General features: G+C 41.1%; 2 protein-coding genes, 1 non-coding gene and 1 pseudogene across 3 annotated transcripts; 1 reads left to right on the top strand and 3 right to left on the bottom strand.

Annotated features, from left to right (window-relative positions):
* The first annotated feature begins 264 nt into the window (after positions 1-264).
* Positions 265-33,485, top strand: SMU1 (SMU1 DNA replication regulator and spliceosomal factor). The gene is made up of 13 exons (XM_066367841.1): positions 265-390; positions 4,808-5,018; positions 6,691-6,843; positions 8,236-8,346; positions 16,495-16,623; positions 18,309-18,428; positions 20,089-20,205; positions 20,838-20,965; positions 21,465-21,591; positions 25,579-25,746; positions 27,783-27,935; positions 29,542-30,192; positions 30,609-33,485. The coding sequence occupies exons 1-12, from the start codon at positions 365-367 to the stop codon at positions 29,638-29,640; spliced, it is 1,542 nt and encodes a 513-aa protein (XP_066223938.1). The 5' UTR covers positions 265-364; the 3' UTR covers positions 29,641-30,192; positions 30,609-33,485.
* Positions 23,403-24,146, bottom strand: LOC136392982 (small ribosomal subunit protein uS3-like; annotated as a pseudogene).
* On the bottom strand, positions 25,000-25,075 carry TRNAA-UGC (transfer RNA alanine (anticodon UGC)). Its single transcript has one exon. It is a non-coding gene; the product is annotated as a tRNA-Ala (tRNA).
* Positions 33,486-36,455: 2,970 nt separating the features above from the next.
* Positions 36,456-49,216, bottom strand: DNAJA1 (DnaJ heat shock protein family (Hsp40) member A1). The gene is made up of 9 exons (XM_066367842.1): positions 49,063-49,216; positions 47,883-48,024; positions 47,558-47,735; positions 44,775-44,879; positions 44,100-44,327; positions 41,032-41,146; positions 38,331-38,446; positions 37,930-38,030; positions 36,456-36,840 (listed from the first exon to the last, which is right to left on the bottom strand). The coding sequence occupies exons 2-9, from the start codon at positions 48,012-48,014 to the stop codon at positions 36,622-36,624; spliced, it is 1,194 nt and encodes a 397-aa protein (XP_066223939.1). The 5' UTR covers positions 48,015-48,024; positions 49,063-49,216; the 3' UTR covers positions 36,456-36,621.
* Between the last annotated feature and the right edge of the window lie 20,948 nt (positions 49,217-70,164).

Consider the following 70,164-nt stretch of genomic DNA (forward strand, 5'->3'; position numbering starts at 1 on the left):
CTGTCTCTGCCCCCCCAAAAAAAATTAAAAAAAACTTTTATATATGTATATATCACCCAGTATTGTAAATTCAATCCTATCTTTAAATATAATCAACTAATTGCATCAAATGAAAGCAGAATTTCCAAACCAGTGCTTCTAAGCAAAGATTCCCTTCCGAGAAGAGTCTGGAGAAATCTACGGAGCAGGAAAGAATACTGCTTTTTGCGGCCCCTACAGGCCCCGCCCCTCACGTACACCACTTCTAGGGCGGGCGTAGGACGTCGAGCGGAAGTGACGTGAGGCAGCCGCCGGAGGTGGCGTTGGTGTGTTGCGCGAGTAGGTCTTAGAGTGGATTGGGGCCTGGGCCCGGCAGTGTACCGTAATGTCGATCGAAATCGAGTCCTCGGAGTGAGTCCTGCGGCGGCCGGGGGGTGAGGGGGTGGGGGTGGGGGTGGGGGTGGGGTGGAAAAAGGATGTGGAATGGAAGGTGGTTCGGGGCAGACGTCGGAGAGGCTAGGGAGTGGAGGGGCATTTACTTGCCCACAAAGACGTTTCTTGCATCTGGCTGCCTCGAAGGCGGGCCCATAAGGAAGTAGCGGACGAGAAGCCCAAAGCCCCGTGGGAGGCGGTGCGGGCCCGGAAGAAGGATACCCCTTGAAGACCCGAGTTCTGGCCATTGCCGACTCCTGGCGTGCTATTTGATCAAATTACTTTTCCAGACTGGATTCCAGTCTGATTATTCGCGCAGGGGGGCTTGGACTCTAAGCCTTCCTGTTCTTCCTGCCCCCGTTAAACAAATGTGATTCGTTTATTCTGTGCTTACATGGCCCCTTTGCTTTCCTCTGCACATCACTTAACCCAGTATTGCCACTGTTTCTCTGTCCACTCTACTGGCCTGTATGGGCGCCTAGAGACTCCTTTTTCTTATCGTCCCAGTCCCTGTCACACCATAGAGCAGGGGTCGGGAACCTATGGCTCGGGAGCCAGCTGTGGCTCTTTTGATGGCTGCATCTGGCTCGCAAATATTTAATTAAAAAAATGTTTAAAATATAAAACATTCTCCTGTATTACAATCCATTCATTTTCTACCGCTCATGTTCATGGTCGGGTGTTGTATGGCTCTCACGGAATTACATTTAAAAATATGTGGCGTTCATGGCTCTCTCAGCCAAAAAGGTCTCCTACCCCTGCCGTAGAGGCTCGATTACGGCCTTTGCAACGAATAAACGACTAGCTATTTTATCAGGCTCTATGTGCAGCTGAATTTTGATTGGTCTGTAAGCTCTGTGTAGCTACAAAGGAGAAACAGAATCTGGAGATTGGGCCAGAATAATGATAGTTTGAAGGGATGGGGGGGGGGGTGGAACTAATGAGTGACTAAAAGAGGTGTTTAGTGAACTTTTCCAGGACATCATCTTCTACCGTGCCTGTACCAACATTTAATTAAATCATCAGACTTAACATTTGTGTTCTGTGTGTAAGTAAGAGAGAAGACTTGTCCTGAGACCTGCCATAGGATGAAAGGAGGTTTATTTATTCAACAAATATTGAAGTTTACTATGTACTATTCTAGATCCTGGGGATATGGTAGTGAACAAAACAGACAAAAATCCTAGCTCTTATAAATGTATGTAGTGATTAGGGAAGGCGAACAACAGACTAAAACAGTAAGTGAAATATGAGGCTTAACGGATAGTGATAAGTATTGTGGAGAAAAATAAAGCAAAGAAGAATGATACAGTTAAGTCAAGGGCAGAAATTTGAAAGGATTCATTCCATGCTATGGGACCTGAATAATAGTTGCCCAGTCTTGGGCTGTGCTACATTTTTTATTATCAATAATAGCTACTATTTACTAAGTATTTTCTGTGCTAGCCATGCTATAAGCAGTATAGTCAACTCTAACCAAGCCTACAGGGTAGGTATTTTCTTAACAGATGAAGAAACAGGCAGAGATAACTGACTCACCCAAGCCCACAGTGACAGAACTTTGATTAAAATCCCAGCCAATCTCCCAGGTTTTAAACTCTTTATGTATTCCATTATATTTGAAGGAAGTAAATTTTACTTTGATTATGCTAAGTAAGAGATCTTGACAGGAAGTGTCTTATTTTGGGAGTGCAAATGAAAGTGTTGTAAGGAGGATATAGCAGGTACTAAAATATCAGGGGTCTAAACCTGGTGTCTCGTAAAGGAGCCATAAGAAAAAAGACTACTGCAAATAGTTTCTGTCTACAGCGGTGGTTTTTTGTTGTTGTTTGTTTGTTTTTTCTTTTCAGAGACAGAGAGAGTCAGAGAGAGGGATAGATAGGGACAGACAGACAGGAATGGAGAGAGATGAGAAGCATCAATCATTAATTAGTTTTTTGTTGCGACACCTTAGTTGTTCATTGATTGCTTTCTCATATGTGCCTTGACCATGGGCCTTCAGCAGACTGAGTAACCCCTTGCTCGAGCCAGCGACCTTGGGTCCAAGCTGGTGAGCTTTTGCTCAAACCAGATGAGCCCATGTTCAAGCTGGAGACCTCAGGGTCTCGAATCTGGGTCCTCTGCATCCCAGTCCGACTCTCCACTGCGCCACCACCTGGTCAGGCTACAGTGGTTTTAAAAAGAGAGTTTGCTTTCCTGTCAGGGATATATGCTCAAGAGCCACATTACCAGTTTGAATCTTCATTTTACCACTTATCTGTTACTTGGTGAGATCCTTATCTGTAAAATATGTAGACATAATAGTAATAACCTACTTCATAGGATTGTTTCGAGGAGGATATCAATCAATATGTCTAAAATGCTTAGAACAGTACTTGGTATATTAAAAACATAATAAACATTGGTTATTGTTTTATGATTATTTCTCCTCAGAGATAGTTAATTAAAGTCCAATCTAAAATTCCTTCCGTGTGACAATCTGACTCTATACTAGTGCTGTCTAGTAGAAAGACAGTGTGAGCCACATTTAAGGAAAGAGAAGGAAAACACTGTATCACAGCATCATACAGTGAACTTTTTGGGGTTTTTTTTTTCTGTTTGTTTTTTTTTGTTGTTGTTTTTTGTTTTTTTGTATTTTTCTGAGGTTGGAAATGGGGAGGCAGTCAGACAGACTCCCGTATGTGCCCGACCGGTATCCACCCGGCACGCCCACCAGGGGGTGATGCTCTGCCCATCTGGGGTGTTGCTCTGTCGCAACCAGAGCCATTCTAGCACCTGAGGCAGAGGCCACAGAGCCATCCTCAGCGCCCTGGCAAACTTTGCTGCAATGGAGCCTAGGCTGCGGGAGGGGAAGAGAGAGACAGAGAGGAAGGAGAGGGGGAGGGGTGGAGAAGCAAATGGGCGCTTCTGTGTGCGCTGGCCAGGAATCGAACCCGGGACTCCCGCACGCCAGGCCTATGCTCTACCACTGAGCCAACCGGCCAGGGCTAGTGAACTTTTTTTTCCCCTTCTTTTCAAGAGGAGGGGAGATAGAGAGACAGACTCCCGCATGCACCCAACTGGGATCCACCTGGCAATCCCTGTCTGGGGCTGATGCTCTGCCCATTTGGGGCCATGCTCGCAACGGAATTATTTTTAGTTCCTGAGGCAGAGGCTCCATGGAGCCATTCTCAGTGCCTGAAGCCAATGCACTTGAACCAATTGAGCTATGGCTGCAAGAGGGCAAGAGAGAGAGAGGGAGAGAGAAGGAGGGGAAGAAGTAGATGGTCATTTCTCCTATGTGCCCCGACTGGGAATTGAACTGAGGACATCCTCACACTCGCTGACTACCACTGAGCCAACTGGCCAGGGCCCATACAGTGAACTTTTATAGTATATATAAAGATTCTTTACTATGCTCATTGAATCCAAGATCAAGAAATTTTAACTATAAACGACGTTGAAAATGGTTGCTTATTCTCTCAATATTTGGCAATTATCTGACTCCTCTTTTTCTTGGGAAACTGAATTTACAATGTTTTTATTTCACTTCTGAAAATTTGGTGATAAAGGCAGTAGTTAGGTGTTATTTTTGCAAGTGAGGACATGTAGCTTTGCTTTACTTTTTTTTTTTTTGAAGAGAGAGAGACAGAAAGAAATGAGAAGCATCAATTCATAGTTGCAAGTTGCATCATTTTAATTGTTCATCGATTGCTACTCATACATACCTTGACTCAAGCTGAGCCAGTGGCCCCTTGCTCAAGCCAGAAACCTTTGTGCTCAAGTCAGTGACCTCAGCATCCCAGGTTGATGCTCTATCCACTGCACCACCACTAGTCAGGCTGCTTTACTTTCTATACAGTATAGCTCTACTTACTTGTGTAAGTAAATAGGGATCATTAAGATTAAATAGGGATCACCAAATCCGTATTAAGAAAATCTTAAATCATGTCTTTTGGTTATCGTTTAGAAAGTGAACCAAATCATCCTACAAGCATTTAGAGTATTTGTGTCAATGACTAGACTAGGTTTAAATATTTTGGTAAAGTGTGCAACAGTATAATTTTATGAATTAATGAGAAACCTGGCATAGTAAAAAGATCTCTGGCCTTGGAAGTAAGAGAGTCACTTTGGTACCAGTTCCCTTTCTGACTGAGACATTGGGAAAATTATCTTCCCCTCTCTGAACCCCCAGTTCTTATGTTTCTGAGATGGAGCTAGGACCGGATGGCCCTAAAGTCCCCTAGAACTTAGATTCCTTGGTTTTTGGAAAGTTTCCCGTAGATGAGAAAGAAATGAAAAGTAGATAGTGAAAGGAAGATGGCTAAGTAGGAGAAATAAGTTGGCATGGGCTTACTTTGTGGCCTGTCTGGTGAGTGAGGATCCCTGAACTAGATGCCTTGCTTTCTTTTTCCAGTGTGATCCGTCTTATCATGCAGTACCTGAAGGAGAACAGTTTACACCGGGCATTAGCCACCTTACAGGAGGAGACTACTGTGTCTCTGAATACTGTGGACAGCATTGAGAGTTTTGTGGCTGACATTAATAGTGGCCACTGGGACACTGTTTTACAGGCTATACAGTCTTTGAAATTGCCAGACAAAACCCTCATTGATCTCTATGAACAGGTAAGAGTGGAGGTGATGCTGATTCCTGTGGGTTGGTTAATGTGGGCCTCCTGACTGGGAAGCATTAGTGAGCATTCCTTCAAGCACTATAGGGCTGTAATAGTTCTTAAAACTTTCACTGTCAAGGCCTGAGTGCTACTTTGTATTTTTTTCTCTCTTGGAAAAGCCAAGATTTTCCCAAATTGAAAATATTTCTTTTTTTTTTTTTAATTAAGATTTTTTTATTAATTTAGAGAAAATAGGTGGGGAGAGAGACAGAGAGAGAAACATAAGTTTGCTGTTCCACTCATTTATGCACTCGTTGGTTGATTTTATATGTGCCCCGACTGGGGATCAAGCCCGTAGCCTTGGAATATTGGGACATTGCTCTAACCAACTGATCTATTTGGCCAGGGTGGAAGTATTTCTTAAGTGATCATTAAGTGAACTGTTCTGACATCAATTATTCTGATACCTGCTAGTATACTAGAATTCATTTCTGGCACTAACCACTTAAAATTAACACAGACCCCCAGAGCTAAAGGCTAAGTTCTCCGTAACATTGCCTTAATTTCAGATACCAGTTACACCTTGAGGTCTCAGGCCACCCACAGTTCTGATTGACTACAAATTTGGGGTCCCAAGACCCTCTCAGAATTGATAATTCACTAGAATGACTCACATAACTCAGGAAAGCACTATATTTGTGATTGCAGTTTTGTTATCAAGGATACAGACTGTAACCAGCCAAAATAAGAGACATATAGGGTGTGGTCTGGGAGCATCCTAAACACAGCTTCCAGTGCCCTCTCCCCATGGACTCTTGTGTCTCTCTGACCTGGCATAGGAATGTATTCACTAACCAGGGAACTCCATTGGGGTCGCATTCTATCTTCAGTTCCCTGGAGATTGAGATGGCTCGAAGCCAAAACCCTACAATCACATGGTTGGTTTTTATAGTAACCAGCCCCCTTTCTGAGCTACCTCTTTAGCGCAAACTCAAGTGTGATGCAGGAGGCTCATTAATAACAAGGATACTCCTGTCATTGGCAAAATTTCAGGGTTTTAGAAGCATTGGACCCGGAAATCAGGACAAAGACCATACAAATGACATACAGTAGAACAGAGTGGAATTTCTGGACATAAGAATGTAGTGTTTATAAAAATAGCCCTGTCTGGATAGCTCAATTGGTTAGAGCATCATCCTGAAGCACAGAGGTTGCTGGTTCAATCCCTGGTCAGGGCACATACCGGAACAGATCTATGTTCCTCTCTCACTCTCTCTGTCCCTTTCTCTCTCACTAAAATTGATAAATAAAAAAAAAAAAAAAATAGAGTAGTTGGTTGGTTTCTTTCCAATCCACATGAATTCAGTAATTCCCCAAAGAAAGTTTTGGTGCCTGGAGAAAGATTTCTCTGGAGCCCGTGGAGATACTATCTTTAGTTTTCTTCAGCATCTGTATTCTGAAAGGTAGCTGGAAAGGAGAGGAGATTGGTAGATAAAAATGGAAGGTGGAAGTTGAAGGATTGAAGCTATTACTTACAATTACTTCAGTTGTCCATCTGAAAAGGAGGAGCATTTCCCAGTATAGGAAATCACTTTGACAGGCTATTTCTGCATAAGGAGTTATACTGGAAAAGAACTATTACCAAGAGACTGCATTGAAATGACCATTTTCTTTCACTTTTCTAGGTTGTTCTGGAATTGATAGAGCTCCGTGAATTGGGGGCTGCCAGGTCACTCCTGAGACAGACTGATCCTATGATCATGTTAAAACAAACACAGCCAGAGCGGTATATTCATCTGGAAAATCTCTTGGCCAGGTCTTATTTTGATCCTCGTGAGGTATGACTGTGGTAATGAAAAGAAACTTGTTAATTTTGAAAACGTGTAATAATGCAATCTTTTTAAACCATCTGATTAGGTACTTTTATGATTTTGATTTCATTTTTGATAATATTTTTCTATTTATCTATGTTGTTTGAAATTTGCATATGTTAAAGAGATTAATCTTGTTCAGTTTTCTGAGTATTGGAGGGTCTTCCCTTCCCCACATACCCCATTTTAGACTTTGTGTCAGTTAGTACAGAAGCAGAAAGTTTATTCTGATATCATTTCTTTTTTTTTTTTTTTCTATTTTTCTGAAGTTGGAAATGGGGAGGCAGTCAGATAGACTCCCTCATGAGCCCGAGCCGGCCGGGATCCACCCGGCATGCCCTCCAGGGGGCGATGCTCTGCCCATCTGGGGCATCGCTCTGTTGCAACGAGCGCCTGAGGCAGAGGCCATGGAGCCATCCTCAGTGCCAACTTTGCTCCAGTGGAGCCTTGGCTGTGGGAGGGGAAGAGAGAGACAGAGAGGAAGGAGAGGGGGAGGGGTGGAGAAGCAGATGGGCACTTCTCCTGTGTGCCCTGGCTGGGAATCGAACCCAGGACTCCTGTACGCCAAGCCGATGCTCTACCACTGGGCCAACTGGCCAGGGCCTGATATCATTTCCTCATTAGCCCAACTACTTGTCTGGCCCTTAAATGCTCCCTGACTGCTGGTATATTCACTGTGCATTTGTGTCCCTTAACCCTGATGATTGCAGTTTCCTTTAGGCTCGCCCTTTCAGTTCTTAGAAGCTCATGCTTTTACTTCTCAGCTGATTATGCTTACTGGTAGTACGTGGTGACTGATACTCTTTTTATTCTTTCACAACCTTTTTTTGTGTATAGTTTCATTCTTTCTCACTCAGCCTTTTACTAGACAAAATGGGAGGAAGAAGAATTTGATAGACACTGGATAATGGAAATTTAGGGTAAACTCACAGAAACCGTGAGGATAAAGAATTGCCAAGTCAAGATTTAAGTTAGAGGTAGTAAGGAATTTCTGGGCTGGGATCATTTCACTGAAATTACTAAAGACTATAAAAGAATTCTTGGCTCTTCAGATTTTTCAAAAACTGAAAACAACCCTCTCTTTGATGTAGCTTACTTGGACTCTATTCAGAAATAACTCTGGATTGACTGACCTCAGTTCTCCCCCAGCTCATACTTTTGAAATGAAAGTGGGTAGAATTGGAAAGTCATTTAAAAATCTAATTGATTTAATTAACCCCCTGTTCAACTGGGCAGTTTCTTTACATATTTTCCTTTTTTGGGTGTTTCTGCTTGGCGATTATTGTTTTTTTTAAATTAAGCACACTCATATTTTGCAGCCATTTCTTATAAGTAATGCTACCCCTTCTCCTTTTTCAGGCATACCCAGATGGAAGTAGCAAAGAGAAGAGAAGAGCAGCAATTGCTCAGGCCTTAGCTGGGGAAGTCAGTGTGGTGCCTCCATCTCGTCTCATGGCATTGCTGGGACAGGTAGTTAAAGTCCGTGGAACTGAAATTACCCTGTATGTAAACTATACTGTATGAGCTAAAGAAATCAGATATCCTGATTATTGAGGACTGCCTGCAGAGCTGTTTGTATTAACAGCTGTGCCATGCCACCTTCATTTTTCCTGAGAGAGGCAGGATAGATGAGTGGTTAAGAGCATAAGCTCTAGAGTCAGAGTCAGGGTGACCATAGAATTTACCATTTCATCTAGGATAACTTAAGGGCACTGTTCATTGTGCCAGGATACTGTCCCAGGCAAGTTGAAACAAATATTTACCCTAGTTAGAAGCCAGGCTTTCTCACTTGCTAGCTATGTCGTCTTGGGCACATTACCTAACTCTTGTGATCCCATTTATTTATCATAGTGTGTGGTAAGGATTAAATGAGATTATGTACTTAAAGCTTTCTTATATTGCCTGACATCTTGTAAACACTCAGTAAATGGTAGCTGCGAATGGTGATTTCTTTTTTTTATTAGTAGCAGTATTACTGGTGGTGTCATTATTATTATATAATATGCAGATGTTTTATAAATAGCACAGGGCACAAGTGATTAATAGAGCTGTAAATAGCCTTTTTGCACTAGATCTGCATTTAGAAAGGGGCCAAAAAGCTATTTGTACCTGACCAGGTGGTGGTGCAGTGGATAAAGCATCGGACTGGGAGGCAGAGGACCCAGGTTTGTGCTCCAAAGGTAGTTGGCTAGAGTGCAGGTTCACCACCTTGAGTGCGGGGTCACTGGCTTGAACGTGGGATTGTAGACATGACCCCCTGATTGCTGGCTTGAAGCACAAGGTTGCTGGCTTGAGCGCAAAGGATGCTGGCTTGATCCCATGGTCGCTGGCTTGAGCAAGGGGTCACTCACTCTGCTAGAGGGCCCCCCCCCCCCCCCCGGTCAAGGCACATACAAGAAAGCAATCAATGAACAACTAAGGTGTTGCAACAAAGAATTGATGCTTCTCATCCCTCTCCCTTCCTGTCTGTCTGTCCCTCTCTCTCCTTCTCTCTGTCTCTCTGGCTAAGAAAAAAAAGCTATTTGTTACAGGTTTGTAGTACTTCTGAGATATAAACTTAAGCTGCTTTTTTTTTTCTTATTTTACTTTTTATGAAAGTAGTCAATTTGCATAATTTAGGGCTTTCAGTGAGAAATAGGCTCATCTGTCCTCCATCTCTGAATCTTAATTCCTACAGTCACTTCTAACTCCTGACATTTACTTTCATAGCTAAACTATTATATTTATACTGTTGTATCTTGACTTTTTTTTAAAAGACATTAGCTATTGACTTTGTTTAATGGAAGATGATTTATCTCATACTGAGTTCCCAAAACACGCACACATTCTTCTTCCTCTAGATTTTCAATATAGCTATACCACACTTTTCGTTAAATTGGTTCAGTGTTTACATTATCTTTACATAAGTACTGCTCATAGCCAATAATAAATACATTTAATTTCTTACATAATTTTTATGATTCCTTGAAATAATTGCTTAATTTTTTTTTCTTTTGCTTAGTTTGAATTTTTTTTTTTTTTTTTTTTAGCAAAACCAACTTAAATTTAATGAGATTCTGACTTTCTGATCGTTGGTTGCTGGGGATTTGGAGAAATGTTGAGTTTAATACTTTCCTTCGGCTTCTAGGCACTCAGTGATATGTTCTCTCTATGGGCTCACATGATGTCTCCTTAATGTGTGTGTGGGAGGGCTTTTCCTTAAGAAGAGGACATACCATCATTCTGAGTCAGCCGTGGCTTTGAAAGGAGCATTGGTTCAGCGTAGGTGAAGCATTGCAAGATGTCCATCATGTTCCTAGCTCTAGTACAGTTGGACATTGGTGTCCCAGTGTGAGCCACTATTGGTTTTTGAGATGAAATACATTTTCTGTACTTTGAAGAAGCTTGTGGTTTTACTTTCTTTGTTTCAGTTACCTGTGGTAAACCGCAGTCCTAAAATATTAAATGAAAAATTCCAGAAATAAGTTTGTAAGTTTTAAATCACGCTGTTCTGAGTAGTGTGACGAAATCTTGTTCCATCCCACTCTGTCCCACCCAGGACATGAGTCATCTTTTTGTCCAGCGTATCCACACCATGGATGCCATCTGCCCTATAGTCACTTAGCAGCCATCTTGTTTATCACATTGACTGTTGAGGTATCTCAGTGCTTGTGTTCAAGTAACCATTGTAGTAGCCTAATTCTTTGTCACAATGCTTATGTCATACACCTCACTTTATTTTATCGCATAGACATTGTATCAGCTAACATCACAAGAAGAAGGGTGAGTACAGCACAATATTTGAGAGAGCACATTCACATAATGTTTGTTGTAGTATATTGTTATATTATTCTGCTATTGTTGTTGATCTGTTATTATGCCTAACTTATAAGTTAAACTTTATCATGAGTAGGTATGTATACGAAAAAAAGAGTATATGTAGGATTTGGTACTGTTCAGTTTCAGGCATCTACTAGGGGTCTTGGAAAATATCCCTATGGATAAGGGGGGACTATTGTACTGGGGTTTGTGAATCTGAAACTTAGCTGTGAGGTTTTGGCTAGACCTGTAGCTCTGTAAAGTGCACTAGTGGTTGAAGCCATACATATAAATATAATACCCTGGAATGCGTGGAGAATAAGAAAAGTAAAAGTTTGAGAAGAAGCTATAGAAAACACTTAAAGTGACGAGAGTGAAGAGAGAAAGGAACAGCCAGAGAGATAAAAGGGGAAGCTGAGAAAATAGAATTAGATAAGCCAAGAGAGGAGTTTCAGGAAGATGAGTATTAAGGTCATAGCAACTAAGGAAGTTCAAGGTTATAAAGGAATCTGGTTTTGACGGTTGGGATATTTGAGATACACCTCCAATGGAAAGGAAGACAAGAAGGTATGTTGTAATGAGTTAGGATTTAATTAACTGAGAAGTGAAGACAGTGTAGACGGCTCCTGAAGCTGGTGGTCAAAGGAAAACAATGACAGTGATGAGGAGTAGAGAGGGCAATAGCTAAAGAACAGAGTAAGAGGGGATTTCTTTTCTTTTGAAGATGGGAGTGATTTGAAACTTACAGACTAATGGTAAAGAGCAAGCAGAGAGTACACATTGATTGGAAAGAGGCCTTGAAATTTTTTCTTACCATTGTGGTAAACCATGAAAAATAAGTAACATGAATTTTGGAAAGATATAAAATTAATAATACTTAGAAACATTAGATATTTAAACTATAATAATTATAGACTTAATTTAAAAGTTTGATATTGTCAGATATAAGTTAATTGCATTCCTTTATATTAGTAGTAGCCAGTTAGACAATTAGTGAAAAAACAGCTTTTGTTTTTAACAACATAAAAGGTCGAAATTCTAGCTCTAACTTTCAGGAGAAACAGGTGATTTTCATTTTTACTTTATTTTTGTGACAGACAGAGAGAGGGACAGATAGGGAAAGACAGGCAGGAAGGGAGAGAGATGAGAAGCATCAATTCTTTGTGGCGGCACCTTAGTTGTTCATTGATTGCTTTCTCATATGAGCCTTGACCGGGGGGCTACAGCAGAGCAAGTGACCCCTTGCTCAAGCCAGCGACCTTGGGCTCAAGCCAGCAACCATGGGGTCATGTCTAAGATCCCACACTCAAGCCAGCGACCCTGCACTCAAGCTGGATGAGCCTGTGCTCATGCCAGTGATCTCAGGGTTTCGAACCTGGGTCCTCTGCATCCCAGTTTGACACTATCTACTGCGCCACTGCCTGGTCAGGTGGTGATTTCCATTTTTAAAAAAGGAAAAAACCGCCTGACCAGGTGGTGGCACAGTGGATAGAGCGTCGGACTGGGATGCAGAGGACCCAGGATTGAGACCCCGAGGTCGCCAGCTTGAGTAAGTGCAGGCTCATCTGGTTTGAGCAAAAAGCTCACCAGCTTGGATCCAAGGTTGCTGGCTTGAGCAAGGGGTTACTCAGTATGCTGTAGCCCCACGGTCAAGGCACATATGAGAAAGCAATCAATGAACAACTAAGGTGCCACAATGAAAAACTGATGATTGATGCTTCTCATCTCTCTCTGTTCTTGTCTGTCTGTTCCTGCCTCTCCCTCTCTCTGACTCTCACTCTCTGGAAAAAAATAAAAAAAAATTTTAAAAAATTAAAAAGGCAAAAACCTGTCAAAACTTAGAAGAAGATTTGAGTAAATGATTGAATATTGATTTTCCTGGATAAGACTGACCATTGATATCAGTTCTTAGATTTAAAGCAGTTATAACAAAGATCACAGTAGGATTAGAACTCTTTCAGGAAAGCATTTTAGTGTTCATCTGGAAAAATAAACTTGGATGTATATTCATTAAGGAAATTGAAAAGGAAGAGTGTTGACAGCATACTAGTCCTAGAAATTTTAAAGCATTTAATGAAGGTTCCTAGTCTGAATCATTTTGATACTTGGCATAAGAATATCTGTTGCAGTCAGTGCAACAACAGTGCGAGAAATTGATCCTATTATAAGAATTGAATAGATGATAATGGGAATGTCAAAAATCCTAGGAATAGGAAAAGATTATTCACCTTTTTGGTTATGGGATACTTTAAAATGGGGGGAAAGGTCAGCTCAGAGCCTTCTCATGTTTTATACAGCATAATTTCAGATAGACTGAAAATTGTATATTTTAAGAAAATAGAGCCCTGGCTGGATAGCTTGGTTGGTTCGAGCATCATCCCGAAGTACAGAGGTTGCTGGTTTGATCTCGGTTCAGGGCACATACAGGAACAGATTGCTATTCCTCTCTCTCTCTCTCTCTCTCTCTCTCTCTCTCTCTCTCCTTCCCTCCCTCCCTCCCTCCCTTCTTGTCTTGCTAAAATCAAGAAATAAACATAAAAAAAGAGAAAATAGAAAAACTAGAAGATAATATAATTTATCAAACTCTTGATAGGGAAGAACTTCCTGTGATTAGGGAGTAAATATCTAGGTAAAGGTCAGCAAATTTAATCATTTAAGATGCAAAGAAGGCCCTGGCTGGGGCTCAGTGGATAGAACATAGGCCTGGCATATGGACGTCCTGGGTTTGATTCCCAGTCAGGATACACAGGAGAAACAACCATCTGCTTCTCGCCCCCACCCTTTTCCCCTTCTTTCCCTGTTCTCCTCCGGCAGCCACTGGCTCTATTGATTTGAGTGTGGTCTTGGGCACAAAGGGTAGCTTGGTTGATCTGAGTAAGTCAGTCTCAGGTGCTAAAAATAGCTTGGTATTTGAGCATTGGCCCCATATGGGGTTGCCAGGTAGATCCTGGTCAGGGAGTATGTGAGAGTCTGCCTCACTATCTCTCCTCTTCTTACCTCCAAAAATAAACAAAACAAACAAACAAAAACAAAGAAAGCTATATGGCTATAATAAAAAATAGGCAGAGTGGGGAAAAAAATTTTTTGGCAAACATAAATAACTGATCACATTAAAAGCTCACAAATTGGCCCTGGCTGAGTGTCAGCCAGCGTATAGATGCCCCAGGTTGATTCCTGGTCAGGGCATACAGGAGAAGCACCCATTTGCTTCTCTACCCCCCCCACTTCTCTCTCTCTTGCTTTCTCTTTCTCTCTCTCTCTCGCTTTCTTCTCCTGCAGCCATGGCTTGATTGGAGCAAATTGGCCCCAGGTGCTGAGGATGGCTCCATGGCCTCTGCCTTAGGCGCTAAGAAGAGCTCAGTTGCTGAGCAACAGAACAGCTCCCCAGATGGGCAGAGCTTCGCCCCCTAGTAAGCTTGCTGGATGGATCCCAGTCAGGGCACATGTGGGAGTCTGTCTCTGCCTCCCCTCTCCTCACTGAGTAAAATATAAAAATAAAAAGAGCTCTCAAATTGTTAGGAAAAACAGACAATAGATCAGTGAGCAAAGACCATGAGTGAATGAATGGCAAATAGAGGAAGTATATATCTAGTTAATAAACTTGGAGAGAAGTTCAAATTAATCAGAGAACTGACCAAAGTAGGTTATAACTTTTCTCTCGTTAAATTAGCAAAATTTTAAAATGATTTGCAAAACTATTGAGTTTTATTGATAAAGGGAAAAGGAATAAACATTGATCCATGTATCTGTTATATAGACTTAACATATATTGTTGTTTCCTTTCAGCAGCTCTAGGAATTAGGCTTTTACTTTTTTTTTTTAAAAGAGTATTTTTTTTTTTTTTTTTTTTTTTTTACAGGGACAGAGAGAGGGATAGACAGACAGGAACGGAGAGAGATGAGAAGCATCAATCATCAGTTTTTCATTGCGAGACCTTAGTTGTTCATTGATTGCTTTCTCATATGTGCCTTGACCAGGGGCCTTCAGTAGGCCGAGTAACTCCTTGCTGGAGCCAGCAACCTTGGATCCAAGCTGGTGAGCTTTTTGCTCAAGCCAGATGAGCCCGCGCTCAAGCTGGCGACCTCAGGGTCTCGAACCTGGGTCCTTCCGCATCCCAGTCCGACGCTCTACCCACTGCGCCACCGCCTGGTCAGGCTTTTAGTTCATGAGATTGGGAGTCAAAATAACATTCGGCAGATGATCTAGCCTAGGGCCATCTGTCCCCAAATCCATGATTTTTTCATTCATAATATAGTTGTGAGTGTTGTTGAAATTGAGACTTTTTGGGGAAACTTTGTTAGTGTATATCAAGAGCCTTAACCTCTCATGTTCTTTTTTTGGATTCAATAACTCCTATTCTGGGAATTTATTATTCTAAAGTGGGAATGTCCCCAAAAGAGAAAAAGTCTTATGTCCAAAGATGTTTATAGCAGCATTAATTAGGTGAGTGAAATGTTGGAAATGTGTAAGTGTCCATTAATATATTACCGTAATTAAATAAACTGTTAAACATCTACTAGATAGGCTATATAATATTTAACAGTCATTGGAAGGATAATTGTGGCATAGCATGATCTGATGTTAGGTGAAAACAGGAGAATATAAAACTTTGCATATATTAAAATTACAGCTACATTAATTAAACACATGTGTAAGGAGGGAAATATGAGAAGATAATATATAAAATGCTAACAGTGGCCGTGTTTTGGATTTGGAACTCTGAGAGATTTTTGTTTTCCATATTTTATTTATAATAAGAAAATGGGTGTGGAAAGATGGACCCATTGGCTTTCAGAATCCTCTTTTATGCTGTGCTCAGCCTGTGTTTCTAGGACGCACAGAGTAGCATAGATTATGTGGTGTTGGGATGGCCAAAGATGGATAGGTCTGTGGCTCCCAGTGGCCTGTGAACCTCACCCTTTTGGGCTTGATTTTGAGCAATCAGGATGAGATTTCTCTCCCTCTCTCCTTTTTTTTTTCTTTTTTTTTTTTTAAAGGTGAGAGGAGGGGAGATAGTGAGGCAGAGTCCTGCATGCGCCCCTACCAGGACCCACCTGGTTACCCTGTCTGGAGCTGGGGCCATGCTCGAACCAAGTGAGCTGGCTACAAGAAAGGAAGAGGGAAAGCAGGGAAGAGGGAGGGGGAGAGAAGCAGATAGTCGCTTCTCCTGTGTGCCTTGACTGGGAATCGAACCCAGGATGTCCATATGTCCAGGATGAGCTCTTAAAAGCACCCAGTGTAGCCTGACCTATGGTGATGCATTGACCTGGAATGCTGAGGTTACGCGTTCAAAACCCCGGGCTTGCCCAGTCAAGGCATATACAAAAAGCAATTACGAGTTGATGCTTCCCACTTCTACCCCCACCTTTCTCTCTCCTCTCTCTAAAAGTCAATACATAAAATCTTTAAAAAAAAAAAAAAAAAAAAAAAAGGCAGCCTGACCAGTCAGTGTTGTAGTGGATAGAGCGTCAGACTAGAGTGTGGAGGACTCAGGTTCGAAACCCTGAGGTCGCCAGCTTGAGCACAGCTTCGTCTGGTTTGAGCAAGGCTCACCAGCTTGAGCCCAAGGTCGCTGGCTTGAGCAAGGGGTCACTCAGTCTGCTGTAGTCGTCCCCCGCGCCCGCCGCCGGGTCAAGGCACATACGAGAAAGCAATCAATGGACAACTAAGGTGTCGCAACAAAAAAGTAATGATTGATGCTTCTCATCTCTCTCCGTTCCTGTCTGTCTGTCCCTATCTATCCTTCTCTCTGACTCTGTCTCTATCAAAAAAAAAAAAAAAAAGACTCAAGTGGATTACTTTACATTTCTTTTTTCATAGGCACTGAAGTGGCAGCAGCACCAGGGTTTGCTTCCTCCTGGCATGACCATAGATTTGTTCCGAGGAAAAGCAGCTGTCAAAGATGTGGAAGAAGAAAAGTTTCCTACTCAGCTGAGCAGGCATATTAAGGTAGGACCCTTAGGCATTGAACCAGTTAGTAATCATTTGTTGAGGTCTTCACATGTGCTTGCTCAGTCAGGCCCTCCCTATACTAGGAGTTTGGGTTAGAAAGCAAAACTTAGTCTCCAGCTCTGACAACATTCAGGGTTGCTGTTGGTGACCACTGGGTCCTGTGGCCTGGCAGTGGCACACCACAGTTGTATAACCAAGTGGACATACTGTATTTCCCCATGTGTTAGACACTCCCAGGTATAAGGGGCACCTTAATTTTGGGGCCTGAAATTTGGGGGGAAAAAAGCGTATTACATAAAGTCATTGAACTCAAGTTTTATGCATCATAAAATTCATACAACTCCTCATCTGCGTGAAAAAGCGGGAAATGCAGGTAAAAAATCTACAACCACTGCATAAGATGCACCCAGTTTTTAGACCCCAAGTTATTTGAAAAAAAGGTACATCTTACACATGGGGAAATACAGTACATTTGAGGTCTGGCCCATCTGACCTTGCACTTCCTCCCAGGAAGTCTGCATTTGGAAGTATGGTTAGCTGTTTGCTTAAGCCTGGAACTATGAACGTTTAAATATATTTGTCTTGTTCAACATTTGTGTTTTTGCCTGCTGCCTGTCAGGCAAAGTACCAGGTATGGATTGTAAAGTGGGCTTTTATGATGTTTGAAGATAATAATTTATCATCTTACAGCTGGTTCTTGTTCTTTATTTTAATCTTAGACTTTCCTAGGGAAAAGCACAATTAAGTTATTGCTTCAGTTTCCAGAATTATATTTGCTACTTCAGCATCTTTATATATATTACAGTTTTTCTGTAGGTTTGTGCTCTTATTGAATTTATGTACTTTAAAATCATGTTCTTCAAAGCTTTGACTTTGGCTTAGTGAATTGAATTTGTCTTTTCTGAGTTATATGTTCTGACTTGTATTCGAAGATACTTTTGAGCAGTCCTTTCAGCTTTGAGACAAAAATCCATTACAATTACGCTACTAGGCTAAGATTTTGTTACACTTTCTTTTTTTTTGGCATTTAAATTGAAATTCATAACAGCGTTTCTGTCTATTCTGTAGTTTTCATCAGTTGTTGGGAGCATGATTGCTGGTAAATGCTCAATACATTTCCTAGGTAAACAGTCTATATCAGCTTTAACTAGTTCTCCCAGAGTTAGTCACCTACACGTTATCACTTGATTAAGGGAAGGTCATGAAAAGAAACAGTGATAGAAAATTTGTTTACAAAATAGTGTGTGAAAGCAGAGAGTTATTTTGAAAAACTGACTTTTTCCCCCTAGATACACAACAGAAACATATTATGGTATATTAAGTTGAGTGTCATGCTAATAGTGGCTGATTCTGATAAAAGCTTATTGTTTGGGTTAACAGGACTGTTTGTTCTAAGTCCCATGTTAAAATAGTTTTTTTGGTTGTTGGTATTGTTTTTCCTTTATTTGGAAAAGTGAACTTCACATTAAAAATACCAGTGAGAGTCTAGACACAAAACTGGTCAGAGAAAATATATCCACAATATTCCTGTGTCTGGGTGCAGAAATGTCCCCTCTATATTTCATAATAATAAGCTAGCTATGACTTTATGCTAGGGCAGGGTTTCTCAAAAGGTTAAAGTGGGAACTGTTTTAAGTCCATTAGATAAAAGTGTATCTGTTTCATTGTTTCGTTTGAAACAGTTTGGTCAGAAATCACATGTGGAGTGTGCTCGATTTTCTCCAGATGGTCAGTATCTGGTCACTGGGTCTGTTGATGGATTCATTGAAGTATGGAACTTTACAACTGGAAAAATCAGGAAGGTAAAGTATTTAAAATACATTAACTTTTTAGTAAAAGAATGATCTGTTGATCTATTGTTTCTTAATTATCTGTTATTTTTACAATTTAAATGTATTTTTTGAGTGGGTTATATGTACATCTGATCGATGTTATATAAAATAGAAAAGTTGTTTTGTAAAGGGTCTTGTTCTCTAGTCTCTTGGCTAGTCAGTTCCCTTCCGTGGTCCAGACAGGGTTACCAGTTTCTTGTGGAACTGTCCTGGAATTTTCTAGGTATATTTAAGCAGTTATTTTTTATTCCTAATCTAACCTAATTGTACTACTAATTGCATTTCTCTTACTATGAATGAGAGAATATCTTTTTTTTTTTCTTTAGTGAGAGGAGGGGAGGCAGAAACAGACTCCCGCATGCACCCCGACTGGGATCGACCCAGCAAGCCCACTAGGGGGTGATGCTCTATCCATCTGGGGCCCTTGCTCTGTTGCAACTGGAGCCATTTTTTTAGTGCCTTAAGTGGAAGCCATGGAACCATCTTCAGCAATTGGGCCACCTTGCTCCAATTGAGCCATGACTGCAAGAGGGGACGAGAAGAGAAGAGGGGGAGAAGCAGATGAGTGCTTCACCTATGTGCCCTGACTGGGGATTGAACCTGGGACATCCACTTGCTGGGTTGATGCTCTACCACTGAGCAAACCAGCCAGGGCTGAGAGAATATCTTTTTATATGTGAAAAGCCACCAATATTTCCTATTCTGTGAAGTCTGTTTATATCCTTTGCCCGTTTTTCTTTTGGATTGTATCTTATTGATTTGTTGGAGCTCTTTACAGTTTGAAGAAATCAACTTTTATGATACATATCACAAATATTTTTTAATTTTAACTTTTGTCTTTTGATTTTGTTTATGGTTTTGCTTTATAAACCTATTTTTTATTTTATTATATATATCCATCTCTTCTACATTTTCTTCTAGTCTTTTTATGTCTCATTTTATGTTCAATTTTTGATCCATCTGTAATTTGTTTAGGGAGATAAAGTTGGTATAGATTGAACTTAATCTTTTTCCCAAATTTATTGGCTATCCACTGATTTAAATTGTAATTGCCATCATAGAGTACTAAATTCTACTTGGTAGTGAATTTATGAGTGATTTTCACTTTCTGCTTTGTATTTTTTTAGTTTGTCTCTTTTTTAAAACCATGAAGCAGTGTCAGTTTTAATTAGCAAAAAATAGACCTACTTCTTTTTGAACAATAATGTATGATAAAGTAAGCATCAAAAATAAATAGATTAGTCAGTACATGGGGTGAGGAAAAATAGCTGATGATTTGGAAAAAAACATTAGTTTCTACATCATACTCCTAAGATAAGTAAATTCAGATTTATTAGAGATACATAGTGTAAAACTGTAAGGAAATTTTGCTTAGAAAAGATTAGTAATCAAAAGATGTAGGCCATTATGTTGGCATTTTTTACAATATTAGTTCAAATTATGCAAAATTATTTATTCCCAACATTATCAGTTCTCAGTTGTTCATTAGGAACATGTGTGCATGCCACTACTATTTGCTTTGGAGATTTAGAGTAGGAACAAGCCATTATCCTGCTTTCGGTGAGTTTGTAGAGATCTGGGGTAACTGGGTTTTGTTATTTTGATAAGTGCTTATCATTGTTTCCTTTAGGATCTTAAGTACCAGGCCCAGGATAACTTTATGATGATGGATGATGCTGTCCTCTGCATGTGTTTCAGCAGAGACACAGAAATGTTAGCAACTGGGGCCCAAGATGGAAAAATCAAGGTATGAATTAGTGAGCGTCACAAACACTTGTATGTAGACATTTTGAAAGTTCTATAGTGAAGTAGTGTCCTACATATGATATGCAGCTTAATAACAGCTACTGTTTATTGAGCATCTACTTTGTGCTAGTCACTTTTCTTTTTTCTGTTTAATCTTATTACGTAACTGCTGAGAGAGGTCCAATAATATGTTTGAGGTCACACATTTAGTAATTGATAGACCTGGATTTTAGTGTAGATCTGCTCATGCCCTTAGTGCTGTACCACCTTGCTTACCTTGTATGTGTTGTACTTTTTTTTGTTTTTGTTTTTTAGGGAATGGGATGGTATATAGCTCATTAGCTGTGGCTTGTATTTAATTGCTTGTAAAATGCTCTGGGCTAGGTAAAAGACAGAAATGGTCTCTGCTAAGTGAACTTAGAGTCTAAATTTTTGTTTTAATAATTTACAAGGAAAGCTATTTAATTTTCAAAAGATTCAGTTATCATTATACTGTGTGAACCAGACATATCATATTCAGCTATAAGCATGCATTTTTAATGCTGTTTTGGTACATTAGTGAGCATTGCTACTTGCTTGATTCTGGGCTAGAGTGGGACACTCTATTTACAAGTTTTTACTATTTTTTTTAAGGTGTGGAAAATTCAGAGTGGACAGTGTTTAAGGAGATTTGAAAGGGCGCACAGTAAAGGTGTCACGTGTCTGAGCTTTTCTAAGGATAGCAGTCAGATCCTTAGTGCCTCTTTTGACCAGACAATTAGGTAAGTAAGAATCCCCAAGCTGCCCTCACTTGGGTTTGATATGACGAAGCTCTGAAGGGTGGTACTAGTGATTCCTTATGCTTTCACCAGGACAGTATTGGATGGAGAGTGAGCGGATGTGAGATCTCATGTCCCCAGAGTACAGCTGACACAGTGCTATTATTTTGTCCATTTGAGTTTTTGCCCACCTGCATCAGAATTAAGTTAGAGGGCATATTACAAATACATATTCCTGGGTCCCAGCCAAAGCCTAAAAGTCTGTCTCTGAACAGAAGCCTGTGGTATTATTGGCATATTTTCTTCCAGTCTGTGCCAACCTTTTGCTTTGGATTTTGACATAATGAAAATTATACTGCATACATAAATGCATGGCCCTGTTTCTTCACTTAATATTATAACAAGACTTTTTGTAATTCACCTAAAATGAATTAAAAACTTGTCCTCAAATGTAGTATATAGAACATTAATTGTTCTTTTCATTTCCTAATGTATGTGATAGAATTCATGGTTTAAAATCTGGGAAAACGCTGAAGGAATTTCGTGGCCATTCTTCCTTTGTCAACGAAGCGACATTTACACAGGACGGACATTATATTATCAGTGCCTCCTCTGATGGCACTGTGAAGGTGAAGTATTTGCTACTGGTTTACTCTGGGGTATCTGTTCCATTTTTGCCCTTTGAGGAATTTTCAGTGATGATAATGGTTATAATTGTGTTGGAGCAGACCTCTTTACTAATTATTTTAGCTATAATTGAGTTTAGTCTGAGACAACAGTAATATTTTGTGGGTAATTCCTGTTGGCCTAAACCTCAAATCTCAAACTTACAAAATAAAAAACAAACTTTAGCATGTGCAGGAAAAGAAGAAAGGTGTGGAGTCCTAAATTTAAGTCATACCCCATTTACATTGGTTAAATTTGATCTTGCCATATATGTATGGTCCACCTGCAACAAATTTACAAGGAGCTCAGTGGCTAAATAAATAGATTTTTTTGTTGTTGCACAGCCTTTCTAATTTAGGGCTTTCTTAATGGCATTTATAGAGGAACAGAGGAGGTGCAGGGTAGAACAAAGCCCTCTCTCAGCTGAAAGGAATGGATCTTCAGTGCCTAGAGAGATTTATTTTAAGAGAGGTCCTCATTTCCTAGAAAAGATGATAAATCCAAATAATAAGTTGCTGAAAATCTTTGAGACACTCCATTTACATTCTGGACCTGCTTTTTAATTGCCTTATGTGAGTGCTTTGTAGCAGAAGTCCTCAACATTTTAACACAAACACCTGAAAGTCAGACCATGTCCTGATGTTTGTTCTGGTTTGGGAATCGAACCAGAAATCTGAGAGTAGGAGATATACTCTTCCTCAGGAGGGATGGGGAAATACACAGAGCTCTCACTACTTTAGTCATGGGATTTATCCTCTTTGTGCTAGGTGCAAGGCCTCACAACATGTAAAATGCCATTGGGGGCTGGTTTATCTAGGTCTCTGTTTTGATGTCTTTTTTTTTTTTTAGTTCTGTAGTGTGTGGGATAAAGCATTGCACTGGCTTTTGGACAGAAACACTAAAAAAGCCTTAAAACTCTTGATGTCTAAAATGTTCATTTCTCTTCTAGGCAGTTGGGCTTTAGAGAATAGACTGGGACAGATGATTATAATATTTATTAGGGAAACAAACACTGGGACAACTATTTCCTCCTGTTTATTGGTATTCAGTATCTGTTGTGTGCTAAGCTTTGTTGAGAGCACAGAGAAAACACAGTCCACGCCTTTGAGGCTTTTATACCTCATTAAGTGAGTGGTGTCCAGATGAGGCCATACAATCAATATTTGTCTTTCTTTTTTATTTAAAAGATAAAACAATAGACAGTAGCAATATTCTTTACATCTGTGCTTCAGGCTCTTTATCCATTAGCACAAATTCCTTTTACATTTTAGAGATAGTGAGGATTAAATAAGAAAGTATGTGAAGCGCAGCAACCAGGGCATAGAACCATCCAAAATATAATAGCTGGTGTATTTATTTCTTTGTGCAATATAGATTTTCTTATGCACCAGGAAAATAAAATTGTTTTAATATATCCCTCTTCTAAACCTATAATCCTGACTGCAAATGAGTTACTAACTACAGGTGAGTTGATCAAGGTGCTTTCAGACCTTACCATCACCATTTACCCCCAACAGGTATCTCTCTGGTTAGCTCTTCTTGGGTCCTGCTGTTCTGGCCCTTTTCTCACAAGTACAGCTGAAACCAAGAGGATTTCAGGAAAGTAAAGAAACATTGTGACCAGGCAGCCCTAAAAATCAAGTAATGCCCTGATGGGGTTATGTGACCCTCAGTCTGAATACTGGATGTATAATCTAGTCACCCATTGCCATTCATCTTTTAAACAACTTTATTAAAGATATTTATAGAGCAACATCCAGACTTCAGATCCAGCTGCCAAGTACACCCTGTTATGTTGTGGTTACTGGCTGGGGCATGGCAGATGGCTCTGGCTTTCCATCCTTCTGTTTTGAGGTGGTGGGCAGCATCTCATCTTTGGGTTCCACAATGCTCATGTGGTCAGGCAAGGGCTTCTTAGGGCCTATCTTACCACTTGGGTCCCAAGGAAGCACGATCTTCACTTTGATGCCCAGCACACCCTGCTTGAGCAGCACATGGTGTACGGCAGTGTCAATGTAGTTGTTAACAGGGTCACCACTGTGGATCGTCAGCTCACTGACAAAAACTTCATTAATTTAGCCCTCTGTCCTTGGAGTTTCCCAGACACCACGACCTCGCAGACTTTGGCCCTGCTCATCTCCATGAAGAACCACAGCATGCCATAGCTGGCCCTCTGTACCAAGAGGCCTCCTAGGAGTTTGTAACGCACACTCTGTGTGGGCAATGGCACACAGAACTCTCTGGCTACCATTTCTGCATAAAGCCCTACACTGCCCTCAGGGAAGCCAGACTTTTTCTGAACCACAGTAGTCAATTCCCTTGTCCATCAGCTTTTCTCACCAAGAACATTCTCTGTCCTGGTGGCCAAGATAATGATTTCTGTCCTGATTGGTATAACTCTGACCTCAATTCTGGAGTAGCCATCTTCAGCCAGCTCCCAAATGAGAAACTTGTTCCGTTCAGCTTTGAAGATGCCATCAACAACAAACTTCCACTTCTTGGAAATTTGCACTGCCATCTTTCCCTGCAATCTATATTTGTTCCATCCCTTCTTTAAGCAAACCTCAGATGTCAGTAACTACTATGATGTCTTATTTAACCCTTCAGTTCATAATAGCCCAGAGGTTAGGTCAAAGCATTAGGTTAGAGAGCTAAGACCAGAAGAGATGTTGGATGGGGAGTAGTGGTACAGGTGGCCATGAGTGGCTTCCTCTTCATGGATCCTCATGTGTGTGTGTTAACATTGTGACTTGTTTAGTGCTTCAAAATGTACGTTAGAATTATTTTTGGAGCTTTATAAAAATGTACATGCCACCTGACCACTGGTGGCACAGTGGATAAAGCATTGACCTGGAGTGCTGAGGTCACTAGTTTGAAGTCCCAGACTTTGCCTGGTCATGGCACATACGAGAAGCAACTACTACAAATTGATGCTTTCTGCCCCCCCCCTTCTCTCCTCTCTCTAAAATATAATAAATATAAAAAAATGCACATGCCTGTGCCCCATCTAAGACCCACCAAGCTAGAATCTCCAGATAAGGGCCTGAGCATGTAACTAAACAGCCTCCATTTGATTTTTTTTTGTCCTGTAGTTTTCTGAAGCCGGAAATGGGGAGAGACAGTCAGACAGACTCCCGCATGTGCCCGACCGGGATCCACCCGGCACGCCCACCAGGGGGCGATGCTTTGCCCATCCGGGGCGTCGCTCTGTTGCGACCAGAGCCACTCTAGCACCTGGGGCAGAGGCCGAGGAGCCATCCCCAGCGCCTGGGCCATCTTTGCTCCAGTGGAGCCTCGGCTGCGGGAGGGGAAGAGAGAGACAGAGAGGAAAGAGAGGGGGAGGGGTGGAGAAGCAGATGGGCGCTTCTGTGTGCCCTGACCGGGAATCGAACCCGGGACTTCTGCACGCAAGGCCGATGCTCTACCACTGAGCCAACCGGCCAGGGCCCTCCATTTGAATTTGATGTCCAGATAAGGGCAGCTTTGTGGTTGTTTATGACAGTAGCAGTATTGACACATAGCTAATTTTATTGTATTTTATTTTTACTTTTATTTTTTAAGTGAGAGAGAGAGAAAGAGACAGGAACATCCAGCTGTTCACATATGTGCCCTGACCGGGGATCGAACTAACAAGCTCTGAGCTTTGGGACTATGCTGTCGGCCAGGGTGACACATAGCTAATTTTAAAGATGGGTAGCTCATTAGGAAAATTTTGTAAGAAAAGACCATAATTTGTAAAGATTTTTATTATTTAGCTTTGTGATTGTTTATACTAATTAGCAAATAGATGGCAAGTGCTTACTATGCATATGGCAATGCTAATTATTTGATTAGACTAAAAATCAAGTAAGTAGCTTTTTTCCTGAGTCAGTTTTATTTTTTTGTAATCTAATTTTGTTTTAAGCCACACAAATTGTATAAATTCTTATGCTTTAAATTTTTTGTCATAGATCTGGAATATGAAGACTACAGAATGTTCAAATACCTTTAAATCCCTGGGCAGCACTGCAGGGACAGACATCACTGTCAACAGTGTGATTCTGCTTCCTAAAAACCCAGAGCACTTTGTAGTATGCAACAGATCAAACACAGTGGTCATCATGAACATGCAGGGGCAGGTGAGTGCTCAGAAAGTGCCTTTACACAGATCCTGTGGACCATTCCCAAATCAGCATGTCTTGGTCCTGGCCCTTCCAGTAACTAAATATGGATTCACCATTCCAAAAACCATATGCAGGCAGACTCCAGATTATGAATGAGATAAGTTCTGTAGGCTTGTTCTTAAGTTGAATTTGTATGTAAGTTGGAACTGGTCCATTTATCTATGAAATGCAACTTAGATGTTTTAACATCGTATTTATTTTGACTTTTCTGTGCTTATAAGTGCTTAAACATTTTCAAACCTACAGAACAGTCTTGTTTGTAACCCGGGACTGCCTGTACACTGTATTTGTTATTCAAATGCTTAAACTACACTCTTTGGCTTTTTAAAAGTTATCTTTTTCTCAGAGTTTTGTATGGTATGCTCTTTCCTTTGCGTCCTTTGGATAAATGAGGCTCTCTCTTTAAGCCTCTGCAGAATCTCATTGAAGATTTTAAGATAACATTTCCTAAATATGGGAGGTAGTGTGTGTCAGTTACCAGTCTGGGATATCTAGTTACCACATGATCTAAGGCAGAACTCTTAATAGGAGAAGAGCAACAGTGTCTTCATGATGTATATTTGTAATCAGCACATTTGCATGGTCCGCAGGGAACCTTGCTTTTGTAGCACCAGGGACATTAGAAGCTTTAAGGTTGAGGTCTGGAGCCCTGGGAATGTGTTCTGGTGCTGTTGAAATGTTGGCCTGGGCATCTGGGGCTGGTGTATGGTACTATCTCTATTCCTTTAGTCCCTATAACTGATACAGATTAGTAGTGGTTGAGATGGCTGGTCTGTAGTACCTTCTGGGCCCCTGCATAGTAGCCAGAGCTGCTATGGCACTTCCTAGTTTTTTTTACTTTTAAAAGAGTTATTAAAAAGAGATTTTTTTTTAAGATTTAGAAAGAAGTTGCAAAAACAGTATTCTTGTATACCTTTTCCCCAAAGATAACATTACATAACCATGGCACAATTATCAAAATCTGGAAATTAACATTACTACAATTCTGTTAACTCAAATACAGCCTTATTTGGATTTCATCAGTTTTTACATTCATTTTGAGACAGGAAGTTAACAGTTCTATAAAATTTCACCACATATGTAGATTCATGTAACCACCATCACAATTAGGATACAGGGATGTTTCATCACCCCCAAAGAAAATCCTTCGTACTACACATTTATAATCAAACCCTTCCCATCAACCACTGGTCTATTTTCCATTATTATAATTTTGTCATTTTGAGAATGGTAGATAAATGGAATTGTATTGTGCCCTGGTTGGCAAACTGCGGCTCGCGGGCCACATGTGGTTCTTTGGCCCCTAGAGTGTGGCTCTCCCCCAAAATACCATGTGCGGGCACTACCTCGATAAGGAATGTACCTACCTGTCTACTCGATAAGGAATGTACCTACCTGTCTAGTTTAGGTTTAAAAATTTGGCTCTCAAGAGAAATTTCAACTGTTGTACTATTGATGTTTGGCTGTTAACTAATGAATTTGCTGACCACTGGTATAGTGTGCAATTTTTTATAACCTTTGCCATTTGTTTCTCAACTTGATTTGTGATGATTTTAAATGGTATATAAAATAGAGCAAGCAAAATCTTGGAGACAGAGTTCCAGCCTGCATGGGTACAACACCTTTTTTTAGAAAGTGGAAACTGGGGAGCATGAGTCCACAGAGTATTGAGAACCAGTAGTGTATTGACTTAGTAATTATGTGTGTGGTAATGAATTTGCTTCAGGGTAAAATGACTCAGTAGACTAAAGAGCAGGATTGGTGACTGGGGACATAGGGAGTTTAAATTTCTGACTGCCACTGACTTTAGGTAGCCTATCTGTTGACTATTTCTCAGGCAAGGGGATTTAGCATATGATGAAGGGAATTGGTGATCTATAATAATTATAAATGTCAGCAAACCAAAGTGCAAAATAAGAATGTAAAGATGTCCATTTTAAATGCTGCTAATCCACGTTTTGTGTTTTGCTTTGGGCTGTGATATGATGTAGATTGTCAGAAGCTTCAGCTCTGGTAAGAGAGAAGGTGGTGACTTTGTTTGCTGTGCCCTCTCTCCCCGTGGTGAATGGATCTACTGTGTGGGGGAGGATTTTGTGCTCTACTGCTTTAGCACAGTCACCGGCAAACTGGAGAGAACTTTGACAGTGAGTATTACTGACTTGAGGCCATCTAAAGAAATTACATTAATGCTTGTGTCTTTCTGAAGTCTGAGTGAATCTTTTCCAGACTGCTATCAGTATGAACCTTGGTATAAAAAATATGAAAATTTTATCACTAAATAAAACAAAGAGCCCATAAGTAACTGTATAGAATTACTTTCTCTCTCAAGAATAGTCATCCTTGCCTGACCTGCGGTGGTGCAGTGGGTAAAGCGTCGACCTGGAACACTGAGGTCGTCGGTTCGGAGCCCCGGGCTTCCCTGGTCAAGGCACATATGGGAGTTGATGCTTTCTGTCTCTTGCTGTCTCTTTCTCTCTCTCTCTGTCCCCTCTCTCTAAAATGAATAAATAAAATCTAAAATAAATTAATTAAAAAAAAAGTTATCCTTCATTGAGCCCTCGGCTTCAATTGGATAGGGTGGGTTGTATGTAAAGCAGAGAAGAAAGGGAATATGCCTGTCTAGCCAGCTAGATGATCCATATCTTCCTCAGGGTATTGGAGAGTGACAGATATAGCTAGTTCTGTCCATGTCCTTTTTTTTTTTTTAAGATTTTATTTATTCATTTTTATAGAGAGATCAGAGAGAGAGAGAGAGAAGGGAGAGGAGGAGCAGGAAGTATCAACTCACATATGTGCCTTGACCAGGCAAGCCCGGGGTTTTGAACCAGCGACTTCAGCCTTCCTGGTTGACACTTTATCCACTGCACCACCACAGGTCAAGCTGTTCATGTCCTTTCCTAGGCAAATTACTTTTACATTATCCTATCGAATTGATTTGATTATGTTTTTAAGCAGTTCTATGTTGTAAAATTTGGTATAAAAATTACTGCCAACTATTGTAATAACTCCCCATATTTCAGTGGCTTAACATAAAGTTTATTTCTTATCGTGTGGTATGAGTTGGATAGCCATCTTCCATCTTTTAGCTGTGTCATTTAGAATATATAGTCTCCAGCGTCTCAGGAGAAAAAAGATAGCTAGAGGGCTATGTTGGATGATTTTAAGACTCACATCTGGAAGTGGCTTATATTACTTTGTTCTGTATTCGTTTTTTGTTATACCCAAATGCCATTGGAACATGAAGATGTAATCTCTTCGGTTCAGGAAGAAATGGTATGGTAAACATAAAGTAATTATATGGATACCTGTGTTAGAGAATAATCTTTTCTCGTGATTCACGAGTGAACTTTTGGTGCATCTGCCCTGGGAAGCCTCCAGTACTGATCTAAGATGTGAGAAAAAAACAAGCAAAAGAAACAAGTTGGGAGGTGTCCTCTAGCTGAGGTGCCTTGGACAGTCCCATTTCACTGAGTTGAAGGAATCATTTGGTCTCAGCCACTGTCTTGGGACAAAGTATTATTCACACATTATGAAAAACAGTACAAAAAATACGAACAGCAATGTAATCACCTCGTCTGAGTGTTTGCAGTTTGTATTTGTTTAGCTCTCTTTGAGGCTGCCTTAGGCTTGATTCCTGTGGTAGAAAGTGGAAGCTTCACTCTTATTCTTACCTACTCAATTCTGGAAGCCGCTTCAGAGTGACTTTTTAGTGGACCTATATGCCCTAACCCTGTGTTTTCCTTTTTCCAGGTTCATGAGAAGGATGTGATTGGTATTGCACATCACCCTCATCAGAACCTGATTGCTACCTACAGTGAGGATGGACTCCTAAAACTCTGGAAACCCTAATTTGACATTTTTCTTTAAACTAGCTTGAGAACATGTACTTAAATGATGACATGTTCATGTGTTTTTTTTTAACCAGCTTTTAAGTGAGTTGTCTGAATTTGGCACAAGAATAATTTTGTGAAAATTCATGTTTAAGTAGCAGTTACCCTTTTTTATATATATATATATTTTAAGGTATTCATTTGTTTCTAATTGGGGCAGTCACTTTAAGTTTTCAGTAATATTTTACCTGGAGAGTGAATAACTGATATTTCTAGAAAAAATTGTAATCCTTTGATTATTGAGATGCTGATTAAATGTGCCTCCTTGCAGTAAATTTGTAAATAAGGAAATATCCATATTCAGTAGCTGTTTCATCTTTTTTTTTTTTAGATGGTAATAAACTTTACACCTTTTTGGAGGCTTTGTTTTTAAATGTAAATAAGTGCTCATCTAGTTAACATACTTAACTTAGAATTTAGTGAATTGGGTAGGATATGGACATTAATTATGCCTGAATCTTAAATATAGTAGGAAGTCAATTCTTGGGTAGAAGAGACTGAATGTGAAAAGGTTGGATGTTGGCCCTGGCCAGTTGGCTCAGCGGTAGAGCGTCGGCCTGGCGTGCGGGGGACCCGGGTTCGATTCCCGACCAGGGCACATAGGAGAAGCGCCCATTTGCTTCTCCACCCCCCCCCCTTCCTCTCTGTCTCTCTCCCCCTCCCGCAGCCAAGGCTCCATTGGAGCAAAAGATGGCCCGGGCGCTGGGGATGGCTCCTTGGCCTCTGCCGCAGGCGCTAGAGTGGCTCTGGTCAGGCAGAGCGACACCCCAGAGGGGCAGAGCATCGCCCCTGGTGGGCAGAGCTTCGCCCCAGGTGGGCGTGCCGGGTGTATCCCAGTCAGGCGCATGCGGGAGTCTGACTGTCTCTCCCTGTTTCCAGCTTCAGAAAAATACCAAAAAAAAAAAAAAAAAAAAAAAAAAAAAAAAGGTTGGATGTTGCAAAAGATCTCATTTCACTGTACTGACCCTTCCACTCATTCATAAAGGTGTGCCTTCTCACATGTTCTGGGCAACTCCAAGGAAAATCGTCTTGAGCTCCTCCTGTATAGAACTAGTTGCAGGATACATTGAAGAATTCAGTTTTGGCACCTCCCCTTTGTTGAAGGAGGATTTGGCACTGCAAATGTACTATTCTGAAGAAAAATTAGAAAAGGATTGAGATTTAGAAGTCTTTTTTGCCATGTGCATCATTACCACCAGTTAGCTAAAAAAAAAATGTTAAAAGCCAACAATACCCTTGGAATATTTTGCATGTAGGTGTTTTATGTTTCAGCCAAAGATGTTAGAAGAGGGAGCATCATCTGTGTTGGTGTATTAAGATAATGTGCTAGGTACCATTTCAAGAAAGTAAGACCATATTAGTTTGTGTAGTTGTTTTATGCCCCTGTGTAATTTTAGCATTTATTAGATATAAACTAGTGGGGATAATTTTTTCAAAGTTTTGGAGTCTTATAATTTATCTTTGATTGTAATTTGAAATACAGCCTGATCCTGTGCCTAATAGTAAAGCTCCATATTTGCTGAATTAATTCTTAACAGCACTAAGAAATCCTTCTTTTCCAGTCATATTCCCCAAACTAAAATTTTTTCCTGTAACCACAAAACCTATAGCTTTTTGACAGAATGTCTGTTGTATTGCTGACATTTTGATCTTTGAACACAGCCATAAGCCCATGAATTCATGTGAATGTAGCCTGCCATCCCAGTGAAAAGAAGCCTTTGCTTAAGTAAAAGAAGTTCAGGTGGAAAAGGGACAGCTTATGCTCAAATTCCTTAGAACTTTCAAGAAATTGGATTTTTTGTTTAGCCCATGACTTCATGAACTGGCAGTTATGAGATGTATGTTTTGTGCTGGACTCATGAAAGGCAAGAATCCAGTTAGTACAGGTTGCTTTTTTCCTTCTAGGATTTTTTTTATTATCAGACACCTCCTTCTGTTCTTGCATCTAGTGCCGAGGATGGTTAAAAAAAGACTAGTTTTTATCATAGGCTAGGAAAGAAAAGCAAGTTAAAAGGAGTAATTAAAATAGTGAAATAGAGAAAATCTTTTTGTTTTTCAATAAAGGGAGAAAGAGCACCTAATCCAGTCCTACTGAGTTGGGAAAGGCTTCCTGGTGTCCAGCATAAAAGCACCATCAGGAGCTGGAGGTAAAGGGGTTTGGCAATCTAAGCGCAAGGAGTCTTTCTAGGCACTGCAGTGTGGCACAGGCCTAGTGCAAGGCATGTGCTGGACAAATGGTAGTGTCTGGGGAGACCATGCAGAGAGGCCTGGATTGGGAGCCATTGAGTATGTATTTTTTCTTAAAAAAAAAAAAAATGCTTTTCCTAGGTAACCCTTAGGCATCTGCCTACAACTTCATTTCATCCAAACCGAAAAACATGGTGTTTTATTTATAAGTGGAAACGCCTTTCCTCTGTGCTTAGCTTTTTGTCTTAAGGCCCATGTGACTCTCTCCAGAAGGCAGGGGGAGCCCTGGGGCCAGAGGCTGAGGTGGTAGAAGAGTAGTTGTGTGGACCTAGCTCGCTGAGGGGGCAGAGGCGGCGAGATGGCTACGGAGGGCAGGTTGCACATGCGCAATTAGCCTCAGTGTGCCCCTGCAGTGGTCCTTTGTCTAGGCCAGGCTGAGTAGCTCCAATGGAGGCCCTTACCAGATTTCAGTGGCTGGAGGTCTGACTGCGCTAATGGGCTACTTTCATATTACATATGGTTGGGCCTCTGCTAGTTGCAGAGGTGAAACGAATGGAAGCTGGATGCCCATGCCTGTCATGTCAGGTTCCTAGGGAGGCTCTAGGCTGCAGCCAATTTAGATGATATTCCTCTAGATTTAATTCCATGAGAGAAAGAACATTTGTCCTATCAGTTGTTGAATTAATGACTCTGGAAAAGTTTTTTCCCAATATAGTCTCAGGTACAATTCTGTATCTTCAGCCAGCCAGTTTTTTTTCCCCAACTTGTATTACCACCACTAATAAACTATTTATTGAGCCCTTCCTATGTAAGCAGCCTTATTTCTCAGAACCATTTATGAAGTACAGCCTATTCCCATAATGCACATGAAGAAACAAGTTCCACACCTTACTCATGGAGCCCACAATAAAAAACAGGTGTGATTCCAAAGCTCAATTTCTTTACTCTCTTTGAATCAAGCTGTTGTTTCTTCTCTACCTTTTTAAGTTTGGGCAGAGATGAAGACTCCATGGATTGTTTCTCCACCTTCTGTTAAAACCTACCTAAATTGGCCCCAGGCAGTGAGATGAGTAGAAAGAACTAAATTACAAGAATCTGGATTTCAGTCTTTGCTGTCATTTGATTTTTTACTGGGGCCAGAACAATAGCTATTACCTGTTAACTTGTTGAAAAAGCAAAATCTCAGGCCATACAGTAGACCTGCACTATCAGAAACTGGCAGTGGCACTCAGCAGACACAAATTTGAGACCACTGGACTAGAGGGCCGTTTCCTCACCTATACTGTACATCTGTCTCTCAGTATCTGCAGGGGATTGGTTCCCAGACCCATGGCAAGATACCAAAATCCAGAAGATGCTCAACACCATTATGTAAAATGACATTTGTGTATAGACCACAATAGGGTCTCTACCTACACATCACTTCACTTACTCTTGTGGCAAATTCAAGTTTTGCTTTTTGGAACTTTTTCCCCTGAATATTTTCAGTTCAGTTTGTTGAATCCTTGGATGCAGAACCTGAGAACAGAGGGCTGACTATGTGTTTGATTTTTGGTCTGTCAGTTTCACAGGGTTGCTGAGATAACCAAATTAATAAAAGGTATAAGATTTCAGAGACCCTTTGGTGTATTTGTATTGCTGTAGTTTACTAGCATTTTAATCCCTGTGCTATTTAGAGCCTATAATTCATTTCCTAGATCAGTGGTTCTCAACCTTTCTAATGCCGTGACCCCGCAATACAGTTCCTCATGTTGCGGTGACCCCAAACCAAAAAATAATTTTGGTGGCTACTTCATAACTAATTTTGCTGCAGTTATGATTTGGAATGTAAATACCTGATATGCATTATGTATTTCCTGATGGCTTTAGGCGACCCCGCTGGGGTTGCGACCCACCGGTTGAGAACTCCTGTCCTAGATTCTTTCTTTTTTTTTTTTTTTTTTCATTTTTCTGAAGCTGGAAACAGGGAGAGACAGTCAGTCAGACTCCCGCATGCGCCCGACCGGGAGGCACACCCACCAGGGGCGGTGCTCTGCCCCCCAGGGGGCGATGCTCTGCCCCCCAGGGGGCGATGCTCTGCCCATCCTGGGCGTCGCCATATTGCGACCAGAGCCACTCTAGCCCCTGAGGCAGAGGCCACAGAGCCATGCCCAGCGCCCGGGCCATCTTTGCTCCAATGGAGCCTTGGCTGCGGGAGGGGAAGAGAGAGACAGAGAGGAAAGTGCGGCGGAGGGGTGGAGAAGCAAATGGGCACTTCTCCTATGTGCCCTGGCCAGGAATCGAACCCGGGTCCTCCGCACGCTAGGCCGACACTCTACCGCTTAGCCAACCGGCCAGGGCCTGTCCTAGATTATTTCAAAAGAAAAATTGTGACGTGTATGTCTTAAGCTGGGATGCTCCTTTGGTGTGACCCCATACACTTGCAAGGGCTACCATTACTTGAACTTCCACATTAATTCTAAGTGGCATTTCTGTCCTAGGTAGTCAATACCCCATGTTGGTAGTGTTGAAGCTTGGCTGTATCTGACCATTGAGATGCTTAGGCTACACTCAGCTCAATTACACCAAAATCCCTGAAGGGTGGGACTCAAAATCAGTTTTAAAGTTTCCCAGGTAATTCTACTCATAGCCATGGTTGAAAACCAGTATGTATGCAGAAGAGATCTGATACTATGACTGCTCACAAAAATTAGGAGTACTTCAAAATAAATATGAAGTGATGAAATACCCCAATTTTTTCAGCATATTAATTTCACCTACAGGAACTTTGGCCACCATGTTACACAGCACCCCCCTGGAACATAACTAGTCTATTCTTACTCCATAAAAGTGTAGAATGGGTGAAGGTAAGCACCAGAGAGAAAGCAATAGTGCACTTGTATTTCTGTAACCACCTTGGTCAGCGTTGACATTTTTTTTTAAAAGTTACAAACATGTCAGTTTCTGCCTCTCCAGGCTGTGTTCTGTTTTAGTGATTTCTCTTTTCTTTTAAAGGGTTTTGTTTTATTCTGTTAAGATGTAAAGTTTACTTTTAACCATTTTTAAGTGTATAATTCAGTAGGCTTTATACAGCCATCACTATTTCCAAAACTTTCATCACCCCAGATAGAAACAGTTAAGTACTAACTCTCTCCTTTGCCCCCTTTCCCCCCAGCCCTTGGTAACCTCTGAATTTGCCTAGATATATTTCATGTTGCTGGAAGCATACAGTATATTATCTGTCCTTGTGTCTCATAGGGTGGGCCAAGGTAGATTACAAGAGTAAACTTCAGTATACTCAACTATAAATCTACTTTTGCCCACCCCTCTATAGGTATCACATTTTGTTTACCATCTGTGGGACTGGTGGTTGTTTTCCCCTTGGCTATTGTGAATACAGTAAACACTGGCATTCCCAAGTATCTGAAAGCATGTAATTACTGAGTCACATGACAATTCCATGTTAGGCTTTTTGAAGAGCTGTCCAACTTTATCCTAGCAAATATGCATCATTTTACAAACCCACCAGCAATGTACAAGGTTCCAACTTTTCTGCTATTCTCATTCTGAATTAGATTTTGGATTACTTGGTATGAAGTACCTAGCTGCTACAGTGCTTTTGATTTGCATTCTCAAGACATACCTTTTACTCTCAAACCATTTAAGAGAAAACATTAAGTTTTAGTTATTAGTACTTTTAACTAGTTAAGTGAAAAGTTACCTATCTTAATTAGTGAAAAGCTAATGCTTTTTTTCTGGGGGGAAAAAAAAGCCTGTAGTGACACACTGGAAATGCTTTGTAATCAGTATATTAAGGAGACATCCATACATTTCAATAATTGCTTAAATTCTGATATCCAGATTTAAGCTTGTGAACATGACTTTTAAACATACAATTAAAACTATTCATAATTTTCTATACTACCAACATTAAATTACAGTTACTTTGGAGCATAACTTAAACGGTTTAAAGTAAGCCTGTAACATACCTAAAAAATACCTTCCTATCTCACACATGCAAATTACTTCTCCATGTAAAGGTTTCATCACTCAACTTCTAAATTAGCCTGCTCCCCAAGTCACTACTCTAAGGCTTATGGTCCAAAAAGAAAGAAAAAAAACATAACTGAGGACTGATAATGTATTTTAAAGAAAGATGGCACCGCAGAAGTGGATGCAGTTCTACAAGTGCAAGCACTTAAGAAGCAGCTATGATAAACACCTTCCTTTGAAAGGTATCATTTCTATCACTGATACAAGTTAAATTATATGGCATGCCATCTTCAAGTAACAGTTGAGTCAACAGAATAAATGCAGAGCCATCACAATGAATCCCACTTAATACAACTATAAAAACACTTCTCTACAAATTAGGCTGTCTGACTGCCAGTTAAATACAGAATTTTAACTTCATGACTTAACAATTAAGGGTCATACACCAAAGTCAATACATATACCTGGCATTTCAGTCTAAACTATTCCATGTACATAGATGAAATTAATCACAAAGTATGGCCTAACAAATGCTAGGGGAAAACTTTTTAAGTAGTTTTTACAGGTTTTATACTTATCTTGCACACAAGTCATCATACATACAGGGCAAACTCAGAGCTTTTATATTTGAGTTTATTCTTCATTTAACTTTTAAAACACTACTATAGTTGAATATTAAAACAAAAACAATAACAAGTAGTGAGCATATTATGATTATAGTCCTTCACTCATTCACTACAGTATGTAAAAGGGCAGCAGTCAGTGTTACTCACTGGCCCCATTAAGAGGTCTGACACTGAACACCACCCCTGGGATGATGCTCATCATCCTCATATGCTTCTCCATTGTAATGGCGCCGTCTTTCCTGATTTGGATCAAAGTCCACCAGTTCTACCTGGTCCATTTCATCAGTCTCTTCTACTTCCTTCCTTTCAGGTAGGAGTTTTTCCAGCAAAGAAAGTTTATCAGGAGAGAGAAAGCCATTCTCAGGAAAGTTTACCTATGAAAAGAAATTCCTACTGTAAGTTCAATGTAATTTACTTGATCAGTAAGTAGCTCCTTAAATTACTGTCGACCCCTTTCCCCCAGAAACACACATGCAACCACACAATTTTTGAGTGAATTTGCTAGTCCCAGGGTCAGAACACGGTTTAAAATACGCAGCATCTAGTGCTCTAAACTACAATAGTTTTAAGGCATTTGGCGCAAGTAAGGTCTTTTTAAAATATAATGATCCTAGTAAAATTATACTGTAACGATCACTGTAATTCAGTAAACACATTATATGAGCCTGAGCTGTGGTGGTGCAGTGGCTTGAGTTGACCTGGAATGCCGAGCTCGCTGGTTTGAAACCTTGGGCTTCCCAGGTCAAGGCATACCGTGTACAAAAATACAATGAACAACTGAAGTGAAGCAACTGAGTAGATGCTTCTCACTCCACCCCTTCTTCTCTCTGTAAAATCAAGATATCTTAAAAAATTGCACAAGAACCCTTCCTAAAACATTTTATGAACCACCCTAGTAACAAACCAAACACTAAAGTATTTTGCCAAAAACCAAATAATAGCTTTTAAAGTCCTTCAGTTACAGCCCTTTGTGAATAAAATAACCACTTGCCATGTATCTGACCCTCCCTCCCTCACCATTTTTTTTTTTTTTTTTTGAGAGAGAGAGACAGGAAGGGAGAGAAAGGGAGACAGATGAGAAGCATCAACTTGTAGTTGAGTCACTCTAGTTCACCGATTGCTTCTCATTTGTGCCTTGACAGGGGTGGGGCTCCAGACAAGCCAGCGACCTTTGGGCTCAAGCCAGCAACCTCAGGTTTTGAACCAGGGACCACAGCGTGCCAGGTTGACACTATCTACTGCACCACTAGTGTTCAGGCTCTCTACCAATCTTTAGCCAAATAATGATGTAAACAAACCCAATCCCAATTTAAAGATGACCAACATAACAGTAGTAGTATTAGATCGATATATTTCTTCCACAGGACAAGGGAGAATATAAATTTGATGTTTCTCACCATTCAGAAAATATAACATCAGGTTTAGTAAGTAATTACTCAAATATTCTGTACTTTATAGCTTACCTTAAATTCGATGATTAAGCGACCCTTTTCATATGGTCTACGATAAATTGGCATGCCTTCATTTAGCACACACTTGATATCTCCATGCTTGACAATCTGACCTAAAAACATTGAAGCCAAGTTCTTCCTTAAATACAGCCACATTTTCATGAAGTGGGTAAAGCACAGAGGAATGTCCTAGCTCACTGACAGGAGGTAAAGTTATATAAAGCAATCCTTTACTTTTTCATTTATGGACTTTCTAGGGACTTCCAAAAAAGAGCCAAGACCATACAATTTCAGCTCATCTCATAAGAAGGGTTATGTAACTGAACAAGGAAAATACCTATCTCCTCAGTGCATATACTTAACAAAATGAAATTACTACACTAGAAAGAGAAGTTCATCTATTGTTACCGTACCTGGATGAGAGGTGATGACTATGGTTCGGTTGTCAAGAGTTGTTATTGGCTTTTGGAAGCCACACAGTGCTTCAACCAGCTGTATGTCCATACACATGAAAAGGTCTTCCCCTCGTCTATATTAACATAAACATAGTACATACTTAGATCTTTCAAATCACGAAGGACTACAAGTACCACAGCAGGCAATTCTGTTTCTTAACATCAAATTACCTTTCACAAAGATACTCTTTCTTCTCTATTCTAAAAAAGGAGCTGAGAACTTGGAACAGCAAATATACGAACCCTATTAGCCCCATTTCCTGGTCAAGGCTTCAGAATCCTTGCATACACTCTATGTCAGGGGTTCCCAAACTGCAGCCCGCTGAAGCCCTTTATCCAGCCCCCGCCGCACTTCCAGAAGGGGCACCTCTTTCATTGGTGGTGAGAGGAGCACATTGACCATCTCATTAGCCAATAGCAGGCCCAGAGTTCCCACTGAAATACTGGTCAGTTTGTTGATTTAAATTTACTTGTTCTTTATTTTAAATATTGTATTTGTTCCCGTTTTGTTTTTTTACTTTAAAATAAGATATGTGCAGTGTGCATAGGGATTTGTTCATAGTTTTTTTTTATAGTCCGGCCCTCTAACGGTCTGAGGGACAGTAAACTGGCCCCCTGTGTAAAGTTTGGGGACCCCTGCTCTAGGTAGTCTCTACCATTTATCATCCCTCAATTATTTCATTACCTACTTTTAAATCTAGTTTCTCACATAGAGAAGGAAAAAGTTCTCACAAGAGTGAGGCTAAGCCTGACCAAGTGGTGGTGCAGTGGATAGAGCGTCAGACTGGGATGTGGAGGACCCAAGTTCAAGATCCCAAGGTTGCCAGCTTGAGTGCAGGCTCATCTGATTTGAGCAAGGCTCACCAGCTTGAGCCCAAGGTCGCTGGCTCGAGCAAGGGATCACTCGGTGTGCTATTACCCCCCCCCCCCCCCCCCCCCCCCTGGTCAAGGCACATACGAGAAATCAATCAATGAACAACTAAGGAATCACAACAAAGAATTGATGTTTCTCATCTCTCTCCCTTCCTGTCTGTCTGTCCCTATCTGACCCTCTCTCTGACTCTCTCTGCCACACATACACAGTAAGGCTAAAAAACAAACATATCCCTGGCCAGATCAGCTGATTCGAGTGTCATCCTGATACATCAAGGTTGCGGATCTGATTCAGGGCATATACAAGACTCAATATCAATAGAAAAATTTAAAAAGAAAGCAAACATACATTAGGGAGAATACATTATAGTATAAGTTGAACAGACCTCAGCTGGGTCAGATGATGGGCTTTATGAAATTTATTGATATATATAAATTAAGTAATATATTGACTAGCACATTATGAACACAATCTTTTATATCATTAAAATCCTGAACTTGATAGCATTTTCCATTGTTGGGACACTTGGAAAATGTTCTATTTTAATTAATTTAAAACCAGTTCCTTCAGATGTCATTCCCAGTAAGACTTAATGTTTTTATTGATTTGAGAAAGAGAGAAGGGGGAAAAGCAGGAAGCATCAACTCGTAATAGCTGCTTCTTGTATGTGCCTTGACTGGGCAAAGCCAGGGTTTTAAAACTGGCAACTTCAGAACTCCAGGTTGCTTCTCTATCTACTGCACCATCATTGGTCAGGCCCACTATGATTTATGATTTATCAGAACCCTAATCAAGTTCAATAGTTTAAAAGTCAGCCATAGGTACATAACTAACACATGCACTGTTGTTAACCATCAATTTTTCTTGTGCCTCACTATAAGTTCATTGTAAACACTATTATATATTTCACAGCAATAGATCTGAAGTTAGTTTTAAGGTTCTAGACACTTATTTACAATTTAAAAGTAACCCAACATATGAACTAGAACTAAGGATTGAAACATGTGAGAACTTTAGGGTAAAATTTTGTCCAGGGAGGTTTGCCCTAATCCACCTGTTATACTCAATAAACAAACACATCCTTCAAATTCCAGATTAGGTTTTTAGCCTTTTTTTTCCTTTTCCTGAAATGAGAAGCAGGGAGACAGAGACAAAGACTCCCGCATGCGCCCGACTGGGATCCACCCGGCATGCCCACCAGGGGGCGATGCTCCATTGCAACTGGAGCCATTCTAGCACCTGAGTGGAGGCCCTGAAGCCATCCTCAGCGCCTTGGGCCAACTTTGCGCCAATGAAACCTTGGCTGCAAGAAGGAGAGGAGAAAGAGTGGAGAAGCAGATAGGCACTTCTCCTGTGTCCCCTGGCCAGGAATCGAACCTGGACATACACACCCCAGGCCAATGCTCTACCACTGAACCAAATGGCCAGACTGCCTTTTTTTTTTTTAAGTATTTGTTTTATTGATTTTAGAGAGAGGGGGAGAGAAGACAGAAACATCAATCTGTTCCTGTATGTGCCCTGATCAGGAATCGAACCAGCAACCTCTGCTCTTTGGAACTATGGTGTACCAATCAAGCTATCTGGCCAGAGCTTTAGCCTCTTTCAAGATGGGAACAATGGCTCAAAAAACTTTTCAGAAAACACATACACATCCTAACTCTCCCACTGCATTTTTCCAGGGTACTTCCAGGAAATATGTTCTAAGAGTAATGAAAAGCTCATCTGAATTTTTTAAAAAATACCCCAATATGCAAGATGTCAGTTTGAGTAGTCAAAAGATTTTACCGAGTGAAAACAGCATGGTCCTTTTGATCTAAAACAATGATAATATCTCCTGGCTCCAGTCCTGGTTCTTGGTCTCCTTCACCATGGAATGTTATCTTCTGGCCATCTTTCATGCCTAAAAACAAAAGGTTAATTTTATACTCTTATTTAACATCCAACTAAGGTCAGGTTCTCAATCTACTTAGAAACACAGATGCATATTTGCATGTACATAAAAAGAAAGTTCAATTTTTTGTGGATGCTAAAGTTTCTAGAGATGTCTAAGAAGGCCCATATGATCTAGATCAGTCCAATTTCTTATCAAAGAAAGTCATCACAGCAGAAAACAAACTCTAGAGACAAGCAGATCAGGCCTCAAGTCTCAGAGCTATTATTTACTATCAGCTGGATTATCCCAGAGAAGTTGCATTAACTTCCCTAAGCACCAACTGTCCAACCTGCCTCATCAGGGGCGTTGTGAGGATTAAATAAAAAAGGTCTACGCTGGCAACAAATCAGTGACTAGTGAATACTATAACCATAAATGTTAACTACTTTAATTTCGTTACTTAAAAGAAACTATGTCAAATTATTTCTATTAAGTCCAACAGAAACATAAATCAAGACTTTCTTCTCTACTGTATTAGCAATATTTATATATAGGCAATCTACCGTATCTCCCCACATATAAGACACACCTTCCCCTGAAAAATTTGGGGTCTAAAAACTGGGTGTGTCTTATACAGTGATTGTAGATGTTTTTTACTTGCACTTCCCACTTTTTTTGCACTTATTTTTGCACTCGTTGTACATGTTTTTACTTCCATTTCCAGCTTTTTTGTGCTTGTCTATTTTTTTTTTTCAAATTTTGGGCCCCAAAATTAAGGTGTGCCTTATACATGGGGAAATACAGTATATATAAAACCTAAATAATTGAAAAATTATCATCTTTTTGTTGAAGATTGATTCAGTTTAGCACCCTTAAAAAAAGACAAATATATGACACTTCTTTTAGAGCCCATGTGGTTATCACAAGTACAAGTATTTCCCAATACGGCAAATATTTTTTAAAGGCCAACATGTTTTACTGAGATTCCCTCCCTCTACCTCTGACCCATATATTTTTAATTCAGTAAAGCTTTACTTACACATCTCTAAGACAACTGTTTTTTTGCTTAATTCCTTCACCCTTTCACCCAGCCCCCCAGCCCCATTCCTTCTGACAGCTGTCAGTCTGATCTTTGTGTTTACAAGTCTGTTTCTATTTTGTATTTTTTTCTTCAGTAGATTCCACAAGTAAAACATTTTGGTACTTGTCTTTCTCTGACTTGCTCACTTCACTTAGCTTATCTCTTTTAAACTTAACTCATGTCTTTGTAGGTCATTATACTGCAGCAGTATACCTCCTGATAACTTCCTAAACCAATCAATGAGGTCACCCAACAAAAGCTATTGTTTCACTTTGTTATGGGAAATACATATTAAACCTATATAAACACTCTGGGATAATGAATCCCTATATATCCATCAATCTAGATCCAGCAATTTTTAACTCATGACTAATAACTATTTTATGAATACCTTAATCCTTGTCCAAGCCACCGTCTTTTTGAAGCAAAATCCAGATATACAAATTAACTCACAAATGCTTCAGTACATACCTCTAGAAAAATAAAAACTTAAACCACAATATCAGTTTTATTCATTGACAAACTAACACACTCTGGCTTTATCATGATGCAATGTACATTAGTGTGACAAACTCGGCTGCTCTGCTGGTTGTTTCATTACTGTAAATGGAATGGGCAAGGGCAAAATAAATGGCTTTACTCCCAATTAATTCCCTAAGTACATATTATTGGTAGCAAGGGGGAACATCTTACTGGACCAAAAAATATCCAAAACCTACAGTAAATGGGCCAATTTAGGGGGGAAATTGAGGGATGGTAGTATCATGATTCAGAGGGGAAAGTACTATTGCAGGGCTTAAGTAATGTAGATGCATGTCTGAGATGTTAATATTAAGTTTCAAATCACTACACACAATATAATATATAGTTGGAAGACCTGAAGGTTACCATATTTATTATTTCAGAATATGAAAAGTTACAGTTACCACCTTGAGCCCCAGAGTCAGAAACTGACAGTAAGTGTACATAGTCTGTAAAAACGTTTTTAAAACAACATTCTTTTTGTTTCAGTATTTTTATGTATTGTTTTTGAGAGAGGGAAAGGAGAGGGGGGGAAAAGGGAAATACTGATTTGTTATTCTACTTATTTATGCATTCATTAATTAACTGTTTATATGCCTGACCAGGGATTAAACCCTCATCCTTGGTGTACCAGGACAATGCTCTAAAAAGGCAATTTTTTTTAAGGGGAGGGGAGGGGAGGGGAGAAAACACTGAGCTATCCTCAGTGCCTGGGGCCATGCTAGAACCAAACAAGCCTCTGGCTGCAGGAGGCAGGGAGAAGCAGATGGTAGCTTCTCCTATGTGCCCCAACTGAGAACTGAAGCCATGACGTCCATATGCCGGCTTGATGCTCTATCCACTGAGCACTGGCCAGGGCCAAAAGGGCAATAGTCTTAATCTAAGTTCTTACAAATCAATTAAAACAAAATATTTTGCCTGGCCTATGGTGGCGCAATGGTTATAAAATTAATAAATAACATCTTAAAAAACAAAAAACACAAAACATTTTAATGACACCCCCCAATTCACCTAAATCCCCTCCCCCAAATTCCTAAAAATCCATGTCCCTTAACCTAGCAGTTCCTAAGGAACTTAATCTATGCAAAAATTACAACTTAAAAAAGAGGTACAACTAGTTACTTAATGGAAGAAATTGAAGTTTGGGACACTGTTCAATTATCCAACGATATCAGTGTCATATTTGGTGAGGAGATGCCTAATGTATTCTCTACAAAATGAGCAAAAATGTCTGGATGGAAAAACATATTTAACTATGCAGCCAAGATATCTCTCAGTGGTAAGATCATACAACCCTACTGAGAATCATTTTTAACTATAAAATGTTAACTATTCTTGCCCTAGCGCTAAAGAATTCAGAAGTGGCTGAAAACTCACCTTTGTCAATATGAACTTCTAGAATCTTCTTCTCTCGAACTATCTTTCTTCCATTGCAGCTTTTACATCTATCTTTAGGACTGATCCGTTCCCCATGGCCCTGGCACTCCATGCACACAGACTGAATTTGCTGAACCATTCCAGGGCCTATCTGATGAATTCTTATTTGCATCCCAGTACCTCGGCAATTGGGACAGCACTCTACTGCTCCTTTCTTACCACCTCGGCCTAAATAGGTTAGAGAGAAATTAAATTATGTTTCAACTTAGTATTGGACACAGTAATGAATGTTTTAATAAGACAGTTCCTAAACACTATGCTTTATATTTGCAAGGTGTGATATAATTTCCTGCCCTAAGAACCTACAATTCAGCCTTTTCACTTGATAAAAAATACAGCTGCAGTCAGCTTCAATTATCCATATATAAACATCAACATTGACTACTTTTTTCCCCAAGGAGCCATTTTAGAACTGAATTCTAAATATGCTCCCAATCACAATTCATAGGATATACTTTATCTGTGAGGTGAGAATATTTCAAAGGGCTTATTCTTTTAAGAAGATACCATATTTCCAATAAATAACTTGTACTTGTATTATTTGTCAGTTTTATAGCTCCATAAAGGCTTCATTACATTTTCAGTTACAGTAAAGATGTTATTAAAAGACCATACCTTCACATTTGTCACATATCACATTCTTTTGTAGAGCTAGTTTTCTTGTTGCACCATTATATAAATCTTCTAAGGTTACTGAGAGCTGATGCACAACATTTTTACCTAGAACAAAATATTGCTCATTAAAAATCACAAGTTACTCATTAAAATTGAAGACGCTGCATTTTGTGGTCAATGCACCATAAAAATGGTAAATAAGATGAACTTCACAGGGTACATCTGTTGAGTACTTATATACATAAAATGTTGGCCACAGGCCCTGGCCGGTTGGCTCAGCGGTAGAGCGTCGGCCTAGCGTGCGGAGGACCCGGGTTCGATTCCCAGCCAGGGCACACAGGAGAAGCACCCATTTGCTTCTCCACCCCTCCGCCGCGCCTTCCTCTCTGTCTCTCTCTTCCCCTCCCGCAGCCAAGGCTCCATTGGAGCAAAGATGGCCCGGGCGCTGGGGATGGCTCCTTGGCCTCTGCCCCAGGCGCTAAAGTGGCTCTGGTCGCAACATGGCGACGCCCAAGATGGGCAGAGCGTCGCCCCATGGTGGGCGTGCCGGGTGGATCCCGGTCGGGCGCATGCGGGAGTCTGACTGTCTCTCCCTGTTTCCAGCTTCAGGAAAAAAAAAAAAAAAAAATGTTGGCCACATTATCCAGACATGATCCTCAAAATGCAATATAATTTCAGATGAGGTAAATTGGATGAGATGGAGTAAGTAATCTGCCTGAGAATGTAGTTGTGGTCATCTTACAAATTACCGCAACCAAAAACATTTAACTGCAAAATCACTTGAGAGAACCAACGTCATCTAAATAGAAGCACATTTCACAATAACTAGTCCAAACTGCATTTCTGTCCTAATGTATTTTTTTGAATCTTTCACTTACTATGATATTGAGCAACATGGCTCATTATTTCATCCAAAAATTCTTCACTACACTGAGTTCCAAGTTGCAACCAATCCAGATTGGCCAGGGAAGCTGATGCATTTATTTAGTCTCCATAGAACATCAATTCCTACTTCTTCCTGAAGTAGGGAACGGCACATTTACTACCTGACCAGAACTAGTTTAAAGACCAGATTACATTTCTCATATCCTTTATCAAAGTGCTGTCCAAAAGAACTTTCTGCAGTGATGAAAATGTTTAATATTAATGCTCTACCCGACATAGTAGCCACTATCACATGTGGCTTTTGAGCATGTAAACGTGGCTACTGCAGACTGAATTTTTGTCTTTGTTTTGAATTAATTTAAATGTACTGTAGCCAGTGGTTACAAAGGAGTGTCACATCTCTTCTCAGAATGCAAAGTGGAAGGTGGAGATCATATGAGGATACTAGGGCCAAAGACGTGAAGTCACCTGTTAATGATTAACAAGTTCCTAGCTAGTGATTCTTCTATAAGGACTTTATCCACTGGCAAACAGTACTGCCTTATGCCCAGTGGAAAAAAGTTCTCAAACTCTCATCTGTACAGCATGCCTACTGTGAACATTTTTAGTTTCCAATTAAGTGTGAACTACCATTAACTACATCCTTCTGCTACTAGCTCCACCTCTGGGTCCTGTATCACAAATATAGTCCCATGTAGTTGGTTCCAGCATGCTGAAAGCTGCCCTTCTTACTTTAGCTTTATAGATTTGCAAATATTAAAAAGGGAGATAATCTTTAGTTTGATTAAGCAAATATTTTCTGGTATATACACACAGACCTTTCATTTACCTAAATCACACAGAAGAGTTTGCCAGTCAATTAATTATTAAAAAGATAAAAAACAAAACAAAACCACTACACTTTTCTCTGGAACAAACCATCCTAAGCAACTTATTGATTGCAAAAAGCTGAGTAAACTATGTCCAGTTTTTCTGATTTTTTAAAAAAATCTCAGTGAAATTTAATGGCTTCCCTATTCCTTCTAATATGGGCTCTACCTATTAGCCCTTATTTGTGTCAACTATACTGGGAAGAAAGTGAGACTGGCTCTGACCTAAACACTCTTTACCTACGAAGGTATTTCTCCAGACAGAAAAAGACATTTCTAAAAAAAAAAAAAAGACATTTCTGATAAATGTTAAGGGCACATATTTTGATGTAATAAAGGTGAAGCAAAATTAAACAGATGGTAGGCTCTTTGGAGGTACTAAGGTTCCAATCTTGAGTACTGAACTTTAATTCACTTTCAACTAAACACCTCTCACCGGGGTAGGAGTGTCAAATAAGATCTGTAAAAGGGCTTCGAAACTTATGCTGCTAGCCTAACCTGTGGATAAAACAGCAACCTGGAATGCCGAGGTTGCTGGTTTGAAACCCTGGGCTTGCCTGGTCAAGGTACATACAGGAGTTGCTGCTTCCTATTCCCCCCTCTCTAAAATGAATACTTATTATGTTCCTATACTTTGTTCCTTTAACGCTTGACAATGTTATTGAAATTTGTGTCTTACTATCCAAGAGCTTTAGAAGTACTCACTTGTTAGCACTTGACTGGCTTAGACAATTTTAATTACATCAAATCTCATTTTAAAACTATACTATAAGTAAAAAAAAGGCAGTTTACAGTCAATTTGCAACATTATACCAACATGTAAAGCAACATCTTTGAATTGGTGCATATGGACTAGGTCAGCGGTTTTCAACCACCAGTCCGAAATATATTGTGTGCCTGTCCGTGAAAGAGTTAACCACCCGAATGTTATATGAAGATTGGATCTATAATCTTCATACAGCATCAGGGTGGTTAATTAACTCTTTCAGAAGCCAGCATTTGAAAACAACTGGACTAGATTATTCTTACCTCTCCTTTCTCTCTGCATCCTTCCTCCTCCTCCGAAAAACATATCAAAGATGTCCATGGGGGAGCCAAAACCGCCACCTGCTCCACCTTCTTTAATTGCTTGTTCTCCTCCTTTGTCATATAATTCCCTTTTCTTTGCATCAGAGAGCACTTCATAAGCTTGAGAAATCTGCTTAAACTGTTAAGAGAATAAATCTCACTTTTAAAAAAGTGTTGCAAAAATAGCCACTGTATTAGATACTCAATTTCAGGTTGTTATGGAAGTACCATACACCAGGCAAAAACCATCTCAAGCTATGTTTATGAGTATGAATATACAACTTGCCTTCTCTCCTTCATTTGGATTCTTATCAGGGTGGTACTTCAAGGCGAGCTTCCTGTAAGCTTTTTTCAATTCTTCCTGGGTGGCATTGGGTTTGACCCCCAAAACATCATAGTAAGTGGTTTCTTTGACCATTTTTGACAGGCTGAAATTAGAAAATGCAATTTTAACCAACTTTAAGCTGAAAGTTGTAATTAATCAGAGTTAAGGCAGAGAAATCTTTTTTTTGTCAAGCTTCACAGAGAAAGTGACAAGTTCGTTGATAATTCAGTGGTAATTTTTAAGATACTAAACATAAGCTAGTAACTGCCAGGGAATAATTCAAAAGCCGCCTTCTGTAGCAGCTGGTTCCTACTCTCCTACACAAAAGCCTCCATACTAATGCCACTTTGATCTAGATTCTTCCTGTTCCCCTTCTCCAGCAGAGATGGGAGTAATCAAAAGGAGCACTAACAGGTTCTGTCCACTGCTTATCACATTATCTTCTCTGCTAAATCCGATAAGCCACATTTCCTAGAAAAATTACATCTGGGTACGAGGGCAGGGAGTGGTTTATGAAACTGATCAAGACAATCCTAAGTCTGTTTCTCAATCACAGGACTCATAGCTTCTCCACACAGGCCGCAGTACCCGACCCCTAAAAGCCAGCGTAGCTTACATGTCGTTCGGTTTCCCCTTGCACTTGACGTTGATCCTTAAGGTTTCCTTCCTTTCCCCCTCCAACCATAGAGCGAAGGGGTGGGAGAATCCCAATACAAAACAAAGAGACGCAGAGACCCGAAAGGCGAAACCCTAGCCTCCGCCCCACTCCTGCAGCCCCTCGTCCTAGGCTCCTTCTGCGCTTGCGCACAGGGTCGCTCCCCCCTCCCCCCGCCTGACGCGGGGGGAGGGGCGCACAAGGAGGAAAAGCCTCAGGCGGAAGGTCCTTGGAGACCTCAGGCTGGGTGGGAAGTGGACAAGCATTCTGCAAGGTCTTGGGACCTCTCACCACGTGCCGTGAATTGCTGCGGGGACACCACACCAGCTTCCCGCCCCCCCCCCCAAATGGAATCGTGGACCATATAACCGATAACCCTCCCGCCCACGCGGAGCCAACCGCCTCACGACGGCGGCTCCATCCACCCTCCGCGCGGCCAGTGGCGCCGGTTTTGGGTCGAGGGGAAGCTCAAAGGCTGAAACTCACCGGCGAGCAGGCCGAGGCCGGTTTGAGAAGCGGGAAAGAGCGCGTTACTGCGCGCAGCTCCGAAAGCTGCCGCTCCCCCCGCCTCTCTCTGAGCGTTCTGGAAAGTTCCGCTGGTGCGCCGCCGCCGTCCTCTTTTGTAGCCGAGCCCAGCCGCGTCACGCGCGCGCAGGAAGTCCCGCCTTCCCAGCACTGCCACCGCCCCATGGTTACCCGGACAACGGCGCGGGGGCGCTCGGGCTGTAGTGGGCTGTGCCGGAGGGCCTTGTGGGGGTGGGCCTAAACCTAGGTTGCTGACGCTCTTGGAAATTTCTGGAGCTCTTTCTTTTGCCCGATGGGCCGGAGTACAGAGGGTCAGGTGGGAGTGGGTATTGCCCAGGAACGTTGCGAATCCAAGCCAGCTCGTAGTTTCCAAGTCAGTGGGGCCGCCGCCGCCGCCGCCGCCTGCGAGGACGGGAGGGCTCCGGAACACGCTCGCGGGCGGACGCTGTGTGCAGCACGGGTGTCTAGCAGAACAAAGCCCTGCAGCACCTCCATCCCCCACGCTGGCCCCTCATTTGCTTCTTTCGGCCTCTCTTAGCCGCTTAGTTCTTTAGCTCTGAGGTTCTGGGAACCTACTGAGCGAGAAATGCTGAGTAGTATGGGCCTGGGCCCCAGAATAGTCTCACAGGTCTTGGCTCTTTCTTGCTGCTTTTCACACGCAATCCCTGACCTCGTAATTCAAACTGCGAAGTTGGAAGAGCTCTTTTTTGCAAGTCCAGGCTCCTATACACACGTTACCTGCCTTTGGCCTTGCAGTTGCCTACTCTTGGGGCTCGGCAGCGCTAAACAGCGAAATGTTTGCAAAACCTGTGAACTCTCTCTGAGAGGGCGGTTCACCCGGTATGACTAGCTGGGATCATAAAGTAGCACCAAGAATACCTAACAAATGGTTTTATTTGATTTTCTAAGTCCCGCCAGTCTCTGAACCTGGATCTACTGTCTGCAAAGTGAGTCTCTGAGCTTTCGAGTGTTGGTAGGGGGGGCGTATTGGAAAAAGGGGTCTGTTTTCCTTAATCATTAACGAATTTAGGAATTCTATCTAGCTCCAAGGAAGCTGAAATTTAAAAGTTGAAAAAATCCGGGTTCATGTCACTTAAGACTTTATAGTAGGGGACCAAACAAGTCAAGGAACTGTAAGCGAACCATAAGATAGAGGTCGTCGGCAGGGCAGAGGCTCCTGTATTAATCGGGTGGAACAGGGAACGCTGCTCTGGGAAAGTGGCAGTTGAACTGAGTTTTGAAGAAGGAAGAAGAGTTTTCGCAGCGAAGGACAAAGTACAGGATAGGCTAAGGTGTGGAAAAATTGGATGTTTTTAGGAAATTGCGAGTAATTAGATGTAGCTAGACCTATGGGAGCTGGACTGGCCGAGGTGAGGCTTCAGAACTAGTTGGGGTGCACCTCTTGGTCTAACTTACCAAACTAAGGATTCTGAACTTTGCCCTGGAGACATCCCCATGTGTATCTGTTCAGTCTTACCTGTTGTGTTTAAATTATGCACACCAGATGCACTGAACTATATATTTGCAGTTTCAACTCTTGTCCTTTTGCTCTGACTACACAATTAGATGGATGAACACCTGATTTCCCCACTTTTTAAAAAAATTTCCTCAATCTTAGATGTTATAAAATATTACCTGTGGTATAAAGATTTTTTTTTCTCTTCTGATCAGCACTTACTGAAAGTCTAATACTGCCAGGAAGGGTACTAGGGCTTGGTAATATAAAAATCATCTAGCCCTGGCCAGTTGGCTCAGTGGTAGAGCGTCGGCCTGGCGTGCAGGAGTCCCAGGTTCGATTCCTGGCCAGAGCACACAGGAGAAGCGCCCATCTGCTTCTCCACCCTTCCCCCTCTCCTTCCTCTCTGTCTCTCTCTTCCCCTCTGGCAGCCGAGGCTCCACTGGAGCAAAAGTTGGCCCGGGCGCTGAGGATGGCTCCATGGCCTCTGCCTCAGGCACTAGAATGGCTCTGGTCGCAATAGAGCAATGCCCCAGATGGGCAGAGCATCGCCCCCTGGTGGGCATGCCGGGTGGATCCCGGTCGGGCGCATGCGGGAGTCTGTCTGACTGCCTCCCTGTTTCCAACTTCAGAAAAAAACAAAAAGAAAAAATCATCTAAGTCATGGTCCCTACCCTCAAAGAGTTCACCACATAAAAGATGACTTTATGTGATAAATGCCAATTGAGAAAGAGAATGTTGGGGTGCTCAATAGGGAACCTTCCACTATGTAAATAAATATCCTAGGCTGGGAGACTAGCAGTTGTGAAACATGAACAATTAAAAAGTAAACAAATCATGACTAAATTAATACTGTTCATGTATTTATGTAGGCATTTTAGGTCCGAAGTCCCTACTTTCTGTAACATAAACTGCCTTTGTGAATCTAACACTGGTTCCTGTATGACCAAGTATCAATATAGCAAAACACTTCAACTAGGAGTTTCCACAGTAAAGGTTACCATGTCAAGTGTTAGTTAAATATAACCATGTTTAGTGTTCCTTTTTGCCTGAGGGGCCCAATTGAAATTCCCACAACTTTTAAAAAGATGGAGGTATGATACAAACATGATGATATCTTCTTGAGACCAATATAAGGCTATGAAATATGATACGAAAATACTTTTAGCCTGATCAGGTGGTGGTGCAGTGGATAGAGCGTCGGACTGGGATGTGGAGGACCCAGGTATGAGACCCCGAGGTTACCAGCTTGAGCGTGGGCTCATCTGGTTTAAGCAAAAGCTCACCAGCTTGAACCCAAAGTCACTGGCTTGAGCAAGGGGTTACTCGGTCTGCTGAAGGCCCACGGTCAAGGCATATACGCGAAAGCAATCAATGAACAACTAAGGTGTTGCAACGCGCAACGAAAAACTAATGATGCTTCTCATCTGTCTCCGTGCCTGTCTGTCTGTCCCTATCTCTGACTCTGTCTCTGTAAAAAAACAAACAAACAAAAAAAAACCCAACTTTTAAACTTTGCAAGCTCACTGAGTGAGCTTAATTCTTTATTAAGAAAAAAAAAAAAAAAAAAAAAAAAAAGAAAAGGGCCTGACCAGGCAGTGGCGCAGTGGATAGAGCGTCGGACTGGGATGCGGAGGACCGAAGTTCGAGACCCAGAGGTCACCAGCTCGAGTGCGGGCTCATCTGGTTAGAGCTCATCTGGTTAGAGCAAAAGCTCACCAGCTTGGACCCAAGGTCACTGGCTTGAGCAAGGAGTCACTTGCTCTGCTGGAGTCCCCCGATCAAGGCACAGATGAGAAAACAATCAATGAACAACTAAGGTTCTGCAAACGAAGAATTGATGCTTCTCATCTTTCCCTTTCTGTCTGTCTATTGCTGTCTGTCCCTCTCACTGACTCTGTCTCTGTCAAAAAAAAGAAAAGGGACATACAAGTTGATTTAAAAAAAGTAAAACTGTATTTGCTCGTATGTGCATAGAATATTTCAGAAAGATACTCCAAAACTCGTAATATGTGTGGGAGAGCTGAGAGTTGGGGACAGGCAGATAGGAGGGAGACATTTCACAAAATAACCTTGTGTAACTGTGGAATATCTAACCCAATTTTAATGTAATACTGATTTAAAAATTACAAAACAACATTACATATGCTGTGTTTGACACTTTTCCTTTATAGAGATTTATCTAAATGCTGAAAACATATCCTGATGAATATTCTGGCTTTTTAATAGAAAACACATTTAAGAAGCATTGTTATTTGCATAAAATACCAAATGATTAATAATAATTGTGATTTCTTTTTGAAAAGAAATGGGATCATATTATATTGTACATGCTGTTTGCCCTTGCCCTTTACATTTAATTTATTGTCATCATGTTTAGATAGATAAACCTACTGTATTTTTTTTTTTTTTTTTTTTTTTTACAGAGACAGAGAGTCAGAGAGAGGGATAGATAGGGACAGACAGACAGGAATGGAGAGAGATGAGAAGCATCATCAGTTTTTCGTTGTGACACCTTGGTTGTTCATTGATTGCTTTTTCATATGTGCCTTGACCGCGGGCCTTCAGCAGACCCAGTAACCCCTTGCTCAAGCCAGCAACCTTGGGTCCAAGCTGGTGAGCTTTTGCTCAAACCAGGTGAGCCCGCGCTCAAGCTGGCAACCTCGGGGTCTCGAACCTGGGTCCTCTGCATCCCAGTCTGTTGCTCTATCCACTGCGCCACTGCCTGGTCAGGCCCTACTGTATTTTTAATGACCTCATAGTATGTAGGATGCAGATATTATAACCATTGCTTTCTTGGCGAACATTTTGGCCACTGCCAGGGTTTTACAAACAATACTAAGTAATATCACTTATTGTTGAGAAATTCTCAAATACAGCTTTGAGAGCACTCCTGCAAGTATTTCTATAAGATGGACATCTAGAATTGAAATTTTTGGGTCAACGTGAATGCAGATATGTTGGCCTTGCCAATATGGGGGATTGTGGTTTTTTAATTTTATTTTGCTAACCATAGATATTAAAAAGTGATATCTATTGTTTTAATTGGAGTTTCTTTTATAGTGTGGTTAAGTATCTTCTGAATAGTATTTATAAACTCTTATATCAGTGGTCCTTGTTATTTGTCCATTTTTCTGTGGTGTAACTCCACTATTTTAATGTGATATAATAGCACTTTTATAATTGGGATAGTGTATGTATGTGTAGGAGAGAGAACAAGAGAGTGAGCAGGCATCAACTCCTTCCATGTATTTGTGCATCCATTTATTGCTTCTCATATGTTCCTTGACTGGACTGGGATCGAACTGATGACCTTGGGTCTCTAACCAGTTACCTCTGCACTCTGGGTTGAGGGTCTACCCATTGTGCCACCACTGGGCAAGCAAGGTTTTAATTTTTATGTAGCTATGTTTTGACTCTTTTTTTTGTCTTTTGCATTTTTCTCTCCTTTCTCCCTCCTTCTTCTTCTTTACTTGTTATACTTAGAAAGCCTTGACCAGTCCATTATAAATATATTCTCTCAGGGTTTTTTTTAGTTTTATGGTTCCAGTTTTCACATGAAAGTTTTAATCCACTTGAAATTTATTTTGGTGGAAGGGCTAAGGATTATTTTTAAGTAACTGAGCTTTATTTTTGTCCAAATGATGAGCTAGTTTGTATAACATTATTTAAATATTTTTTTCTGATTAATGTGAAATGCTACTTTTGTTGTACAGTATATTAAATTTCCATTAGAATGTATTTTGATGTCTCAGAGTTCCCCTCATTTCTCCTTCCTTTTACAGTTTTCCTGGTATTTTCTAGGATGTTTATTCTTCCAGGTGAATGTAAGAATATTTCTGGCAGGTTCCCCACAATCCCACTGTATTTTGATTGTGGGTACAGTGCTTTTATATAGCAATCATTTTGAGGAGGATTAAAATGTTTATGATGTTGAATCTTCCTGCCCATGAACAAGGTATATAGTGCATATAACTACACATTTACTTTATTGTTTATCCTTTTTTTAAACTAGGTCCTGATCATTTCTTATTAAAGATGTTACTAGATATTGTCTTCTTGTCGCTGTCACGAATGGCCTCTTTTCTTACCATTGTATTTTATTTCAGTGGTATGCTTCGTTAACTCGCAGTAACCATGTGACCAGATCACAGATGTCCAAGGAGATTGCTGGATGCAGGGCAGAAGCCAAGTCATAAGGGCTTGAGCATTATGTTATTAGTTTGAATTTTATCTGAAAGCTCTTAAGAGATACTGGAAGATTCTGGGAATGGGGTGATATTACCTCTAATAGCTTTTGGTTTTTTTGAGCACCTGTCAGGCACTGTGCTAAATTCTGCAAATGTCATATTTTAATCCTCATGGCAACTCAACTCTGTTTTACAGATGATCATATTTACATTTTTTTTAAATTTTTATTTATTTAGTTATTTATTACAGAGACAGAGAGTGAGTCAGAGAGAGGAATAGACAGGGACAGACAAACAGGAACAGAGAGAGATGAGAAACATCAATTCTTTGTTGCGGTTCCTTAGTTGTTCATTGATTGATTTCTCATATGTGCCTTGACAGGGGGGCTACAGCAGATCGAGTGACCCCTTGCTTGAGCCAGCAACCTTGGGCTCAAGCTAGTGAGCCTTGCCCAAACCTGATGAGCCCTTGCTCAAGCTGGCAACCTCAGGGTCTCGAACCTGGGTCCTCTGCGTCCATGTCCGACGCTTTAACCACTGCGCCACTGCCTGGTCAGGCTGATGACTTCAGTTTTAAACATACTGATATCCAAGTGTACATATTCAGGAAGAACTCGGATATATAGGTATCAATAGAAAAAGCTGGAGTACACCCTACAAAATGATAATGTTACATATTCTGAGGTTGAGGATGAAGGGGGACAATTGGTTGGGGACTTTAAGCTTTTTTTTTTTTTTTACAGAGACAGAGAGAGAGTCAGAGAGAGGGACAGATAGGGACAGGCAGACAGGAATGGAGAGAGATGAGAAGCATCAATCATCAGTTTTTTGTTGTGACACCTTAGTTGTTCATTGATTGCATTCTCATATGTACCTTGACCGCAGGCCTTCAGCAGACCAAGTAACACCTTTCTCAAGCCAGAGACCTTGGGTCCAAGCTGGTGAGCTTTGCTCAAACCAGATGAGCCTGCGCTCAAGCTGGCGACCTTGGGGTCTCAAACCTAGGTCCTCTGCATCCCAGTCCAATGCTCTATCCACTGTGCCACCGCCTGGTCAGGTGGGAACTTTAAGCTTTTAGAGAAAATAGTCATGATGGGGGATGCATTCGGGCAACACTAGAATCTATGTAAACACAATAAATTAAAATTAATTAAAAAAATAAGTAAGAGCCCTGGCCGGTTGGCTCAGTGGTAGAGCGTCGGCCTGGCATGCATAATTCCCAGGTTCGATTCCCGGTCAGGGCACACAGGAGAAGTGCCCATCTGCTTCTCCACCCCTCCCCCTCTCCTTCCTCTCTGTCTCTCTCTTCCCCTCCCGCAGCGAGGCTCCATTGGAGCAAAGATGGCCCGGGCGCTGGGGATGGCTCCTTGGCCTCTGCCCCAGGCGCTAGAGTGGCTCTGGTTGCGACAGAGCAACGCCCCGGAGGGGCAGAGCATCGCCCCCCTGGTGGGCGTGCCGGGTGGATCCCGGTCGGGCGCATGCGGGGAGTCTGTCTGACTGTCTCTCCCCATTTCCGGCTTCAGAAAAATACAAAATAAATAAATAAATAAGAAAGTAGTCGTTTTTGTATAATTGAGAAATATTTTTATTAATGAAAATAAAGCCATAAAGTATTGTATTTGTAAGAGAAATAGTCCATCTGAAAGTAAAGTTTCAAAACTTTATAGTAAAAAGAAAGGCATTTATGAAAGAAATAGATTTGCAGCATACACTTCATTTTTTAAAATGGGCTCTGCCCAGCCTGACCAGGTAGTGGTGCAGTAGATAGGGCATCGGACTGGGACACAGAGGACCCAGGCTTGAAACCCCGAGGTCTCCAGCTTGAGCGTGAGCTCACTGCCTTGAGCGTGGGATCATAGACATGACCCTGTGGTCACTGGTGTGAAGCCCGAGGTCGCTAGCTAGAACCCAAGGTCGCTGGCTTGAGCAAGGGAGTCATAGCAGAGCACCAGATCAAGGCACATAGGAAAAAGCAATCAATGAACAACTAAGGTGCTGTCCCTCTCTCTGTCCCTGTCACGCGCGCGCACACACACACACACACACACACACAAATAGTTAAGAGACTTTTTTTTTTTTACAGAGACAGAGAGAGAGAGAGAGAGAGAGAGAGGGATAGATAGGGACAGACAGACAGGAACAGTGAGAGATGAGAAGCATCAATCATTAGTTTTTCGTTGTGACACCTTAGTTGTTCATTGATTGCTTTCTCATATGTGCCTTGACCATGGACCTTCAGCAGACTGAGTAACCCCTTGCTCAAGCCAGCGACCTTGGTTCCAAGCTGGTGAGCTTTTGCTCAAACCAGATGAGCCCGTGTGTGACCTCGGGGTCTCGAACCTGGGTCTTCTGCATCCCAGTCTGACTCTCTATCCACTGTACCACCACCTGGTCAGGCAGTTAAGAGCCTTTTTTGAAGCTTAACTTCTCCTTTAACTGACTTTTCTTTTTTTTTAGCGACAGAGACAAAGAGAGAGAAGACAGGGACAGACAGACAGGAAAGGAGAGAGATGAGAAGCATTAATTCTTTGTTACAGCACCTTAGTGGTTCATTGATTGCTTTCTCATATATGCCTTGATTGGGTGCTCCAGCAGAGCAAATGACCCCCTTGCACAAGCCAGTGACCTTTGGCCCCCCAGCCAGCAACCTCGGGCTTCAAGCCAGTGACCTTTGGGCTCAAGCTCATGACTTCGGGTTTTCAAACCTGGGTCCTCTGCATCCCAGTCCAATGCTCTATTCGCTGCACCACCACCTGGTCAGGCTAGTTAACTATTTAACTTTTTTTGATCACCAATAACACTGGGGAACAAAATTTTTGTTGCATACACAAAAACACTTGTTCTTACCTAATTTGATTGTGCTGATCTCAAATCTGACATTAGTTTTACTCTGTAAGCTATAGCATTTTGCAATTCAAGATTTTAGGTTTTCATCTTATTGTAAAATTTTCAACATTTAGTTTAACATAATGAAGTAGAACGTCTTCTTGGGCATCATCTTTGTGAAAATATAATTTATATAATGCAGTAAATACACTAATACACTAAAAGATATGATTGCATCAGAATTTGTCTACATTTTCTAAATAGAACATATTAAAACATTTTAATCATAAAACTTGCGCAAAACTTATTTAAATTCTATTCAGGCAAAAATTTGCATTTGTAGCTCTTGCGTTTGTGTACTTGTTGAGGACAATCTCATTTGATGCTCCAGCAGTAGTCTGATCATCACTAACAGCTCCAAGATTTTCAGGAAACTTATCAAGGTGACTGTGCAGGAAGTGAATCTTTTTTTTTTTTTTTTTTTTTTGGTCAGAGACAGAGAGAGTCAGAGAGAGGGATAGACAGGAACGGAGAGATGAGAAGCATCAATCATTAGTTTTTCATTACGCGTTGCGACTTCTTAGTTCATTGATTGCTTTCTCATATGTGCCTTGACCGCAGGCCTTCAGCAGACTGAGTAACCCCTTGCTCGAGCCAGCGACCTTGGATCCAAGCTGGTGAGCTTTTGCTCAAACCAGATGAGCCCACACTCAAGCTGGCGACCTCGGGGTCTCGAACCTGGGTCCTTCCACATCCCAGTCCAATGCTCTATCTACTGCGCCACCACCTGGTCAGGCCAGGAAGTAAATCTTAATGCTCATGTTACATCTAATGTCGTGGAAAGCCAACAGCATCCTTTGAACCAGAAGTTCATAGTTTTCTGCTTTTTTGTTGCCAAGGAAGTTCTTTGTAACTGCCACAAAAGACTGCCATGCTGCTTTCTCCTCCTTACTCATCTTCCTGGCAAATTCTTTGTCACATATGAGGGTTCGAATTTGAGGTCCATCAAATACACCTGCTTTTCTCTTCTCAAAAGACAAGGCAGGAAAAGCAGAAATAATATGTTGAAAGCATTCACTTTCTCTATTCAAAGCCTGAACAAACTGCTTCATTAAGCCAAGTTTGATGTGAAGTGGGGGAAAGATGATCCTGTCTCGATTAACTACAGGTTCATTCACAATATTTTGCATCCCTACTTCCAGAGCTTCACGTTTCAGCCACTCTTTCTGTGTCCAGTGTTTCTCCCGAGCTTGGCTGTCCCACAAACAACAGAAAGCAAGGATACTTCGTGAAACCTCTCTGTTGTCCTAGCAGGAAATTTACCATTTTGAGATCCACACAAATGATCCAGTTATGCTCCTCATACTTCAGAAAGTTGAGGACAATTTTTATGTCATTCTTACTAAGTCATTCAATTCTGGTTGGCTAAATATATAGCTGAGGAGTTAATGACTGCTTGGTATCAGAAGAAGACCCTTCAGATTCTACAACCATTTCCTCATGCATCTTATCAAAATACACTTGATCACCATGTTCACTTTCTTTGTCCTTAGAAGAAATAAAACCATTGAAAACCGGAACCAAAAGTGTCTCAGAGTGTGGGATAGGTTGTATTGCTGAAGGAATATTAGGTTATGCGATCATATGCCATTTTTTCTTGCCAATGCCCTTTGTATGGATCAGACAGAAACAACAGTCACTGCTGTGGTCCTTAGGTTCACGTCAAACTATGGGAATACCAAAAGGCATTCCTTTGCGTTTTCCTTTATCCAGTCATGAAGCATTTCCTCACAATTATGACACACAATATGAGGAGCCCAATTCTTGTCTTGATCGCCAAGGGGAACTTGAAAATAGGCAATATATGCACGTGTCACAAATGATGAAATATTGTGCCTTTGACATTGAAATGTGTAACAGCCACATATATAACAGAAGGTGTCAGGACTATTCTTACATTTATGCCTACTGGAAGAAGCCATGATTCAATCTTAAAACAAGAGGGTGGTTGTTTTTTGTTGTTGTTTTTTTACAGGGGCAGAGAGAGAGTCAGAGAGAGGGATAGACAGGGACAGACAGACAGGAACCAGGAACAGAGAGAGAAGAGAAGCATCAATCAATAACTTTTCGTTGCGACACCTTAGTTGTTCATTGATAGCTCTCTCATATGTGCCTTGACCGTGGGCCTTCAGCAGGCCAAGCAACCCCTTACTTGAGCCAGAAACCTTGAGTCCAAGCTGGTGAGATTTTTTTTTTGCTCAAACCAGATGAGCCCACGCTCAAACTGGCGACCTTCGCGGTCTTGAACCTGGGTCCTTCCGCATCCCAGTCTGACGCTCTATCCACTGCGCCACTGCCTGGTCAGGCTAAGAGGGTGTTTTTATCAGATAATATTTTACACTTATAAACAACTACAATTATGTAAAAGTGATATTTGTAAAATGTTAATTGCCTTGTAGTTATGTTCAATCCAAGAGTCGTTGCCCTTTAACTCCAATTTAAAAACCAATGCATGCTATTAACTGTAACAAAAAGAAATTAAAATTGCATAAAAACTAGAGCATGCACCAAAAAATGGATTTCAGATTTGGAATCAATGATGCAGAAATATATAGAAACAGTTCTAAAACCTCATGCAACAGAAAATGAAAATAAAATTGTTCCCCAGTGTAATCAGTTAGTTCCCCTACAGCAGGGGTAGTCAACCTTTTTATACCTACCATCCACTTTTGTATCTCTCTTAGTAGTAAAATTTTCTAACCACCCACCAGTTCCACAGTAATGGTGATTTGTAAAGTAGGAAAGTAACTTTATAAAATTTATAAAGTAGAGTTATAGCAAGTTAAAGCATATAATAATAATTACCAAGTGCTTTATGTTGGATTTTCGTTAAGTTTGGCAGAATAAATCTTTATAAAACAACCTACTATAGTTAAATCTATCTTTTTATTTATACTTTGGTTGCTCCATTACTGCCCACCATGAAAGCTGGAACGCCCATTAATGGGTGGTAGGGACGAGGTTGACTACCACTGCCCTACAGGATGTATATAACTTATGTTAAACTTTAATTTTGCCTTGTATCTCTGTTTTTTGATAACTGGCATATGAGCATTTCCATATTTTAGTAGTATGTTTTATAATGCTCCTTTATTGTGTATTTATTTTGGGGGGGGATGATAGGAGGTGACAGAGAAAGCCTGTAGAAGTCAAATGCTCAGGTTTAAGTTCTGCCTCTGTTTCTTTTTTTTTTTTTTTGTATTTTTCTGAAGCTGGAAATGGGGAGAGACAGTCAGACAGACTCCCGCATGCACCCGACCTGGATCCACCCGGCACGCCCACCAGGGGCGAAGCTCTGCCCACCAGGAGGCGATGCTCTGCCCCTCCGGGGCGTCGCTCTGCCACGACCAGAGCCACTCTAGCGCCTGGGGCAGAGGCCAAGGAGCCATCCCCAGCGCCCGGGCCATCTCTGCTCCAATGGAGCCTTGGCTGCGGGAGAGGAAGAGAGAGACAAAGAGGAAGGAGGGGGGGGTGGAGAAGCAAATGGGCGCTTCTCCTATGTGCCCTGGCAAGGAATCGAACCCGGGTCCCCCGCATGCCAGGCCAATGCTCTACCGCTGAGCCAACCGGCCAGGGCCTGCCTCTGTTTCTTGTTGACTGTGTGATCTTGAGAAAATTACCCAGCTTTTCTGAGCATGGTTTCTTTATTAGTAAAATGGACATGAAATTAACCTTATTAGAGATGTGAAAATTAAATGATACTCTGAAAGTTTTTTGTAAACTTTAAATTTTATAAATTCGTACTCTGCTTCCAGGATCTTTCTTGTGAGCCTCCCACCACTTCCCAGATTAATCTCCAATAGCCTACCTTCTCAAACTCATTTTCTCACTGTCCCCAGAACATGCCTTATGTTTTTCCTTAATATTGCCTTCTCAATATTGCTCTGATTCATTTGTTTAATCAAATATTTATTGAGCACCTCACCTTCCTCACATCTTTAAATGTCACCTTCTCAGTGAGGTCTACAATGTTTACCTGTTACACGTTGCATTCTGATCTTCCTCAGCACTCCCAAGCCCCCTTAACCTGCTCTACTTTTTTCCCCCATTACACTTATGACATAACACACTGTTTATCTATTTTCTCTCCACACTCCCTTCCCACTAGAATTTAAATGCCATTTGGGCAGAGATCTTTGTTTATTTTAATGATGTATCCCAGGTATCTATAACACTGCCTGGTACAGACTAGGTACTGAACCAGGGGTATTTATTGAACAAATGAATGATATGCATTGTGCTAGAGTTTTTAGCTAGGGTCTGGGTATATATATGATAGTTGTGAAAAAGAAGAGCTTGTTTCTCCCCTTATGCAGCATCCAGCCTAGCATTATAGTACAGTGGTTTTTCTGCCTGCCTGGGCTGCCCTCCTCTATGAAATGTCAGAGTGACTAATGGCTGAGTTCAGAGTAGCCTTTCCTCTGAGTGGTGAGCAATTTTTAGATAATTTTGCTTTTAAGTAAAAAAGAATTCTAATAGAAGGGCAGAGGGAGAGTAATGCATTCTGTTTAGTTACTCTCAGTTAAAAGTCAACAGTTTTCCCTAAGGCAAAGACAGAATAAAAATATTTTCTTTAAAGTGCCAGGCCTTGCAGATAGCTGAAAGAGGTCATGGGGGTGTAAATGGTTTAATTTATATTTTTTCTCTCCATCTCCCTCTTTCCCTTCTCCTTTCCCCTTCTCCCTTTCTTCTCACTCTTTCCTCCTCTCCCCCTTGGTTTTCCCCCTCTCCTTTCATCTGAAGGAACATAGCTGTAATTTTTCTTATTGAAGAGTGAGAGGATGTGCAGTAGACCTGTTTATTGCTGTCTTTTTTGTGAAATTTTGAAATGCTTTATCCATGAGATTCTAACCTATTTCTTGAGGTCCTCTGTATGCAGTTTGTCAATAAGAGTTTTTATATTGCTAGAACTCTTAAGAAAAGAGGAAACAAAAGGAACTTAAATTGAGTATATTTAAAAATAATCTTCTGATCCAGCACACTTAAAACAGTGTGACAACAACTACTCTTTCTCTTACCCTTTTCTCACACAGGCAGCCACACAATCCAGGGAGATTCCAAGGCTGGGGATGCACTTGCAGGATGTAATGAAGAATTAAGGAAGGCCCTGGCCAGTTGGCTCAGTGGTAGAGCGTCGGCCTGGCGTGCAGAAGTCCCGGGTTTGATTCCCGGCCAGGGCACACAGAAGAGGCGCCCATCTGCTTCTCAACCCCTCCCCCTCTCCTTCCTCTCTGTCTCTCTCTTCCCCTCCCGCAGTGAGGCTCCATTGGAGCAAAGATGGCCCGGGTGCTGGGGATGGCTCCTTGGCCTCTGCCCCAGGTGCTAGAGTGGCTCTGGTCGCAACAGAGCGACGCCCCGGAGGGGCAGAGCATTGCCCCCTGGTGGGCAGAGCGTCGCCCCCTGGTGGGCATGCCAGGTGGATCCTGGTCGGGCGCATGCGGGAGTCTGTCTGACTGTCTCTCCCGGTTTCCAGCATCAGAAAAATACCAAAAAAAAAAAAAGAATTAAGGAAGAGCCTGACCAGGCGGTGGCGCAGTGGATGGAGCGTCGGACTGGGATGCAGGGGACCCAGTATAGAGACCCCGAGGTCACCAGCTTGAGCGCAGCTCATCTGGTTTGAGCAGAGCTCACCAGCTTGGACCCAAGGTCACTGGCTCGAGCAGGGGGTTACTCGGTCTGCTGTAGCCCCATGGTCAAGGCACATATGAGAAAGCAATCAATGAACAACTAAGGTGTTGCAACGAAAAACTGATGATTGATGCTTTTCATCTCTCTCCATTCCTGTCTATTTGTCCCTGTCTATCCCTCTCTCTGACTCTCTCTCTGTCTCTGTAAAGAAAGGAGAAAAAAAGAGAAAGAAAAAGAGAAAAGAAAGAAAAAAGAATTAAGGAAGAACACTGCTGCACAGGTACACAACTGAGCTAAGTGATTTTTAATATCCCTTCCAAATTTTCAGATTCTTGACCTAGATAATTTAAATTCCTAAATCCTATTTGTCTTCATTTACTTAAATAATCCAGTTGATAAAGTGTGTGTGTATATATATTTAGATAATTATTTTAGTTCTTTACTTCACTTTGCTATCAGATATCTTCTAACTTAAGTTTGATATTCCATTTGAATTTTCTTCCCTGCATATGTGAATTGCTCCATGATCTTTTATTAGAAAAAAGTTGATAAAGGAAACTCTTGTGGCAGTAGCCTCAATTTATTGTAAACAATTTCTATAGTGTTCCATAAACTCATGATATGAAAATCTATACAAGAATATTATTAACATCTTACACTTGGTAACAACTTAATTTTATTTAACAATTGTGTTGCCTGACCAGGCGTAATGGATAGAGCGTCAGCCTTGGACTCAGAAGACTCAGGTTTGAAACCTCGAGGTCGCTGCTGACTTGAGTGTGGGCTTACCAGCTTAAGTGCGGGGTTGCTGGCTTGAGCATTGGATCATAGACATGACCCATGGTCACTGACTTGAGCCCAAAGGTTGCTGGCTTGAGCCTAAGGTCACTGGCTTGAGCAAGGTGTCACTGGCTCAGCTGCAGAAAACCCCCACCCCTGTCAAGGCACACATTTGAAAGCAGTCAATAAACAACTAAGGTGCTGCAATTAATTGATGCTTCTCATCTGTCTCCCTTCCTGTCTGTGTCCCTCTCTCTGTCTCTGTCTCGCTTGCTTAAAAAGAAATCGTTGCATTGTGAATAAACTCTAAAAGACCTTCAATAAAACAGAGTGCAAGCCTGACCAGGTGGTGGCGCAGTGGATAGAGCGTCGGACTGGGATGTGGAAGGACCCAGGTTCGAGACCCCGAGATCGCCAGCTTGAGCGTGGGCTCATCTGGCTTGAGCAAAGAGCTCACCAGCTTGGACCCAAGGTCGCTGGCTCCAGCAGGGGTTACTCGGTCTGCTGAAGGCCCGCAGTCAAGGCACATGTAAGAAAGCAATCAATGAACAACTAAGAAGTCGCAATGCGCAACGAGAAACTGATGATTGATGCTTCTCATCTCTCTCTGTTCCTGTCTGTCCCTGTCTATCTCTGCCTCTGTAAAAACAACAACAACAAAGCAAAACAAAACAAAAAAAAAAGAGCGCAAAAGAAAACTCAAGCAATGACCCCTATGCAAGGTCTCATCTAACTGATTTATAAACCATCTAGTGTGCCCACATCACCATGTGGACACATCTCTGTCATAGTATTTATGAATATACATTATAAATATTGATTGTGATATCTTCTTCCAGGAAGTGTTCATAGACATTTTCAAAGATACAAGAAAAGCCCAGAAAAAAAAAATCTCTCTCTCTCACACACACTCATACACACAATCCAAGATGCCATAAATTAAAAGTACAGAGAATGAAGAAATAAAAATAGATGACAAAATGGAGCCAGGGACAAAGCTAATATGATTCTAGCAATGACCTTCACATTGCTACAGCTGGGCCATGAATTTGTCTCTAAGCTGACAGCCTTATTGGTCTTATAATTCATGATATCCATGGATAAAGAACAAACACATTACTCTGGAGAAGTAAAACTATTTCCATAACTGAGATCAGATTAGACTGTCTGGCATTCATACTCGGAACCTTGTGTTACATGAGCAGAAGTGTCCTGGACAGCATCCCTGCCAGGTTGACCAATTCACAGGGATGCTTCTTACAGCCTGATGGCAGCATACCAGAAAGGGATTCCATGGGTTAAAGCAATACTTTTGAGGTGGAGGACTGTCTCAGTGATCATGGACTTACAATATTTTATCTCCTGCACCTACTAGAGCAGAAATACATATTTTATTTAAAAATGTATTGTATAATAAATATGTATTTTCCGATGGCTTTAGACGACCCCTGTGTTTTGGTCGTTCGACCCCCACCGGGGTCGCGATCCACAGGTTGAGAACCGCTGTACTCGAGTTTTTGGCATATAGCAGGTGTCAAGAAATTTTTGAGTGAATATCAAATGGAGAAGACACAGTTCAAAGTTCTAGAAAGGTTCCCCTGATTACCAAGACCTAAAATCCTGCTCCCCAGCTCTGCACACCTTTTGTAGCTATCAAGCAATATACCATTTAAATGTTTTAATATTAAATTTCACATGTCTTCCCCAAATATGGGGGTGAGGCCAAGGGCTTTAGTATGTGTGTAGTGGGGGAGGTATTAGATCAAGAAAGTACTGAATCATCAAACTGGGAGGTCTGTTTGCAGGTTACCTTGAGAGTACTACTGGCTTAGATCCAGACTTCCACATCCAATCTGTCCTTCAGAGCAGAGGCAGGGTTTTGGTCATGGTGCAACAGTGGGCTTTTTGTCATGGGTCTCTGTGTTGAGCAATGGGATGACCCAGTCACATAATAGTAGCAATGGCATTAAAAGAGACTTAGTGCTGAGCTAGCTGTTACTGACTCAGGGCTCTTGACAGTGCTGTAGGAATTGAGTTGAGCTCACAGGTTAGGGTTTATCCATTTTAGTTGGCATAGAGGCGTGGGGTAGGGCTTGGTGTAAGGATCTTTCTTACTGGTAGATGTCACTATTTCTCAGTTCTGACTGTTATCTTCCTGTTGTCACTGACACTGTAAAGGTGTTTCAGAGCAGGAGTTGGTCCCTGTATGCAGCTTTTTACCTGCATAGTTACAAAGATGTCTGCATCGTGATGAAGATGCTCATCTTCTGGTGTGTAACCTTACTTTAATTCTCATTTCAACAGCATTGGCACTGCCAGACCTAGGACAGGAAACTGGGAGAGGCAGTGTAGTGGTTAAGAATATGGGTTTAGAAGCGCTGGCTGGGAGGCTCAGTTGATTAGAGCATTGTCCTGATATGCCAAGGTTGTGGGTTTGATTCCTGGTCAGGGCACATACAAGTCAACCAGTGATGGCATGATGGCATGAACAAATGGAACAGAAAATTGATGTTTTCCTCTCTCTCTTCTTCCTTCCATCCCCCACTTCCTCCCTTTCTCTCTATCTCTCTCTCCCCTGTCTCTAAAATCAATAAATAAAAATAAAATTAAAAAAAGAATATGGATTTTGATGGAGGCCTGAACAGGTCCCTACCTCTCCAGGGTTTGGGGTTGCTATCTGCCTCAGAAAGCAGAGGGTTTGTCTTCTGAGAAGACAAAGTCATCTTCTGTGAAGAAGGCCCCTGCATAGTTGGCTCTGGCATCTTCCAGGAATAGGATGGTGGGGTTGGAGCCTCATGAGTTTAGGTTTTTGGTTTAAGTAGAGAAGACAGTGTTCCCCACCAATTTCATTTTATTACAATCCCATCCTTGTGTTCCAGAACCAAAGTTATTTAATATATATCTAAAGCACTCCTAAAATTGACAGTGTTAACATTCCCATTTTTTGCTCAGTATATTAAATCAAAAGAAAAAATCTTTAAAACACAAAATCACCAGGTTTAGTACATCCCAGGAAGAGCACCTTTAATAAACAACAGGAAACAAAATGTGTTAGGAATCTGACCAGATACACAAAGCAGCAGGTGAGACTCCTGATGGAACATAAATAGATCCCCCTCACAGTACATGTATTTCACATGAGTGTGAACACATACGTAATATATTAAAGGAATTTTGTTTCTACCACAAGAAGTTATTCAGAAAAAAATAAGTCAATATCTCATCCACGATGGGGGACATTGGGGTGCTGTAGCCACATTACAAATGAGGTGTGCACCTCACTCTCACATACAAAAACCTTCTGTACACTATGTACTTTCCTGGGAGTAGGCTGGACAGGGCGAGAAGACTGGTAACCAGAAAAGACCTAACACTATAGAACAAAGGGGAAAAGCTTTCAAGGATATTTTGGATATGATACTAAAAGCACAGGCAGAAAGAGTAGGTAAATTGGATTATGTAAAAATTAAAAATGTGTGTATCAACAGGCACAATCTATAGAGTCAAAAGGCAAACTACAAAATGGGAAAAATATGCCCTGGCTGGTTAGTTCAGTTGGTTAGAGTATTGTCTGGAAACACCAGGGTTAGATAGAGGTTTGATCCCTGATCAGGGCACATATAAGAAATATCCAATAAATGCACAAATAAGTGAACCAACAAATTGATGTTTCTCCCTACCTCTTTCTCTAAAATCAATAAATTTTTTTAAAAATGGGAAAAATATTTGCAAATCACATATTTGATAAGGGGTTAATGACTAGAATAAAAACAACTACAATGCGAAAAGAAAATGAGTAAGGGACTTTTAAAAATTTTTCATTGATTTTAGAGAGAGAAGAAGGGGAGAGAAAGAAACATGTTCCTGTATATACCCTGACCTGGGATTGAACCCGTAACCTTTGCATATTGGGACAGCACTCTAACCAGTTGAGCTATCTGGCCAGGGCAAATGAGCAAAGGACTTGGATATTTCTTCAAGGAGGATATACAAATGGCTCATCACTAATCATTAGACAAATGCAAATCAAAGTCACAATGAGGTATCACCTCATACTCATTAAGATGACTACTATTTTTTTTTTAAAATAAATTTTTATTAATGGTAATGGGATGACATTAATAAATCAGGGTACATATATTCAAAGAAAACATGTCTAGGTTATTTTGAAGATGACTACTATTAAAAAAAAAAATACCCCAGACCAGAAAACAAGGAGTGTTGTTGTGGAGAAATTGAAACTCATATGCCCTATTGATGGGAATGTGAAATGGTGTAGCTGCTATGGAAAATAGTATGTGGTTCCTTAAAATACTAAAAATAGAATTATGATCCAGCAATCTCATTTTTGGCTATATATTCAAAAGAATTGAAGGCAGGATATCAAAGAGATACTTTTACAACCATGTTCATAGTAGCATTATTTATTACAGCCAAAAGGTGGAAGTCCATTGATAGGTGAATAGTAAAAGTGTGGTGTATTCATGCAATGGAGTGTTAATTAGCTTGAAAAAGGAAGTTCTGACAGTTACAAGTCAATGAAACTTGACATTGTACTAAGTGAAATAAGCCAGTCACAAAAAGGCCAGTACTACATGATTTCACTTACGAGTAATCAGACTTATGGAAACAAAGTAGAATGGTGGCTGCCAGGGGGTGGAGGAAAGGGAAGTGGGGAGTTATGCAATACAGAGTTTCGCTTTTGCAAGGTTAAAAAGTTCTGGAGATAGCTTTCACTACAACATGAGTATACTAACTACAGAACTGTATACACTACTTAAAAATGGTTGATAGTTTTATGTTACATGTGTTTTGCCAACAAAAGAAATTTATTGTGGTGTACAGTTTGAAGCCTTTGTCTTCCAATCAGTGAATCTCAAACTTGAAATAAATCAGGATAACCTGGTGGGCTTAAAACAGACTGCTGGACCCCATCCCCAGAGTTTCTTTTCTGAATTAGTAAGCTTGAGGTGAAGCCTGTCTGAGAATTTACATTTCTAACAAGTTCCCAGGTGTTGTGAAGCTGTTGTTACAGATCCAAGAATTACACTTTGAGGGCTCCTACCTTAAGTACAGCAGACTACTCTCTGTCAATGTCTATGTAATTTGTGATAAATCTTTGGTTCTGGAGTCTGTGAAAGTCTTAAGTCTGCGATTCTTTTAGCTATGCATTGTGCCATGTGTCCTTGCTTCTCTGGCCAGGAACATGCTATAGACAAAGGGCTAGACCTAATAGAGTAGGTGTGGAAACAGGCCAGTTTTGCACAATAAATAGCAAATAATCCAATTAGAATAAATCCACCCAGTTTTGAACACAGGACACACAAAGGCAGGTCAGGTAGAAGCAGAGGCTAAAAGAAACTTAATTCTGATGAATAACAGTAGTCAAAACCCCAGACTTGCTTCTTTTTACCTCCACTAGTATGAAACACATCCCACCACTATAAGGCCTGTGTGTCTGCTGGGATACTTCTGTGCTTCCCCACTTCCTGGTGTGAGCCTAATATAAACTTGCATCTTCCTATGCTAACAAAAGCAAGTCTCTGGTCCATGTTTCCTGGAATATCCTCCCACCTTGTTTTTTTATTTTTATTTTATTTTAAGTGATGCATGTAGTTAGGTGTATATGCCTTGACAGGGCAAGCTTGGCAATTTAAACCTGTGACCTCAGCATTCCAGGTCCACACTTTATCTACTGTGCCACCGCCAGGTCAGGCCCACCCTCTGTTTTGATTGCTCTCATATCTCCATCATAACACAGAGTTTCTGCTTTGCTATGGAAGGAAACAGTAATACATCTCTATGAAGAAATGTGACTTCCTAAAGATCAGTTTCTGAGTTTGAGAAAAATTATGAACCGTGCCTTCACCCATGAGATAGTACTTTTTTCATCTGCTAAAATACCTTCGAATAATTGCAATCTGTGACTCTTAGGGAACAGCCTGGGATCGCTATAAAAATCTGTAAACATATCTCATCCTAGCATCCTGCTTCTCTCTTCCCTGATTGCCCCTCAGTTAAGTTAGTGGACAGCATTAAGGAAAAAAAATCTTGCCCTGGCCGGATAGCTCAGTTGATTAGAGCTTCTTCCCCAAGCACAGAGGTTGCCGGTTCAACCCCGGT

The sequence above is a fragment of the Saccopteryx leptura genome, chromosome 2, assembly GCF_036850995.1.
Source record: "Saccopteryx leptura isolate mSacLep1 chromosome 2, mSacLep1_pri_phased_curated, whole genome shotgun sequence".
In the NCBI taxonomy this organism is placed as follows: domain Eukaryota; kingdom Metazoa; phylum Chordata; class Mammalia; order Chiroptera; family Emballonuridae; genus Saccopteryx; species Saccopteryx leptura.

Bases quoted from the DNA above. Each gene is read 5' to 3' on its own strand.
- DNAJA1 (XM_066367842.1), bottom strand. From the start codon at position 48,014: ATGGTCAAAGAAACCACTTACTATGATGTTTTGGGGGTCAAACCCAAT. The intron at 44,328-44,774 runs GTATGGTCTTTT...TAACCTATTTAG, and splicing joins GATATGTGACAAATGTGAAG to GCCGAGGTGGTAAGAAAGGA. The intron at 36,841-37,929 runs GTAAGCTATAAA...TTCTTTTCATAG, and splicing joins GCTTAATCATCGAATTTAAG to GTAAACTTTCCTGAGAATGG.
- SMU1 (XM_066367841.1), top strand. From the start codon at position 365: ATGTCGATCGAAATCGAGTCCTCGGA. The intron at 8,347-16,494 runs GTAGTTAAAGTC...CTTTTTTCATAG, and splicing joins TCATGGCATTGCTGGGACAG to GCACTGAAGTGGCAGCAGCA. The intron at 20,966-21,464 runs GTAAGTAAGAAT...TGTATGTGATAG, and splicing joins TCTTTTGACCAGACAATTAG to AATTCATGGTTTAAAATCTG.